General features: G+C 42.4%; 2 long non-coding RNA genes across 13 annotated transcripts; one reads left to right on the top strand and one right to left on the bottom strand.

Annotated features, from left to right (window-relative positions):
* Nucleotides 1-50,856: 50,856 nt before the first annotated feature.
* Nucleotides 50,857-55,175, bottom strand: LOC135308148 (uncharacterized). The gene is made up of 3 exons (XR_010368692.1): nucleotides 54,914-55,175; nucleotides 52,389-52,548; nucleotides 50,857-52,106 (listed from the first exon to the last, which is right to left on the bottom strand). It is a non-coding gene; the product is annotated as an uncharacterized LOC135308148 (long non-coding RNA).
* An 8-nt stretch (nucleotides 55,176-55,183) lies between these two features.
* LOC135308147 (uncharacterized) lies at nucleotides 55,184-63,826 on the top strand. 12 transcript variants are annotated; one of them, XR_010368691.1, is made up of 7 exons: nucleotides 55,184-55,409; nucleotides 56,259-56,449; nucleotides 58,312-58,360; nucleotides 59,711-59,817; nucleotides 59,909-59,989; nucleotides 61,672-61,851; nucleotides 62,895-63,826. It is a non-coding gene; the product is annotated as an uncharacterized LOC135308147 (long non-coding RNA). The 12 variants fall into 12 exon arrangements; XR_010368685.1 differs by having other exon boundaries at nucleotides 59,708-59,817; nucleotides 59,888-59,989; XR_010368682.1 differs by having other exon boundaries at nucleotides 55,186-55,409; nucleotides 59,708-59,817.
* The last annotated feature ends 8,263 nt before the right edge of the window (nucleotides 63,827-72,089 follow it).

Below are 72,089 nucleotides of genomic sequence, written 5' to 3'. Positions count from 1 at the left end.
TTTCCATTCAATGCACAGCACAGCTCTTCTTTCCCATGCTTTGATTGAAACTTCCTCCCATTTCAGCTGTGCTTTACCAAGAGTACTTTGTCCTGGGCAGTAAAGGAAAGATGCAGCTCCTCGATGCTGCTCTGTGGAGCCCATGCTGGGAATTCTTGTTCCCATACAATCCCAGCCTTCCCAAGGCAGGCAGTGGGAATGGCAGGCACATGTCATCTGCACCCTGGCAGGCAGTGGCATCACTGGGGCTGGGATGATTGTTCCTGCACCCTCTGGACCTATTTGCATTCATACAGACACTGGGAAATTGTGAGGATTTCATGAGAGCTATAACTAATAATGCTCCTCAGGAGGAGGTTCCGGGGGGGCCAATGTTCTTTCCGATTTGGGAGGTTTGCATTTTGTCTTTTTGCTTGCAAATACTTTACATCAGTCTTGCATTTTTGTGTTTTTTTGTTCTGTTGAGAAGGCATATTTTGAATTCTCAGCAGGATTTTTCTTTATGGCACTCTAGAGTCACAGTCACAGATAAAATAAACATTGAATCTTCAGTTTTTAAGTTATCAGCAGTCTTTGGTATCTTATTTTCCTTTTCTCCCTAATGATGTACAAATCTATAAAAGGGACTTTTCCTGATTTTTCACTTATAATCTTTCACCAGTGGTTGCTGCTACTTTTGACTGCTTTCTTCATCCTTGCATGTGAGATTTTTCTGTGAAGGTATTGGTTTGAGTGCCCTGAATGTTGACATCCCTCTAGTTCTGACAGAGCTGGGTGTACAACAACAATCTGTCTCAGTAATGACAATATCAGTTTCAGGAGAGTCCTTAAATTAGGCAATTTCTGCATTGTCCTGTCACCTCACATTTGTGGCTTGCAGCTGTGCCAAGGGGAGTTAAGTTCAGCAAACCACATGCTTTTCTTCATCCTTGTGTATTTGTAGAAGTGGTTTCTGTGAGTTCTTGTGTCTTACTCTGCTTCTCTGATTAAGTTTTCCTCTTGAAAATCTATTTATGATGCAAGCGATACCCTCTTGCATGCATTCTTTAATTTTTCCATCATTAATTTTCAGTTTTATCCAATACCAAGCTTATTTCTGAAAATTCAATGCCTAGAGATGTAAAATAAGTGAATATGAAGATTTTAGTAGTAACTTTTAGCATAAGTCCATGAATTGACCCTTTTATTTTCCCTGGTAAGAAAAGACAACATTAGGTAGGAGTAGAATTAAGGAGTTATGGTTCTGGCTTACTTGATGCATGGAAGATAAGAATTTCAGAACTTCCCAGATTTCATTATTCTCTGGTCTATCATTTGTCATTTCAAATGGATCAGCATCCTGTCCATGATGCAGTTTTGCTTCGTTATTGTGGGAACAGCATGAGTCAATATGAGTTCAGGCAGATAAGCAACACTTCAGTGATGTCAGCAGGCTGAAACAGCAAGTTCTGTTTGTGCCAACCCAAGGCTTGGCTGAGGACCTGCCCAGTGCTGCTGGTTCCAGCCTCTGAACCAGCCAGACTGACCCTTTTCACTGCTGCTTGACATGCTGCCAATGTCCAAAAATGACCAAAGTACTGACTTCTCAAGATTTTGGCATCACCAGAAAAGAACTGTTTTGTTAGCAATGGAAAGATTACAAGTTAAAGAATGGACTACCCTTAGTTGTGGTCTTGTCTTTGCTATGTGACGTAATTTTCTAATTTCTTGTAGTTTTATTTCCTTTATTTCCAACTGCAGTGGAATTAAAAGTGGGTTAAAAAAAAGGCATTTTTGTTTTGTGATTATTTCAGTGTAACCATTACATAACACTCAAAAAATTCCCCTGGAGTAAATGGTGCTGTTGCTGTGAGGCAAATGTGTCTCATACTCTGGAGTGAACCTTTGAGTATGCAGTACAGGAGAGCCCCAATAACCTCATGGAGCAGGGAGGAAGAAAGCTGGGAAGAGAAATCCTTGGGTTGCCCATGCTAATGGCCTCTACCTTCTTTATGCCTTACAAAATGATAAATTCTGTGCATCCTTTTTTCTAAATGACAAAAGAATTTGACCCTTTAATCCTCTTTCCCTAATTGCCTTACAGAAATCAAGCAAGGTACAGATGTCTTAATGTAGCAAAGCTTTTTAAGCATATTAGGTAGTTTTCCTTAATCAAATCCTTGGGTTCTAATACAAATACTCCCAGAGGCCTTCATTTTCTGGTTTGGACTGTGTTTCCACATCTCCAGACAGAAGAAGCAAAATATGGTAACATTTTTGCCTCCTTGGCATGACTCACAGAAACCTCTTATCAGTGTTTGAAAGCATTTGGGCTCTTTTTCTGTGACTAGTGGCAATGAAATTTGATATGTAGGTTCAGTTGGGACAGAGCTTTCCATAGGGCTCAGGAGCTGCTGCTCCCACTGCTGAGTGTGCTCCAGGGTGAGCAGCTGTGCCCCCCTGCCCACCCTCACTGCTGGGGGCTCCCCAGGGCTCCCCACATCCTACTGCCTGTGACCTGACAGCACCTTGCCTTTGCAGCCACCTCCCTTTCTTCCTCTTCCAAGGCAAAGGACTTGAAATCTAACTATGTGCTTTTGGTTTTGTTGTTTTTTGGGTTTTTTTCACTGCATTTCAAATCTACTGCAGGAAGTTGATTTGCTGTTTTACCACCCAAAGTTTCTTCCCCCCATCCTCCTGTGACTATGCCAGCAAGTGGCTGCCCCTCTCCTGTTCTGCAGCGCCTCCACTCATATTTGGTGCCAGCCTGGGTTCTGATAGATTTTGTGTGGTACAGTTAGTTCTCACTGCAGGCAAGTGTCAAGCACATTTAGCCTGTTCTGCCCAGGTATGACCCTCCCACACCCCTGCCCTTCCTCACTAATTCTTTCCCTGGTCTTCTCCAGCTAATTTGCTCCTAAGATTTGCAACCATCCACACACAAAAATCCCAGACAGGATGCACAGGACTCCTGGCACTTGCAAACTGTTCTTGTATTGTCTCTTCACTAAGCAACATTTCTCCCATTTCATCTCTGTCTTCTCTGCTGAGGCTGCAGGGCAGAGATCCCTTCTGTCTTTTCAAAGATGATTGTGGTTTTGGCTGAGCCCTGCAGGCTTCTGCACAATACAGAGTAATATTTGGTTTAATTTAGTTAACTGTTAGTGTTCTCTTGATGTGATGCAGTCTATGCTGAAATTTTTATGTAGCTATTGCCAAAAAACCCAGTACTGAGGAGCAGCCCCATACCTGTTAAGAGGGGCAGTTCAGGCAATGTTGAAGAGTGTGTCATGATGTGCAGCATATTCCTTCTACAGTAAAGCTGGATAATTTATATGCCTATAGAACTCCTTCTATGAGAGTCTGTGTGCTTTTAAAGGGAGATTTATCATTCTGCTCAGGTTTTATAGAATTGTATGGGTGTTGTCCAGGTTTAAAATTTTATTGGTCATCTTCATTGTGACAGAAAATTGAGTTTTGCTTTTATTGGTTTATTATGGTGGCTGGTATATGTCATACCACTCATAGTAAAAAAAAACAAAAACCCAAAACCAAAAAAAGACCAACCAAAAAACAAAGTGTACTTTAAAGCTGGAGACTCTGCTGTATTTCATATTTCTATTGCCCCAAGGAAACAGCTTAACATTGCTCTACTGCTTTTGAAAGAAAGACATTCTGGCTGGATTTGGAACTGAGGTGGACTGTTGTATCCCTATTTCACACTAAAGAAGGGAAACCGTAGGGAAGAGCTGCTTCTATGCTTGTCACAAATATGTGGCAGAGAGCCACAGGTTATGAAGTGCAGATGAATACTGAGAAAGTTTCTCTCTAATAAAAAGTGTGGAACCAATTTCACCACCTCTGTCCATGGAATGGCCAGTGGGCATACAAGACAAAAGGCATCCTGAGATAATTGATACAGGTGGAAAGAGCACCAGGAGTGTGACAATGGCATGGAAGACGTGCCCTACATCTGGGAGACATGGTGCATACCCAGATTTGCAGGCTGTAGCTCCACAGAGTAATTCTTATTTTCCCCCTCATCTTCAGATTTCCTTGTTCACCTTGGGTCCTGTTTCAGCTTGTGCTGGTTGAGAGCAAAGTCCTGGCTAAAGGCCACAGGGCAGGTTTCATCCTTCACAGCCTCAGCCATTGGATTCTGGGGTTGAAAGGAAGGGGTGGTTTTTCCCACTAGTACCTCTTTTCTAGAATGCAGCAGGCACTCTGGAAGCCAGGCAGGCTTGGGTTATCTGTATCTTTATGGTATTTAACACGTCAGCTGTGCATCTCAGCTGGAAATTTGAAGTGTAACTGTGATATTATCATAATCTTCACAGGTAAATGGGCAAAGGATTCTTGGCTCAGTAGAGGTTTCCTCTTCAGTTTGGCCACTGCGATCCCCTGGTGTGTTCTGCTGCCATAATCTTGCCTGAGCACAAGTGCCCAGAGTTTCTTTTTGAGATTAATCAAACACATCATTAAATTACTTTGGCAGGTTAATTGAAGGAGCTACATGAGTTCAGGCAATGAACATGAGTTGGGATGAGCTGAGTGATAATCCCCTCGGTGTGTTCTGAAAGCTCCTCTCAAGATCAATAAGTATGCAGTTACTTTCCCTTTTTAAATAAATATTGCCACAAAGAGCCCTGTCCTTGCAGGTGTAGGCAGTGCTTCTTGGGCAGTTGTGTGAAAATATCTTTTGGAGGAGGACACAAAAGGGCAAACAATAAACCTAAAGAAAAACACTTTTATAAAGCAAATCAGATTAAAATCAGGCAGGTTGTGGAGGAAATGATGCCTGGTTTAGTGTACTTTAATTAATCTTCTTTAGGTTTGCATCACTAATTAATCTCTTTTTATGGTCCACATTACTGTATGCAATTGCATATTTCCAGTGTGATATCTTATCCTAACTGCTAGCATATCCTTGTAAACTAAATAAGCCATCCTTTCTGCCTGCAGTTGTTCTCTGTGGATTTCCAACCTGCCAGTGCTTCTCCTGAAATGCAGAGTAGTTGTGGTAGGAGACACAGCCTCTGCATAATCAGAAATAATTAAAAGCAATAAGTGGAGCTTCTGGCTGTTTGAAAGATGTGATGCAATAACATCCTTGAACAAAATATTTGCTTTTGAGAATTTTAAGTATTTTTAAAACCACCCCTCTCTGATGACTAGTATTTGTGACAGAGGCAGTGTAAGATGACCAGGGCAGAGGATGTGTGATGGCTGTCACCATGGATGGACACACCACGATGCAAGTGAGAGTGAACATGGAAATGCCAGGACTGACTCTTCTCCTGGATGTTGCTATGAGAAAATCCATCTCCGTGCAGTCAAGTGTTTGCACAGCCCTAGAACAATCCAGAGCTGGACAAAGTGCTTTAAAATTAATTCATTTGCTTTGAAAACAAAACCCTTTGGAGGTCTCACTTCAGCTGCAAATCTATTGGGTGTCTTCTCTTCCACTCCCAGCTGTGGTATCTGGTGTGAGATGCAGGACCAGGCTCAGTCTGTAAGCACTGCAATCATCTAATGTCCCAAAGTAAAGGCACTGATGATCACACATCACTTTAAGCCTACTCTGTATCCATGCCAGCAGATGAATGGCCAGTTGTTGGATTAAAAGACTTTGACACCCAATATTTTATCAAGAGGGGAAGGAATGAGATTGATTGGTCTGAGTAATCTGAATGCAGAGGCTGTGTTTAACTGAGCAGTAGGAAAAAGAAGGCTTCCATGTTTCTGACAGGGTCTTAAAGAGGCTTTGCAGATCCTGAGGAATCATTGATATCTGATTTGAGAGAAGCTGAGAAAAATTAATTGCTGCTGTGTGAAGGGAGGCCCTTTGACTGCCAGCGGTGTGCAGCATGCTGCCTCTGAGAGAGTGGAGAGGGAAACAAAGCATGAGAGTGAGATGCATGACAAATTAAACCTCTGGATAACCCCATGTCAGTAAATCACTTGCCTCAAACACCAGTACTTCATTCCTCAATGTGCCATGAAATCGTGTAAAAGCAGGGCTTCACATCCTGTGTGTTTGAAGCTGAGGCTTTACTTAAATGCAGAAAATAGTGGATCTTGGGAAAACTCTGCATGGCCATTCCATACCACAAGGTGTACCTGGAAATGGTGTTGGAGTCAAAACATCCCATGGTTAAGGTGGGAGTGGGGAAATGCTTATGCTATGATATTTGGGTACATGTAAATTTGGGAATGTTATCTTGAATCTCCACAGAAAATCAAACCAAGCTTCATCCACGTGGGACCAGCCTCAGTTCTGTACATTTGTAGCAGGTTGGGACCTTTCTGTGCAATATAAAGTTCCTTTCCAGACACTCATACATTAAAGAAATTGTTTAATTGAAAAAAACTCTCCTTAGTTACTAAATAACCAAGATAACTGTTGCTATACAGTGACTAAGGGTAATGCAGCATTCCCAATTAAATTATATATGTGCTGGAATGGGGCCAGAAAGAGCACTTTGGGCAATCTTTCCTCTGCCTCTCTGTGCTGTCCCCACTGCACAGTCCCCCAGAGACCTCAGGCCAGATGCAGCCCATGTGTTTGGATGGATTTGCTCCTTTGCACTTCCTTTGGTAGGCAGGGCAGAAGTGGAGAGGATCTCTCTGTGCACACTTGTATTTTCAGGCACATGAAGGAATTCAATGTCTTTGTTAATGCTGTTTTATTATAGGACTTAAAACACCATGATGAGCTCTCAAATGGGCTCAAAAATGCAAATTTTTCTGCCTCTTGCATCTCTTTGTGACAGTGGTTACTCAGAAGTCCTGTGACTAAGGCAGTAAAACGTGGCTCCCAGCTGAAGCTGAATTGTGGTGTAATACTGCTGCAGACTCCTGGGTGTTGCTGCATGGCAACACAGTTCTAGGTGCCTGTGCTTCTCAAATGGTGTTAAATTTCAAATCCAGATGCAAATTCTGGCAATGCCCGCTGTTCTTCAGGCTCCAACAGAACCACCAATTGCGGTCACACACAAAATTGTGCAAATAGCTGTGTTATGATCTCCTCCTGAATGAAATGTTGACATTTGGGTGTGGTTGTGATTTAGGGATGCTGCCAGGGAGGAGAAGGAGAGAAGTGCACGGGCAGAGTGCTGGCAGCTGCCCCTGCACGAGTGACTGCACTCAAGTGTGACCCACTGTAGGCAAGGGGAGTTCACAGAGGGATATCCCCACCGTGAGCTCAAGGAAACTCTGATTTGGGTTTGCTTCATTTCAGAAGGAAAGTTTGGTTGTAAACTGGATAAAGTCCACTTTGTGTTTTAGCAGCAGCATCCCTGAATCTGCAGGGACAAGGCAAATGGGGGGAAAATGAGAATACAGAGGACTCTTTCTTAACAGTGGATTTAGACCTGCAACAAATAAGTGCAGACTGTTTTGGAGGGTTTGGTTTTGTGCACCAGAGGCAAGCTCTCATCCCTGGCTGTCCCTGCCAGGCTGAGAGCTCAGAGCTGCTTCTCCAGAGGGTCCTTGAGTACCCTTCCACTAGGACTAGCTGGTTGGGGCTGTGCCTGGAGAGCTCTGAGACTCCTGACCTTCAGCTCAGCTCGGGGGTTTGATCTCCTACTGTGGAAGAAGCTTTGTCTGGTTTGTTTTACTCAGTCAGTACAGAAACATGCACATCTCTTTTTTCCAGCCTGAGACTGTTCTGGTCTTTAAGCCTTGCTGAACAAATGAGATATTGTTCACTAGTTCTGAGAGCTGTTTGTTAGTTAAGAACAAAAAAATCTGCCTTTTCTCTTGTAGGAGAGAAAGTTAGTTGTAGTAACAACTGGGTTTACACTATCTTGTTTAAAAAAAATCTAATAAATGTTTAACACATTAACAAAGTCAATACACGCTCCAGCAGCAGTGCATCTGTGTTTCCTGTACTCCTTTTTTTAAGCTTGGCATACAAAGTGCCATTTAAATACCATGGTGAAAAGGGCAAGCATTCAATTTAATGCCTTTGAAATAATTCTGGAATTAAATCCTGGGCAATATATCTCAGTCGAGCAGTGTTGCATGTAGCCACATGCAGCTAATGAGCCATCAAAGGCAATGCTTTAAATCCCCATGCATACAGTACACAGATCCTTTATTTCTGCTGTCATAACACAAATCATGAACCTTGATTCTAAATCAAACACAGGTAAAAGAAAAAAAAGGGGGGGAAATAGAACAAGAGGGAAAAGGAGGGAGTAGCTTTGTGGCTAATTGGAAAGAAATTTGAAACAATGGGGGTTTCTTTCAACACCATTAATCACCTCTGCTGGAACATCCTTCCCAGCCCAAGCTTTTCTTGTCCCCGTTGCTATTTTCCCTCTTTAACATGGTACAGAATGTACATAATCACTGTTCTTGAAAGCCATTTCTCTCATGCTGTGGTGGAAGGGCTCAGAGTACAGGCCTGCCACAGATCCCTTTGGGCTGCAGGTTTGCTGCCTTGAACTCACCAGTGAGGACACAGCTGCTCCTCCTGCCCCGTGGGCTGTGGGGCAAAGATGCTGATGTTTGCTGCACAGCACAGCTGAGACACCAAGGATGTAATGCAATGAATGCAAGAATCTGGAATGGGAAGCAGGGGGAGGAGGATATTTGTGTACAGAGTCGAGACATGGGTTCTGCCAGCACTTCCCCTACTTTGTTTTCCCCCAGGCAACGTAAACATGTGCAGCAGCTTAAGATCCATGCTGGTTGCCTCCAGGCTGCTTAATGGCCAGTGTCAAATGAGTGATGGCTGTTAGCCAGCTCCATAACCATGAGCACTCACCTTCCTAAATCCTTGAGACACCTGGAAGGAGGAGGAGGCTGTGCTGAGGGCTGCCCAGGGCTCCTGCTGCCCTCGAGCAGATGATCAGCACTAGCAATGTATGGGAAGACACATCAATGACCTTGGCCACCTTGATTTCCACAGGGACTTTGGGGACATCAGAATAGGTTATTCCCACCCTGTTTTCCATTTGGTTAAGCTACTTACCAGCAAAACAGCTAAATGAGCACTCAATGTGTATAATTGCTACTACTGCTATTATTATATGTTATTATTTGAAAGGTGAGAAGTCACTGCACCTAAGAAGGCTGGTGGCTGTGAAATGAGGGGCTGTGAACTCCACCTGCATCATCCCCAGTGTCTTTTCTTGGCTGGTTAATGTTTTGAACAGTTTCATGGGGAGGGGTTTTAATGACTCATGGCAGAGATCCTTTAATTGCATGATGCTGATGGAAGCTGGAAAATGAGCAGCTGTAAGAGGCACCATTGTGTTGGGTGAAAGGGGTTTGAAGGCTCACAGGTAGTGCTTGCCTTAAAATGCCCAGGATGAAAAAGGGGGAGGAGGGAAAGGTTATTACTGCTGGTACAGCTGCATCAGTGTGGCAGAGAGGAATTAACCTGTGCTGAGATGTCAGGGAGGGGATCAGCCTGGGGTGGTGTTGGAATTCTGTGGCTCAGTGTCCCTGTGCTGCTCCCACCTGCACAAAGCCACATGCACATGTGGATCACATTCATGTGTGGAAAGGTGCTCCTTTGCAGTATTCTCAAGTGGTGAGTGAAGAAGCCTGAGTGGGAATTTGCAACTACAATAATCCTTTCAAAAATAATTAATAATCTAGTAAGCAATAACGAAAAATAACTTAGGAGAGTGCAGGAGAGATCTGTAAAAGTCCTTCAGCCTGTTGTATTAACCAAGGTATTCCCAAGCTCTTACTGTTTATCTTTGTAATTTTTGAGCAAAATAATGTTTTTACTGTCTTATTTAAATGTTATCACCAGCTCTCAGTAATGGAGTGGTTAAGAGGTTATAACACAAGCAAGCCTTGAGTTTTCTCTGGTTTGATCCTCAGGCAATATGACTGAGATTTTTGTGAGATACTTAACTTTCTGGCAAAAGAGGTATAGAAAATAAATCAAGCTTTACCATTATAATTAAAATAGCATTTTCTACTTTAAACTGTTTTTGTGTGTGTTTATATAGCACATACAAATTCTGTAGGTTTCTTTACTATAGTGGAAATTTTATTCACGTCTTAAAGACCGGTCCTCTATCCAGCATACATTAATGTGATCAATACAGATATTTTCCACATTCCACTGAAAATATTTATAAACTACACAACAATGCAATTTACTCTAAAATGTATTTTCTCTTACAAGGGTTTCCTGTTCATCACATATTTATCCAACTTGCAAACACTGAAAAATGGGAATGTGTTAACAGAAAAAGCTAGAAGGACACAAATCATTCTCTTTCTTCCCCTCTGTGGGGAATAACGTGAATATTTATAGATCTGGAAACTTACAGGAGTCTTTGTGCTGATGCCATTTCTTGCTTTGACCTGAACATCTATCAGTTAGGAGCTGTAGCACCAAGGAGACTGAATCAAATCAGTCATCTGTACTTAAACCAAATTTTTGGGAGTGTTTTCCATTAAAATTGCAATAGGGCAGGAACAAAGTTGCAGAGCCCCACAAGGATAATGCTGTTTTGCAGCACATGGCAAAAAAACCACTTGAATGCCATGGTCCTGGGGAGGGGGAAGAAAGTGGCTGCTTGTTTTTAGACATTGCTGTGGAGTTGCCTAGGTCAAACACAAGCCCTATTTGACAGGATTGTCTGGAGCAGCCAGGGGTGCTCCCATGTGGAATTTAGCAGTGTTCCCAGGGCTTGGAAGCTGTCATTTTTTGCCAAATTGTTTTATGTGGAAGGTGGGTAGGGTTTTATGAGAAGTGAAAGCATGCTGATAACACAAAAGAGGAGGTTCCAGTGAGCTCCTCTCACTTATTGAAGCCAACTGATGGAGCGGGGAAAGGAGGAGGGTTAACACAATCCAGTGGGAAAGCAGAGAGCAGAAAAAGCACTTCAAAGCAAAGGCTGAGCAGGGGTCAGGAGCAGTGTCAGGTCCAAAGAGAAATGGAGAGGGGAAAACCTGCACTCCCTGCGACTTCCCTGACAAAGAGAGCAGTCTCGGGTACTAGAGGGAAGAGGGGAGGCTGGTTAAAATGGACACACCACAGGGAAAAGATTAGAGAAATCTGGAAGAAAGAAAACTCATTGTGATTTTAAAAGTAGAGAAAGGGGAAAAAAGGCAAGCAGGGTATCTCATGAAAAAAACAGTGAAAGCTGTCATGTTTTCTTGTCTGCTCTGGGTTTCCAGGAAGCAGGTAGGAGCAGAGCTCCAAAACCAAGTGGGAATGTGCACATGTCTTGTAAGAAGAGATGTAAGGCTGAGATTTAGCCTAGCTCATTCTTCACGCATGTCTGTCATGCAAAGGTTACATTGGAGTTTGTTGTTGTTGGCTTTAGGACTGAAGGCCTAATTCTGACTGGGACAAAAGTCACTCTGTAATATGCAAACAGCCTAAGTTAGAGCTGCAGGATAGATCCTCAATTTCTTGTTCATTTACAGCCAAAACTAATCAATAAAATATATTTAAAGACTCACTTGGGATCATAGATCTTATAAAACCCTTCTGGAATGTTCAGCTTTTACCAAAGTGTTTTGTCTGAGGCTGTTGCGTGGGCAAAATCAACTGCATCCCACAGCAGTAAATGGTCATAGAGGAACTGGGAAGCTATCAGTCATAAAATGTCCTTAGTAAAATTGTGTTGTCTCAGGATGGATGCAAAGCAGCCTCAAGCAAGGAACAGAGGGCAGGAAGAATGGATTGTGTTAATTTTGGCTCTGGAAGGGGAGAGGAAATAAGTGTCAAGTGTGCCACGAGATGCGCTGCTGTGTCCTCATGCAAGGGCTGGTAGGAAGTGGGGTGCAGGGCCACACATGCAGCTTCCCAGCAGGAATGACAAGCATTCCCTTCAGGACAACTCTGACTAGCTGATAGCAAAGCAGAGAGAAGGTTCCTACTGATTGTGCTGGAGCACTGGCCCTTTGCCTGGCTGCTGGCAAGCTGCTTGGCAAGCTCTCAGAGAGTCTGGGTTTCCAGGGCCTGCTGACTCAGCTATTCAGGCTGTTCCTGGCTCCAGGATCCACAGGTTTAGGATAGATGTGTCCCAGCAGCTGCCTGGGTTGATGGTACCCAGCTCCATGGTTTCCATTTGGAGGAGCCAGCAGTTTGGCAACCTCTGCTGTGCCCTTCTGACAGCCTGGGAACAGGCTTGGGGACACCTGGCTCCCTCTCGGGTTACTGGAAAGAAAAGATGAGTGCCTGGCAGCTCAAGGGACCAGAAAATGGGAATCTCAGCTATTGTCTAATTTGGAAAAACTTAATATTGTTTTGATGGGTTTTCTTTCTTATTTCCTGCCTGTAAAGAATGCTCCAATTTCTGGTCTTCTCTCCAAAACAGAATGATGATAATTTTATTCCAAACTTCCCATGGACTAAATTTCAGTCATTTTACCCTCCAGATAAATCAGATTTTCTCTTCTATGTCTGTTGTCCAGACCACAGTCTCTGTTTTTCTGTGCTTGTCCAACTGATCCCTCTGGCCTAGAACATTCCCCTTTTCACTTTTATGTTGTACCTGTAAAAAAGGTTTGTGAATCATTTTGAGTTTGTTCATGTTAGAAGAAATCTGGGGATTGATGGGTTGTCTGAGGGATGGATACATACACAAGGAAACAAGGGTTGTGGGAAGATGGAAGAGAAGTAAAATCATGTGAAAGAGCTGGGCTGGTCTTCTATCCACAGGAGAAAGAACAGTTCTCTAGTCCCTACAATTACTGCACCTAAAATCATGGCTGAATAGTCTCAGAGTAATAGTAGTCCCAAAGTAGGAGAAGGAGTCGGAGAATGTAAATTGCCATAGCTTCAAATATCTACAGTTCTAGAAAGAACAGCATATCCTACAGAGAATGGCAGCACTGAGAACAACTCTCTTCCTTTTGTGAAGCACAACTACACAGGAATGATTTTTGTGCTGCAGGTTTTTGAGTCACATGCTGAAGACTGAGATGTTCAAAGTTGAGTGGGGTTTATGCTTCTGATTTCAGGAACAGGATTTTGCACTCCCTAAGATCAAACATTCCTTTCAGAAAGGGAAGGTACTATTGCACACCTTGTACTTGCAGAAGCTTTAGTTGCATGTCTTCATCAATTAAAATCTGCAGATTGCAAACACGGCTTTGGGGTACCCCGCTATGAGCTCTGTGTGTCTCAACACACAGGGAGATGTTAATTCTATTTCTGATGGCCTCTAAGCAAATGTGTGCTTGCTTGCAGCAGCTTCCTACAATGCAGTTACAGAGGTGTTTCAGGAGTCTCCTCTGTTCTTCTGAGGCATTGGTTAACAAAACTGCCTCTTACAATGGTCTTACTCTAAAAACCCTTGAGCTCACTGCTTTGCAATTCAAAAGCAGGCAGTAATAAAACACTCCTGGAATGTAGAAGTTCTTTCTCCACCCTGCCAATAAACTCTTGAATTATTTGCACATTGCATCTAATTCTTTTATTGTACCAAAAAGAAAGTTCAGCTGATGTGCTCATTTAAACAAGATGTTAGTGTCACTCTTTTCTACTCTGTGGAGCTGCATCCATCCTTAGTCTCCATGAATGTGTTTCTCAGTGCATTTGGGTTTGGGTTTCTTGCTGGCTGGTTTTTATGACCTTCCCTCTATTCCAGCAGTTAGGTTCCTGGGGGCAGCAGAAGGTTTCTTCTGGAGATGGGTCATTGTGACAGTCTGTTCCTTTCTCCCCTCTGTCATTGCCTTCTGCTCCCTCTCCTGTTTCTTCTTCTTCTGCAATGGCTGTTTAAGAGGAAGGGGCCGTTGGTGCTTACAATACACTGGACCCTCAGCCTGGATTGTTGCTCTTCACTTTCTAGAATTGCTGTGTAGTCCTGAAAGAATGTGAGCAATATTTATGGTGGTGTGTATTACAATAGCAGCCGGAGGCCCAAAGCAAACACAAGGGCCTTTGTGCTTCCCATCCTGCAAACAGAAGTCCTACACCATGAAACAGCAAAATGCACAAGACAGGCATTGAGTTGGGGAATGTCCAGACACTGGGAGTTTCCCACTTCTTAAGCAGTTGCATTTTGAGACTGGGATTCTCTGTGTAGAGCTGGAATAATAATTTCCTCTGTCCATGTTGTGCTTAAATCTTTGTTATATGTTAAAAGCTTGTCTATTGTTGTGTTGAGCAACCATAAACAAAATTTCATTTTACTTTTTCTTTTTGTACCCCCTTTTCTCTGAGGCTGTATGTTTCCATACATTCACTTTCTTTTCACTTCCCTCTCTTCTCTTTAAGTGCAGATTCACAGCAAATCCATCAATCCCAAACCAGCCATTATACATTTTTTTCCTCTTGAGGGATGCATTTATGTGTGTAGCAAGGTCACCAAGCTCACTAAAGACTGCTTGTTTAAAAATCTGTGTGTTTGCTCACATTTACATAACCAGATGTAAAACTGGCTGAAACACCTTTCAAAACATCTTTGGAAACCTGGGCTTTACCTTCTGTTTTGTTTAGGGAAACCATACTTAAAAGAGTGTGCTCTCTTCCTTTGGAAAGGTTTTGTCTTTTATGTTGATGTAAGCTGAGGTGTACTTTTCTTGAGGGCAGGTTAATGCACTGCAGGACTTGGGACAGCCCAAAGTTCTGGGGTCTGGAAAAGTCAGCCATGGCCTCATGAATTTTACCTCTACAAAAAGCTGCTTAATGCTCAACAGATTCAAATAAAAGGTATTTTTATACTGCAGAACTTAGACTACAGGAGCAGAGAGTGAAAGATTAAGGGTTGCTTTGGTCTTGGAGAGATTGTTCTAAGCAGGTAAAGATAGGAGATCACAGAAATTAAAAGATGGCTCTAGTGGGGTGTTAGTCAGCCTCCCCTGCACATTTTGAATCTTCAGCTGCCAAAAGCTCAGGAAGCTGAGAGTGCTCCCATCCTGAGGAACTGAACTGTAATGCAAAAAAAATCACTATCCTTAACAGAGAAATTCAGAACTCTTACACTGATCATTTTCTGTATTGCATTATGAGGCCTTTACACCTCTCAGCTGTATTGGGGTGACCACAATGAAACAGTTGAAGTGAAATGACATGCAGGTATTGGGATCATGTGCTGCCCTGTGTGAGAGAAGGACCCTCTTGCCCTGAGAATTGGGTAAAGCCTACCAATAGTGTGTATTTGACCTTTATCTTTCTGGAGACCAATGATGACAAGGGGTACTCAGAGTTCCCATTCCAAGCACAGCCTTCTTCAAGACTCTGTGGGTGAACATGAGCCATAATTGTTGGTTTCACCTGTAAAACAGCTCAGCTGAAGAGCAGATTCCTGGCTTGGCTTTTTCCCAGCCTATGGGGTACAGTTCACTTGAGGTAAAGAACATCAGTCATTGCTCTCTGCCAGCAGAGTGCCTGGGAAATAGGGTACACCTGGTTACCAGAAATCTTTGCTAGGTCTTTTCCATCAGTTAATGACTTAATGAAGACCTGCATTTTTCTCAATCTGGTGTGTAGAAAGTGTATGAAAAACATTTGGAAAAGACTGCCTGGCAGTTAATGCTGGTAAATTTTATCTTAAAGCCTTTGGTAGGGGCTGCAATATTGCATTAGTTACAAATGTCATGAGGACAAAATCAAATGTCAACAGGATATTACGCTAAGGCAGTAAAGTCTTATGTACATTCTGTTACCTTAAGATGGATTTTTGGTTTTGTGGCACTCTTGCACAAACTGGAAAGTCAGATTTTGAGTAGGATGTGATGCTCATATTAAAAAAAAAACAAAAGAACACAACCCAACCACCATCTACAGCAGATATAACAAGTGAAATGTTTTTCCCTTTCTGCATTTTTGTTGCCAAAACTGCGAGGTTTTTTGTTGTTTGTGTGGGGTTTTTTTGGCAATAGTAAGAGAATGTTTGGCAAAAAACTAAGTAGTCTTGTACCTAAACATATATGAGCTCCAATAAGTTTTGGATGTATTTGACTGGGAGTAAAGTTGTAGGGTGTGCCCCATGTTAAGCAAGCAATATACTTTGCAAATTAAGAAAAGCAATATTTAGAACTGGAACTTTCAAGGTCCTTCTGAGATTTCAGATCTTTTTGTCTCTGGCAGGTGTGTTGACACAGAACATGCTTATTGAGATCTTGCAAGGTGTAACAATATTAATATTTGTTAGGGTTTTGTATAAAAATATTCTATTGCTGCCTTACAATTGGTTTGGAAATATTTATTCCTTATATAGTAACATGACTAAAAATGGCACTTGAGGAAATTACGAAAGCTCCACCTTACCGCGTTTTTCCATGGCTGCTGTTTCGTTTCAGATTGGACATGGGAAGAACCCAAAAGCACAGTTACCTGATGGTGCCAGAAGAGCACAATCCTCTTTCACCTTTTCTTGTGCTGTTAATGGTAAGGTATGAATCACAGCTACTGCTGGCTACGCCTTCACGATGATGTATGGTGGCTGGGACGTGCGTATCTGTAATTAATGAGAGGGAGTTGCATGGCTAATTCCCTGTGCACTGCTGACATCCTGTCTGCAGCTTTGTCCCTGAGCTTTTACTTACGTGCCTCCAACAGCCGGTTATTGCATTACATCCTTGTATTATATAAATAAAGCCTTGACCTTTGTCCTTTGCAATATTCAGTTCAGTGCAGGTTCTTAATTCAATTTAGAAAAGAAGCCTGAGCATTAAAACCATTTGAATCTCCTTAAACACCTCAAACATTGATGGGACTATTTCTGCTTAAGAGAAAGCACTAAGGCTAAGAAATTGCCTTCTAGCTTTTTGTCATTGACAAATGAGTGCATGTTCCTTCACACTGAAACTATGCAGGAAGCCCTCTCTGGGCAGGGAGTACACATCCTCCTCTGCATTGCAAGGCAGCATGGGTCTACAGAAACTATTAGCCGTGCAGGATTTTGTTTATTATTTCATCAAACAGTTCTGAAACAATAACCCTTTGGAGGCAAATAACCCTCTCCCTGCTGCAGGAAAATCTCCAGTACTTTTCTTATTTTTTCCCCACTACCACATTCTGTTGCTTATTTAAGGCCTGTGTTTCTGCATCCCCCCTGACAAAGCCAGGCTGACACTAGAAATATTGCAGTGCATTAAGACACACACCAGCTCATGGGTGTTGGAAGCTCAGGTCCTCTCCAGGAAAGGTCTGATCTCCTTTCCCTGTCACCATCCATGTGGTTGTGTTGGGGTTTTTTGCAATATGTGTGCATTAAAAATGAAGGTAAGCAGAGTACTTATGTCTCTGAGTGTCTAAACCCTGTTACTGCTGAGCTTCAGTTCCACACTGATTGAAAAGGGGCATAAAGGTGCTCAGTTTTCTTCTGTGGGTATTGTGGGATAAATTCATTAAAGATTTGGAGTATTAGAGCTAGACACAATCTGGCTTTTATTAAAATCATCATGACTGTAATGCTGTTAGTACCGCTGTGCAAATCCTAGCAAAAGTAATTTTTTTATAATGATGGAGATACAGATCCTCTAATTATCCAGGACAACTCAAATTGGCACCACAAATATCTGCTATAAGTTGAGACTGCATGATGTGAAGTATAATTGATTTTTAATATGGTAGGGCACAACTGCTGTTAAGTTATATACAATGTCATTTTTTCCTGTTGGACGTTTAGCAGTTTTGAAGAAACCTGCATGTGATTTATACTATTGCTAGAGATTTGGGCTTTAAATCAATTTTATATTATTTGGAGATTCTAAACTGGATGCAGTTAAAAAATCAGAACTAAGAATTTTTATTTTGCATTTTATTCTTCATTTCAGATTTTTTTTTTTTTTAGTAGAGCAAAAAAGGACTCCTAGCAAACCTGTGCTTCTCCTCTTTTGGGAGAAGTAAAATAAACCTTGAGCACTGATAAGCTGATTTACTCCCCCTCCTCCTCATTTTTAGGACAATTATGTGTAATTGTGATTGCATGAAGCTGCCTGGATTCCATGTAAATGATCTGTCTTTGGCATACGGGAGTTTTTGTAAATCATTTAAAGGAAGGCATTCTTCTATGCTTGGCAGAGGAGGGATACAGAGAGCTTTTGTACCTCAGTTGCACCAAATTGACTATTTTTTTAATCACCCTGGAGAGGAATGCACTTGATTGCATTCTGTGAGTTGTGAATTATTGGTTTTGGGTAGACCTGGTGGGTAATGAATGACCTGACTCCTCACTGCCACCACCCAGCCACCCCCTCAAAGCCACCAGCTCTTCTCCCTTGGGCAGGACCTGCTCCACACTGGTAGCAATAGTGCAATATCCAGAGAGAAGAATGTGAGGGGATAGCCATTAATAACAAAGTTGGCAGCCCCCTGTGAGGAGAGCAATTTTCACATGAAAATCTTCTCCAAAGTAATGAAGCCTTTCTTCATTTGAAGTCTTAACAGGTAATGGCACAGAAGGTGATTTCCAGGTAAAGATTTTTTTTCCCCTGAATGAAGGGTGAATAATCTATTTAAACACAGACAAAAAGCCTAAACTGTCAAAGAATTATCACCTAGTGCAGAAGTTTAATGTTTGAGGTTTTTTCCCTAATAAGTTGGTAAAAAGACAGTAGCTCTTGTATAACAGATTATTAATACTCTGGAAGAGGGAAACTGATGAAAGCTTGTGACTGTTTCTGCATATGGCTATATGGTAACATATTTAATTTTGAAGTCTATAAAGTCTGAAGCTTTTCCTCCCCTTTTTCATTTACAGAAAACAGTGAAGGTAAGGCGAAAACTAAAAAAGAGATATTATGCTGTCATCAGTTTAGACATTTTCCTAGGAAATACTATGAAAAATATTTAAGGGGAAAAACATATTTCTCCCCTTTTTTATGCTCAGTTTTCACTCATAAATTCCAAGATTAATTAAAGTGACTACTTTAATCTTGTCTCAATCCTCAGACACAAACAGTGGAGAGAAGCCCCTTCTGTTGGGGTATTAAATTGACATAGAGTGGGTACCAGAAAGCTCAGAGGAATCACAGTCCTTGGCCTCAGTTTATGAGCTACTTACCAATTTCACAAATATAATGCCAATTTGACAAATGTAACTTTTTCAGTGATGGGCTAATTCAGATGCAAATGTGTTTTTTGACAGTGGGGAGAGAGGAGTTAAACTGCAGCTGCTGCTTTCCCTCTGAAGAAAGAGCAGCGGTGCATCTGCAGCCAGCCTTTCCCTGGTGCTCAGCACAGAAGGGATAAGCCACTCCCAGGAGGCAGACAGGGTAATGCCATTAGTGAGGAGCAAGAAATGCTCATCCCATGCTTGGAGCAGCCACTAGAAAGTGATGCGTGACACCCTAAACCAGCATGAGCACATCTCATTCCTACTGAGCTCGCCGAGCGTGTGGGGGCAGAGCTTTGCCCATCCTCTTTTCATTGAACCCATGTGTTGGAGGCTTTATTTTCACACTGGTCAGCAAAAGCTCTGGATGTACATGTCTGCACAACGCAGGTGCAAGCCTTTGGTTTATGATTCCCATCTGGAAGCGAGGCAGGCTGGGCTGGGAGCTGTGCTTCGTGTGCTGAGGAGTGGAGCTGGGGCTGGGTGACGCAAACCAAAAGGGACTTCCTAGCTGCAAACCCTTCACATCTGACGGGACCATGGCTGCCTCTGCCCATATGTGCAGATATATCAAATGTAAACATGAATCCAGTTAATTTTCACACACTTGTTACCGCTTCCCCTGTCTCAGCAGAGGCCTCTGAGAGCCCTCCTCCTTCTTGATCTTGCTGGGAAAGCCTGGATTTATGGCAGCTTAGGCTGTTCCTTGGATGCACACTGGGCTGCCAGACGTGGGACAGTGGCTTCATTGCAGCATAAAGGAGAGAGATGGGCCAGGCTGGGGGCAGATTCAGCCTCATCAATCCATATTGTCATCTTAATTTATCAGCCACTGCCACAGAGAACAGGGAGCCAAACTGATAGAAGGGAAAGGCTTCTTTAAAGAAAGACCCAGGAGATCATAAAATGTCTTAAATGGGGAGGAAGGGCTTAGTTGTCAATCAGTGCTTTCCTGCTCACAGTGTTCCTGGCATGGCTTCCCAGATAAGCACATCCCTAAATACAGTATCTGGGATGGGAAGTGATTTGTCTCCCCGGTTTGATGCTTGCTCTTTTAACCAGAACCACGGAAGGGGAAAACGTCAATGATTTCTCATATGTGCACTAAACACGTGGGTTGTGATTATTTATGTTTTTGGGTTTTTTTTCCTGTGAGTGTCTGGGGTCCATGGGAAGCAGCAGCTCAGTGCTCTGCTAGTGCAGCAGGAGAGGAAAGCAAAGAAGGGGAAAGCTGCTTGGCTGTGCACAGGGATCTGTGAATCCCACTGAGGTTTGGGGTGCCAGGGTGTGGGGCTGTGCCAGGGTGGTGGCCCCAGGTGCTGGGACCAGGCTCTCCTTCCTGTGCATGGGTGTATGGGACAATGGCCCCAACCTGGCCAGTGAATCAGAGCCTGGACTCGCCCTGCAATCAGCATCACAGAGCTCGGGAAATGAGCCACCTGCCCCGCTTCCTCTCATTTAATGGGTTTATTTTTAAGTGGAAAAGGCTATGAGATTTGTTCCTTTTTCTCAGGGACTTCACGTCCTCTGGAGATCCCTGAAGGATGGGGTGAGGTATGAGCAGCCTCAGGGACCTTGCTTTGGGAGCCACGTCCTGGTATCTTCACTCAGCACCAGGCATCAAAGCTGAGGCTGTTCATGGGATACACATGAACCAATCTACGGAGAGCATGGCAGAATCTTCTGATGCTATCTGAGCTTCCTTCCACCATGTTCCCAAAGTGGAAACTGTTGCTGAATGAAAAAAACCCAAGTCCTGGCTCTGCTGAGCCTGTGTTTTGCACATCTGCTTCTGGTGACTGTCACTGTGGTCCTGCTGAGCAGGAGTGAGGCTCTCAGGCTGAGAGGCAGCACCACTGCAGTTAGTTTGGTCTGGGTTTTTGCTGAGATCTACAGAATTGTAGATGGTAAGCCTGCCTCACTGCCCATTTGTGACCATGACACCGCTTCTACTGGACATTTTGTGTGAGGAGACTGAAACTGAGGTCCATCTGTGGAACAGTGGATCTTCCTCCATGGGGCTATTCCTCTCATGAGCAGTATTTGAGATGCTCACAGACTGTCAGCTAGCACAAAACAATCAGACACTGTCAATCTGATTTTCAAGAGTATTCTTTTGTAAACAAGGGCCAGAGACACCAAGGCGATCTAATGTGGTAGATGTTTATTTTCCATATTTTGAATAAATGTGTTGTGTTTGTCCTCTTCTATTCAGTGACTTCTCTATCTCCATCCCACACTCTGTTTCTCTGTGGGAAGTCATGATCCAAGTGCTGCCTGGGTGCTGCAGGTCTGGATCTGGTGCTGTACCCAAGGGAGGTGATGCCTTTTTTGGGACCTGAAGTGGGCTGTCTGTGGCCCAGCACTGCTCTGTGCAGACGTGCTGGTTTCCTCATCCAGCTGCCTTGGGGATCCCCAGCACAGCTCTGCATTACCTGGTGCAGGCATGCCTATGTTTGCAAAGCACCAGCAATAATTAATGATTAAGTAGGAAACAAAGGAATGCATCTAAGATCCTTTCTTTGAGCAGTTCAAGATCTATCCATGCTTACAGCCCTCTCCTTTTATTCTACTCTTCTCTCTGCATATACTAATTTACTTTAGCACCAATTAATCCATGTGTTTCAACCTGCCTGCCCATCCTCCTTTCTTTTCTCCAGGTTAGAATAGCTTTGGGAGGTGGTTCTTTAACTCTCACTGAGCTTTTGCCAAACCTGAAGTGTTCTCGGAAAGGAATGTCAAGTGCTTAACTACAATTTATTTTAGTCAGAAAGAGAATAAATAGCACACCAGCACATGTGTCAGAACAAAACCTGTCTGTGTGGTGGTTGGGTAGGTTTTAACCATAGCTCCACTTAAAGGATTATACTGTTTTCTGTGGGGAAGAGGAGGAAAAGGGGACTCTCCCAAAGCTGGAAATGACGCACACAATTTCATTTTATCTTTACACAGGTGTGAGTGTAGGGGACTGGGGAAATTTGTCTTACCTGCATGTCCTTCACTTTTACCTGGTTGTCACTGTTTGCAAAGCAAAGCTCTGCAGATATAGAAGTAAAGACAGACTGGACTGAACCTAAAAACCCAAATGTTGTCACTTCTGTGATCTCAGAACCATAGAAGGGTTTGGGTTGGAAGGGACCCAAAGATCATCTCTGCCATGGGCAGGGACATCTTCCACTAGACCAGGTTGCTCAAAGTCCCACCCAACCTGGCCTTGAATACTTCCAGCAATGGGGCATCCACAGGTTTTTGTGTTATCTGGGCCAATGTCTCACCACCATCCCAGTAATGAATTCCCTATCTGCTGTGAATAAGATCTTGGTGGGCTTTTTCCCATTTAAATCCTTTTACAGGGCCTGAAGTTTTCGCCAATGGAGAAGGCAGAGATCTGCAAACATCCATCTAAACTTAAGTTTTTCTGGATTTCTGGTATTTTCTCTCTCCACCTTTCCATCCTATTTTTAAATATCCTTACAAATCCTTATTTCAACCATTGCTCAGGAAGTAACTAACAATTTTAACATAAACCATGTAAACAAGGCAGCATTACACAACAGCAATGTCTGACACTATTCATTGATATTTCTAGCTATGATAGTTTCCTTCTCCTTTCTTGAATTTTATTTTGTTTGGACCGTACCCATTCTTTCCTTTCTAATGTTCAGATTTTTTTTTTCCAGTTGATGAATATAGGGTTTAATTCTCTTTCCTATAAAACATGAACCAGCTTGGCTTTTCTCATTAACTTCCTTATTAGCATAAGCATCACCACCTGTAACATTCATCATGTGAGCAGCAGCATGATGCTGGCAGCTGGATATATTAGATAACCCATATTCCCTCTTAGAGTTAAATGCCAGGATGCAAAGATATTGCAAGTACAGCTTTCAGAACAAGTTTAAGGGGTTTTTTTTTCTTCAATTATTTTGCAGGAGTGCAATAAAAAATCTGGAGGAGATCAAACTCTGGCTCATTTGGCACAGAAAGCCAAGCAACCATGCAGGACTGGAAACTTCTAGCTGGTAAGACTAGAGTTAAATCAAAGAGGAAAGTCTTTTACTCAAAGTCATGCAATTTATTACTCCACTATAGATTCTTCACAAGACTAAAATACCTTGCTGTAATGGTAACTAGGAAAATACTTTGAGGTTTTAAAGCAGGATGTGCAATTCATGCTGGTTACTGAGTGATAAATGATACAGGCTGCACAGAAAAGTGATACAAACACATTATTTCAGCTAGCACAGCAAAGCACTTCAGATATAAATTAAAAATAACTACAGTCTTGTGGTCCTTGTCAGTTATTTACAAGCCTCTTGAAATATTTCCTTATCTGCCTTTCTCATAAGAAATTAGGCAATTATAGTATAAGTCTGAAGCCAGAGAACATGAAATAATGAATAATTATGGCATTATTACATGGGAAGTAGGAACAAGGGGAAGGCCAAAAGAAAACCCAAAGGTTTTTCATCTTCAGGAAATCTATTTTAAATTAAATTGAAATAAAAGCCTTAAATAAGTTTAACGTAATTCTGAGGAAAAGGCAGTTGCACAATGAAGAGGTATTTGGAGTCTGAAATTCAACTTCAGGATATTTCTAAACAGGAAAAAAAAAATTTTCCTGTCATTGAGCTAGTCACAAATCTTTGCATAGGGGAGTCTTTCATGAAAGAGAAAGATAAATGTGGTGTGGAAGTCCGGTGACTCAGGAGTTTCTTAAAGATGGGGGGAAAGGAATTACATTAGTGTATATGCATTTCTTATTAACTTTTAATGGCATTGTAAATGTATGCTCTATATTTATGTATCTATGAAAATATATTGTTGTGTAACAACTATCATAAGACTTTCAGGACCAATATAGTTGAGATTTTGAGTGTTGTAGGTTTTCTTCTTTTGGTTTGTTTTTTTCAATATTTGAATATTGACTTAATTTCTTCTCTTCTGATTCCGCATTCAGAGCACATTTCAAAATAATTTGTGTTTTGTTTTTCTTTTCTGGGTCAAAATTTCAGCTTGGTTAAAAAGACATTACATTCCCTACAAACCAAATCAGACATTCAAAATATGTCCAGCTCCCCTGAGCATCAAAAGGAGGAGGGATCAGAAGTCTCAGACTTCATGTTAATTTAACAATTTAGGGGTAACATCTTTTGCCATTGTCCATAGCAGATGCAGATAAAATGAGCCAGTGCTCTTCAGTAAAGGAGTTGATATCCTATTCTTCTTGCTCTATGAAAGATGAAATCAGGAAACTGATCCCCACACTCACCAGAAATTGCAGTCTGATTATGACAGGCAGGACTGATGGCTTTGATTGCTGAACCCTTCTCACAGTCCTCTGCTCAGCTGCACTGCTGTTCACTGGAGCAATGGGCCATCATAATTGGGCAATATTCTGTTGTGTAAAAAAATATATTTCCATTTAACTTTTTAATTCAATTATTTCTTCTTTTAAATGAATTGTGTCAAGGCAGGGCAAATTGTCTGGAAAAGGCACTATTTGAACAAACTCAGATTTGCTAAAACCCAGTGACTCTTTAAACAACATCTCAGTATCCTGAATTTAGTGTTGGTCAGTCCTAGGAATGTGATTGTACTTGAGTTTGCACCCAAGTACCCACCTGAAGAATGAGAACCTAATATTTTTTCCTGACCTGAAATGTGCTGTAAGGCAACAAATGGCTAAAATTTCATTTTGTGAAGAACGAGAATGCTCTGAGGTAGTTAATGTAGTTCAAGATATGTCATTCCTGATTTGGGAAATGGCAGCGCTGAGAACTGAATATTTTGGGTAAATGGGGTACAGGGTCACCAGGTCTACATGAAATACAGCTAAGAAATATATAGGTAATAATGACAGCTGGCAATGATATGCCACTGTTCACAAAGGACAGGCTATAGCAAATTGAGTCAAGAAAAGGAAGTCCTTGATGTTACTCTGAAAGAAATTATTAAAAGCAGTTTTAGAATATTTAGCTTGGATTCAGAGCAAAAAAAAATCTTTTTTGAAGGATGTGATAACATATCCTTCTAATAAGAATGTGAACATTTTAGCATCAGTATTTAGCCCACTCTTTGCGTGGATTCACATCACTTAGAAACATGGTGAGGAACCTCTCACCATCCTATTGAGAGGTGAAGGATAGAGATCCTGAGGAAGAGGAGTTGCTGAGTAAGCTCCATTTCCAGTTTAGAACCCCAAACAGCTTCTCAGAATAAGTGTTAGTTATGTCTTTCTTGTGTTGTGCCTGTCTTTGAATCTTTTCCTCTCAATAAACACACAGGCTTCACTGTTTGTTGTCAGGAAAAAAGTCACAAAATGTGAATAATACTGAATTACACATTTCTAAGGGCCTGAGAGAGGACAAGGATCCATCATGCAAGGTGCTGTCTAAACATGTAGCCAGTACTTAGAGTCAGAGTAAATAAAACAGGAATAGAAAAGTTCGGTGACTTGCAACAACCCATGAGAAGAAACAACAGCCTGGAGTCAGTCCAGCTGCTCTGACATCTCGTCCATTGCCTTTTCCACTGCATATTGCTGAACTGACATCTTGGATGGTGCAAAAAGTATTGCATGATATATACCAAATGGGAGGCTTATCACAGTTATCTCTGCAATGTCTGGCACCAGAAGGATTTAAAGAACAGACATCAAATTACAGAGGCATAGATCTACCCCGAGCGTGTCTGTTCAGTGCAGTAATGCATAACTGCTTGATTACCATCAATGAAATCCTCATGCTGCTACTCATCTCTACCTGTCTCCAAGTATGTTGAGATCAGGGCCTAAATTTATTTCTTGCTCTTGGTCTCAGGTGTAGCAATTAAAGAAATGTTCTGTATTGCTGAGAGCACCAGATGTGTGCAGTGGAGCATCCCATCCTGACAAGCATTTTGCTTTTAATAGTTCCTTTGGGTACACATTGGCGTCTGGTTTTATTTCTCTGTTTATACTTTGTTTTTCTGTTTTATGGCACTGTTTTCTTGATGGGTTTTTCCTGTTCCTTGCCTTAGAGAATGGTTTGGAGTAGCATGGATTATGGCACAGCAGCAGCATTAAGAGTTGTCTCCTGTTCCTGTTCGCAGTTTAAGGTCATTCTAAGTTCTTCATTTGACTGGTCCTGTATGGAATAAACAAAGAAAACTATCCACTGATTCTGAAAACTGAATTTTGAGTCATGCTGATGTCTTTCTGGACTTTCTTGATGTCTCTCTTGTCTTCCTGGACCTGGGACCAGACTTAACATATCTATGACAAGCTTTCTTTGGAAGCAAGGTTGGGGAACAAGGCTTTTTAGTCACAGAAGTTACAAACTTTCTTTCACCTGCACCCTAGAAATGGTGGGCCCATAGAAGGTGGCAGGTGATTTTCCCTTGAAGTCTGTTTGCAGATTTTGTCCTCCAGTCTAGCTTTCAGATGGTTCTTCACTGCACAGTGGAACAAGATGCTGAATTGCAATCTTAGTGTTAGGGTGCAGCAGCAGGCACATTCTGATTTAGAGAAATCTGATCTATTTTTCTCTGAAATGCTTTGTACCAAATTGAGAGTGCCATGATGGGTATGACTAGCTGACAAGAGCTACAAACCACGTTCATTCCTACAAATAGAGAAGAAAGTCTTTCCTGACTTCTGCAAGTGGTTTTCTTTATTTCCTAGAGAGTGGAATTTGACTACTTTGACTATAGTATGAGCAGTGTGGTTAATGCTATTTCTTCAAACTAGTACAGGCAATCAAAAAAACCAGATTTTCACACACTTATTATTTATAAGGAATGTCTGGTGTATCATGACACCGTGACCAATGGTATCAGGGTCTAATATTGGAACTTCTTATCTCACCAAAACCTCATTTATTTAGTTTTTAGAACAACAGTTCAGGTGAAACCATGATAATCAAAAGATTAAAGCTCTGTCAGATAAAAAGCAACCCTGTACCATTTCAACTATCCTAGTTTTCAAAAGAGGATTAAATATTCAGTAATTCATGCAACCATAAATATTGAATGGCCATTGCAATGGATTGGATTAATAGATACATAAGATGAATAAAAACATATTTGATTTAGTCCTCTGCTGATGGTGCCAGCAGATTACAAGGACTAACCTGTCTACTGCAATGTTACCCATCAAATAGCTATAATTCAAATCTTTCCTCTTTTTTTCCTCCTCTCAGAAAAATAGCATAGCCAGGATAAATAACAGCCTTTACATCATCATTTTGTTTCTCTGGAGATTAATCCTGATCTTACCCATCCAATTTCATGCACATGAATATTCCTGTTGATTAGAGTAGGAAAGTTTTTCACATCCACAAATCTTTGTGGAATTTGGAGCCATAATGTGTCAAATTAATTCCTGACCTCACTGAGCTACCTGTGCATCCACTTGGCCTGACAGCACATGACAGAATTTGGGCATAAATTTGGTGTGAGAACTCTTGAAGCACAAACAGGAGCCAGGCTCCCACTGATGGTCCCTTGAGACTGGGTCCCATTCCACCCTCTCTCCTCCTGTCTTGTAGGGATGAGCATTCCAAGGGTGGAGGTTAACAGGCATTCCTAACTATGCATGGCATCCTACTCCTTAATGCTGACACAAATGGACAGTTTCCTAGGAGATAGCTCAAAATCAAATAAATTATTTGAGAGATATTCATGTTAAAAGATTCCGCGGAGTTCATCTTTATATAAAAGTCCTGTTACCAATTAGCTGGCTCTAGATCAGGGCTTCAAGATGGGGCAGATATGACGTACTTTCCTCTTCACTGTGTGACAAAAGCTGTGTGTGGTCAGACCCCCAGACCCCTTTTCCTGTGTCGTGTGCCAGCTGAGTGCTCAGAGCCCCTGCATTCCTGCTCCTGCTCTCTTTCCTCCTTGTGCCCTCCCAGTGACATCTCCCACATTCTGAGGGTAAGTGTGAGTGATGTTTGCTGGAGGATTCCTCTTTCTGTCCTCATGGATCCAGGGTGTTGCAGTGCATCAGGGCCCAAAGCCTTGAGGCTGCAGTTTATCCCCCCACCTTGAATTTCAGAAGTGATAAATCAAACATTCTGCTTTGTTTTTCTCTGCCTCTAGTGGCTTTTCAGATTGCACCTAGTTAAAGAATTGCCCATGAGCTGGCATTAAAGGTTTACCTCTAGGAAATATATTACCTGAATAAAAATGTTCTAATTCAGAAATTTCTTTCCCACCTTTTTGTTGCCCTTGTTAGGGAAAAATGCTCCACTTTAACCTCCAGCTAACTGATTACCTGCCAGTTCTGATGCTGTGCTTGGAATTAATGTGCTTCAAATGCCAACAGAGATGACTTGTGTTTGGGCACCTCATGGGAAAACAGGGAGATGAAAAGCCTTAGGAAAACTTTGACAAATAACTTGGAGTGTTTGACCAGCTATGCACAGCTGCTGCTGAATGGAGAATGCAAGTAACATGCCAAACAGAGACAAAAGGGGATCAGCAGGGAAGGCAGCTTTGGTATCAGCACTGGACATTTTACTCGCAGGAAAGCAGAGGAAATATGCTGAATTACCTGTAGGAGGTGTGCCTGCTTTTGCTAATAGATGTGCATGATTAAAAAATTCCTAACCGCCAGATCCTGTACCAATGTATGCTGGAATTCTGTCTGAGGTCAGTGGAGATACATTCATGCACAGCACCTAAATTTGATTGATTGCATCCCACCCATCTAAACATGCCTTAAAGACTTGTTTGCAGAGCCACAATCCCTCTGCCCCCTCCAATTCCCTGTTTGAGGTGATAATGTCTCCTCATAAATCCTGGATGCGATAGCACCAGCATGACCCATCACTTCATTACACCAGAGCTGAGTAGTGCACTGAGGAGGAGTTTATCTGGACAGAATGGATCTGGTCCAGGAGCAAATAAAGGAGTGAGGAATCTGATTATTTCTGGGCCAGTTCTCTGTGAGTTACAGCTTTCTCCATTTTCCTGATGTCAGCTAGTTTTACTTGTTTTGTTTTCCTTCCTCACACAGGAGGTGAAATATCTAGCTAGCACAGACATCTTGATGAGCTGCTGGTGTCAGGAAGGCCAACCTGAAATTTGGATCTGGTTAGGATGCAATGTACCATGAGCAGTGGCATTTGGCTGTTTGGGTGCATGCCAGGCTTGTTCCAAAATTGGGGATCACCTCACTACAGGAGCAGGAGTGTGGTGGCTCCTCAGACACCCCAGTCTGTCTTACCCAGTGCTGTCTGGGCAGGGCAGCCTGATTTCCTCAGCTTTGTGGAAATGAGGAATCCTTGTACAGAGGATTTCTTGGTAACCAGGTACAGTGGACACAGTATTGCTTCTTTCACTGTCAGCATGAAGGGATTAGAGGAGAATGATATATCATCTCTAGGGCACTCTGCATGGCTTCAGACATGAGTGCTAGGGGAAAAGAACTATTTCTTCTATTTTATTTATTATTTCAAGTGTTTCTTTATGATTACTTCCTAGTGATTTCAGAGATAGCTGTCTATCTTGGCCTTGCACTAGCTTGTTTAGTCTGATGCCATAAATCACTTCTTTGTTTCTTCCAAGGCGCTACTTTTTCCATGTATTTACCTAATGGTTTATATTTGCTTAATGCACATCTTTCAACAAGACACTCAGACTTCATTCAATGGTTGCTGAAATCTTCTATGAGTTCCAAAGCATAAAAATTACATCTGTGTGTTGAGCCTTCCTTTGCAAAATTCCTTTGTGATTCTCTGCAAGTTTTGCAGACTTGATGGGCTCAGTGGATGTAACTCTTGCAGGTACTCACTGAGGTTTTAAAGGATTTAATTGGTCTTGAATTCACAGTGAAGCTCTCCAAATACAGGACTGAGGTATTTAGTGATCTCTTTTTTCCGTTCTGCATATTTGAGTTGTCAATTCTAGGTAAGCTTGCACTTGCAGAGAGGAATTGTGAACTGTGGTGGTTTTCAGCAGAAAAGTAAGTGTTGCTAAGGGGAACTTGTGGGTGTATGTCCTTAACTGCAGCACAGTGACAGCTCCTCAGTCACTGCTTTTGGCACCTCTTTTTACTCTGTGCCTGCTCTGAGGTTTAGAGTAAGCAAAAAATCTTATTTGACAGAAATGTTTTTACTCTTTTGTAAAATTTTGTTTACTTATAAAATTTTTATTTTATTTTATTTTTTCACTCAGGTTTTCATTTGATTGGAAAGTACTTCTGCAAGGCTTTATGGAAAAGTTAGCTGGATGTTTTGTCCTGCTCCTTCCCAGGTGGGTACCTGCCTATTCCCAGTGCTCCCAGACCTTCTGGTGAGCATATTCCTGTGCTGCACACTCAGAACTGGTGAAAAGATAACTCACTTGCTTGTTTAATTTAGTTTCAAATTACCATACTGGGGAATTCATTCCTTTCTAGGACCTAAGCACCAACACAGAATTCTTCCTGGTTATTGGTTAACACCAGCAACTAGGTGCCAGGTGGCATCTTCACCACCTCATGCAGAAATTAAAACAAATGTCTCTTATTTTAGAAAACTGATTGAAAATTAATATAAGGCTGCATGTTCTGGGGGCTGACTAAGGTATGAAGGACTAAATGTAAACCCCCATTGCAGGCTGCAGTCTGCATATCTTTATGTGATCTCTGTTACACCACAGATGTTTGGCCCAGAGAAGACAATTTCCTAGTGCCAAATAGCAAGAATAGCTCAGAGGAAAATTATTACCCAGCTCCCAAGGGCATTGTGAGTGCTATGGTGCTGCTGCCCAGAGGTGGAACCCAGCCCTGCCCTCCTGCCTGAGCAGCCAGTGTTGGTGCCCTGCCCTGCTGCTGGGGAAGGGATTCATAGAATCATTAAGGTTGGAAAAGACTTCCAAAATAAGTGTCCAATCTTTAGATTGAGTCCGCTGAAACAAGTCATTGCCCTAAGAAACTGTGCTGCAAACTTGCATCAAGTACTTGAGTGGGAAAGCTCTCTTATCCAGCAGCCATACCGTTAACTAACATAATTAACTAACTTAGTTAACTAATTTCTAATCAGGTAGAGGTTTAGATAGAATCAAGAATGAGCACTTGGATTGAGAAACAACACTTTGATATTAAAGCTGTGCCTTTTCTGTCATGTTGTGTGAGAATTACACAACACGTGGTATTTGGAGAGTTCATTGCTCAGAGTTTTCCTTGTGGGGAAGAATCCCTATCCAGGTGCAAGTGGTGAAAATCATATTTTGTCAGTTGAGGGCAGGAAAAAAATCCTCTAGAAAATAAAAATCCACAGTGGTTTTTGTTGTGTTTCCTTTAGAAATAGATGACAATTTTCTGCGGCTCCTTAGTGCCATGAAGGAAAAGAAATCCATGTATGTTTTTACAACACACATTCATTCATCTTTGAATTTTTAAATTAATATTTTTATCTTCTGAAAATAAAACTTGAAGTCATGCATTCTGAAACAATGACAGCCTAAATTTGTTATGAATGCCCAAAATAAAATTTTATTTTCTTATTAATAACCTCCTTCATAAATATAACAACTGAGTATATATATTCATTGCCACAATTCTGAAGAATGTCATATCACTAAAGGGGAGAAATTACTACTAGACACCTGGAATTGGAATTTGTTAAGTAATAAACTAGCTTTTGACAGCTGCAGCTCTTTTTTTGCAGGTGCAAAAAGAACATTTTCTTCTTTTTGTTTTATCTGCTTTACATCACTTATTGACTAGAGTATTCCAAGTTGGGAAAACAACTGGTAGTTGAAAGAACAGGAAAATTTGCTTATCCTTTCCCATTTTATGAGTAAAAGGTGAGTGGGGGGGAGGGAAGATCTGAGATCAACCAGTTCTAATCTTGAAGAACAGGGAAGCAAGGAAAAAATAGCTCAGCTGATTTATTGCTGTTGATATTTGCACTGTTCAGTACCTCAGCTGCCTTGAAATGCAAGGAATATTTTGATAATATTTCCTAAAATATGCAGGACACAATGCAGTTCCACTTAAACAATTATGTTCTTCTGGATATTTTTGTTCAGAAGCAGCATGACACAAAGCACACATTAAAAAGTGAATCAGGTGACTAAAAACTCCATGTCCTGTTTTCTCATAAATCAAACATAAAAATCAAACCCCAAAATAAATGCTTAGGTATATAATGACGTGTGACATTAGTATGCTATTTGTTTTTGTTAACTAAGAGTTAACAAAACAAATACTAAATAACAGCATAGAGTTACCTTTCTTTGCAATCAAGCATTTTTATTAGGTGTCAGTCTCTGAGAATAGCCCTTTGTCATTAATATCTGCTAGAAGGCACAACTGCAATGCAAATTAAATTATTTAAATTGTGATTTAAATCACAATTAACAAAACTGATTTAAATCAAAGTGATATAAATTGGTCCCTCCTGCTTTAAAATTAATTAAGGATGTGCTTTGAAAGCATGCTCCTATCAGTGCTCTGACTCAGTGGGTTCTCCATATCACTCAAGTTTTAATAAATCAGAGCAAGGGATGGAATTTTTATTTAGTTCAACAGTCTCGGTCTCTGAATTTAAGGCCACTGAAGAATAGATTAACATTTATAATTGCTAGGTTGATCAGTAATGCAAATTTAAAATGGGGATTTCAAAACAAATTAACCTTTGCAGTACATCTTGTGGAGACAGAAAGACAACGGCATTGTTGAAAATGTTCCCCCCATCCTTGAAGTCACAAATCACTGTGTACTTCATGGTGCCTTGCTGCTCCACAGCCTCTGGAGTCTCAATGTCCAAAAAATAAACTGTGATAGCTGAAAGAGCAACATGGTTTCTTTGAGGCTGGCAGGTCCCTGCATGGGCTATCACTGCTTTGAGTCGCTCCAGGCAGACTTGTGTATTTTGGGCTAAGATTAGGATGTTTAGGCTAGGGGTAAGTGGGTTTAAAATTAGATATGTCCCAGCCCCATATCTATTAATTAAAGCTCATACTTCCCTCCATTTACCCTCCACCTGTAACGAGACTGTGGTTTAAAGCAGTTGAGGGAAAATGGGCTTTCTGTACCCACATTTTTCTGCTCCAGTGTGCCCATCCTGTGCTCTGCTGAAAGCCCTTCTGTCCCTCTTTGAGATATCTCATTAATGGAACAGGACACTGTGTCAATATGGTCTGTGCTGCCTTTATGTATTTATTAAATCAAGAGCTTAGATCCCATCTGGAGAAAACCACCCTATGTGATTAGCACCTCTGCATTTGCAGTGTTTCTCCTCAGGCAGAAAAGCAGTCATGACTGAGCAGATGGAGTGGATTTTGATGGTACCACACAGAATCTGAGGAGGTCCAGGACTGTTCCTTCCATGCTGACACATCCATGGAGCTGGGAGATGCAGACCCCTGTGGGGTGTTGTGTGGAGAAAGAGTGGGGCAGGCTAAGGACAATCATGGATGGAATGGAAAGAGTGATCACCTATGAGAGCAAACAGGTTTGGTCTCTCCTGCTGCAGGTGCATCAGCTCCTGGGAAATTCTTGCCAATCCATGCAGCTGATGCAGGAACTCCAAGCTTTCTGTGTGGTGGTGTCCCAAGGAGCAGAAGACAAGCTAATTTGGGTGAGGCATGTATGCTGTGTTTCTGACATGGCTCATAGACTAGAAAATTGTTGTTTTCACATCTGCAGTTTGCCCAAAATTTAGGTTTCTGTGGGCAACCTTTCATACCTTCAATGCATACCACAGAATATGCTGATTTGGAAGGAATGCACAAGGATCATTGAGTCCAGCTCTTAGCCCTGCACAGGACACCCCAAGAGACACAACAAAGTGCTCTCAGGGTGCCTGACCGATTGTCCAAACATTTATTGAACTCTGCCAGGCTTGAGGCTGTGCCCACTTCCCTGGGGTGCCATCACTAATAACTGAAGTTAAACATGAAGAAATGTTCCCTTTTTCTCATATCTGTGCTTCCACAGTCCTTACCAAAACTGAGCCATTAGAAACAATTGCAGAGTATATGACCCATTGCTCTGACCCTGTGGAAAATATTAGCTTATGCAGATGTTGATGCACATCCTTTGTGTAATGGTAGAGCTATTGTGTAACTTGGCTTTTTTTCTATGAGCAAACTTACACCAGGGGAAGCTGGTAGTACTATCTTCTGATCACAGAGCTCCAGAAGGATATAAATAGGGAATGAAGAATGAACAGTGGTATTAAAAGCTTGCTCTGAATGGATTTTTTTTCCCTAAGCTTATAAATAGAAATAAAACCTAAACAACCTAAACTAAATAGACCGGAATAAACACAGAACTGTGGCAGGTATTGTCATCACTGCTCACACGAGTGAATGGTTTTTTGGTTTATAAGAAAGCAAAGCCAGGAAGGAACCTTAAAGGTGTCCAAGTCTGAGCAGTGGAAATGCAGAAGGTTTTTCCAGGAGGCAGAGCACAGATGAGGAGCCCAGCCCCGGGTCTGCTGGAACAGGTTGTGGCTCTGGGCAGGGCTTGGTGGTGCCCACATCAGGCGTGGGAGGTGGGGACAGCCCTCTCCTTCCTGCCAGGGCCACACCAGCCTCTTCCAGCTGAGATGCTCCTGGCTTCTGTCATCCAGAGGATGGCAAAATGTGGGTGGTAGGTGAAGAAATGCTGATGAAGGGAATATTGTTGAGGCTACTGAATAGTCTGCCAAATACTTTGAATATTTTTCAAAACTTTTGGCAGGATTGCAGTCTGGAAGAAAAAGACCTGTGTGTCTTGTTCAGTAGATGTTTCCAGCTGCTGGTAATGGTATTGGCAATAGGAGTTAATTAATAACTGGAAAGTTATTGCTTTTTAATGCATGCAAATGTTGTGCAACTGCCTTTGACGTTCAGCTAAACATGCCCTACTTCACATATCACATTTTTGTCATCTAAATAAATTGCAGGGTGTTGAACAATCTCTTCCTTTCCCAACACTATATTATTTGCTAAACAATTTTGGGGGGTTTTGGTTTTTGGGGTTTTTTAAATTTTGTTTTGGTTTTTTTCCCCCTCTAAGAAGAATAAAATATTGCACTTGGCCCTTTTCCAAAATCAAAGCTCTTTGGTATGGTTAGCCTTTCTGGTCTGTCTTATTACTGATATTTGTACAGATTACTGGCAAACAAATTTATAGCAGTATTTATTGGGCTCAATTTGAGGTTACTTATAATGTGGTTAGATGGCTATTTATTAGAGGTGTCACAGTAGCTATTTAACACTTCTATGGCTGTCTAGCTGGAATTAGGACGTAAAACAGAATTTATTGTATTTTATCCAGAAAATGTTACAGGAAGAGTAAATTCTAGAAAAGACAAAACTGTCAGAATAATGAAGGGTCTAGGAAAGAAGAAAGTAGTTTTAAACAGCAATTCTCAGCCAAACTGAAGGAGGGAAATATTTAGGATGTGAGGAAGTCCAGGTGCAGATTTTAGGTTCTCTAAAGTGCACAGCACTCTGCCTAAGAGCTGACCTTTCCCTCATGAAGTAGACATTTTTCATTTAGAAAAGGAAATGAGAGTCATCTTCTTTGATTAGTTTTGTGCTGATTAAGTAGAGTTAAAAAGTTCTATGGGACCATTTTCTCAAGGAACAATTTCATAAGAATCAAGCCTTTCACAGGCAGGTGGTACTTTGGTGTTTTTAATGTGTTGTGTTAAGGTGGTATTGACTAGTGTGTTTCACTGTGATGGATTCAAGTGACTTTTTTTCCCACATTAGTGTGTTTTAACTCTGCATTTCACTGTTGTGAAAGCTTTTTGCAGCATCAGGACAAAAATCTTTATTTTCTATTAGCATTTATGGGGTTTGGATATTTTTCTTATTTGAAACAGAAAATGAATGCACATGTTGAATGTCTCATGAAGAAATGTGGATGAGACTTCCCTGCAAGGAAGATGCTGTAAGTGTAAAAAAAATTCAAAAATACTTATGAATTTTCTTTAAAAATAGTTTTCTGCAACATTTAGAAAATGTCAATTATTTAGGAAATAAGTCCCCGTTTTCAGACACAGACCATCTTAAAATACTTCACCAAAAGAATTCAGTATTTCTGTTTAACAAATAAACCCATTTCTGTGGGAGGATGTGGAGGAGGGAGGAAATGAGGCCATGGAAAGGTTTGCAGGTGTGAGGGTGAAGCTGGGCAGCCACTGCTGGTGAAGGTGCAGGGGAGGCAGGACAGAGTGAAGGGAGCTGTTCTCCTTTTCCTTGTGCCTCGTTCTGGCATTTTCTCTTGGCAAAGGAGTGTTTGTGCCCAGTGCCACTGCTGTGCAGAAGCAGCAGACCCCATCCCAGCTTTCCCCTTTCCAGCCCAATTCAAACTGTTCACCCCAGGTCCCATGGGAATTCCCTCCCCGCATATTCCTGATTATCTCATCAGGATGGCAGCTGCTGTGGACCCATAAATACATATTTATCCAGTGATTCTTGCAGGTGGAGGAACTCAAATACTCCAGCCTTCAGATACTGCAGCCTTGAATGGCACAGGATGAGATGTTGAGGCAGGAGATCATGGGGGGAAACCTCTTTTGTCCAGATTACACCTGCATTGAGATGAGTTTTAATGTAGACTAAGCTCAAGCTAATGCTGGTGAGAAACTACAGTAGGTAATTCAAGGAGACTACATATTTTCTTAAATTTATTAGCTACCCATTGGGGGTTGAAGAGAACATAGCTGAAAATAATTACATATGAATTATGAAGTTCAGATGGAGTGTGTTACTTTGCTCACACAAAACTTCAAGGGAGACAAATCAGAGAGGTTTATTAGCATATTCTACTTTTCCAACAAACCTTATAATGAAGGGAAAATATAATAATGTAAAGGAGTTGAAGATTCATGTTTCCATAATAGCTGTATCTGCACTATCCTTCCTGTGAAATTTATTCTCTGTGGGTGGTGATGCTGTTGAATAGTTTTTATTTCTCAGCCATCTTTGTTTTTTCCCCTGTAAGCAGCTCTTTTGTGTATGGCCATTAATATGCAATCCTCTCCTGCCCAGGACTTTCTTCAGCTGCATTACACCTGAGCCAGGGGTTTTACAGAGAGCAAAGGGCAGCACACAAAACTGATCATAAACACACTCCCAAAAAATCATTTTTATTTGAGCTCATTCATTCTAATTGTTCTCTTGAGGCTGGATTTGGAGCACAGAGAAATCCAAAGGGGGCTCACTGGGCTGTGGGTCAGGTTTTCAGGTCACCTGTACATGGCAAGTGGTGAATAATGAGCAGCACAGTGCCAGCCCCTTAGGCCTGACCCTGAGGATGGAGCAGGAATTTGGCCACTGATCTCATCAAGGGCAGTCCCAGGGATGGAGCAGAGCACAGCAGCACTCCTGCAGCAAAAGGTAGTCACAGACCTCAGTGACCAGCAGGTTGGTGTGCCCCAGCAATGCACTGACCATGCCCTGATTAACTGCTGCAAACTGAGCCCTGAACATTTTCTCTGTGGAATTAGTTCTTTTGTTGATGGCAATGGTCCAAGAAGTTGTTAGAGTCACTGCTGGGACTTGATATGATTACAAATACATTTCCATGCTCAGTTATGAGTACTGTGGTAACTGGTTATACCCTTCCACTGGTATAAACAGGTTAAGATTAATACACATATTTTGCAAACCAAACTACAGACATTAACAACTGGATTGGATTTAGGGTGCATTTTTTTCTTCTTTTTTTAAAAATTTGGTTTCTTTGGGTTTGTTTGTTTGTTTGATTTTTTTATTGTTGATGTGGAGTTTTTGTTTTGGTTTTTTTTGGGGGGAGGGGAGGGTTTGGGGTTTTTTTGTGTGTTTGGTTTTTTTGAGGGGTGTTCAGGCTATTTTTCTAAACATAATCCTTTAAGCCAGTTTAAAAAGTTTGTTCTTGCAGACAGAAATGTTCTTTCTTTTAGTCTAGATTAGGCATTTGGATGGGAAATGGAATGTGGAGGTCCTGGCCCAACTTTATGTGCAACCACATGTGAATCACTTCATGCTGTGGCCCCTTGTTGCTGCACCAAACTTTACCCTACTTTGCTTGATTTAAAGCCTGTAGGAGGTGGTTGTCATCCTTTGCCTTTTTTAGGGACATCAGCATGTATGCTGCAAGACTGGGGATTCTGGACATCACCACAGTAATCACCATAAAGGTCTGAGTGCCTCTTGGTCAATTCCAGAACTCCCACCTATTTCCACAGTGTTAGAAACAGGTCCTTGTTGAGCTGCTTTTAGCTTTTATCATCTTTGATGAAGCTTTTAGCACTTATCATCTCTGTATCCATGGGTGCCTCTTCCTGGTGTCCTGTGCTTTCCATACATTGAGTTCTACTGATGTCAGAAAGGATCAGGAAACAGATATATAATTACAAAGGGTAAGATAACTGCATGGCAGAAAAAGGAGTGTTCAAGGCTGGAAAAAAAAGGGTTAAAATAAAATTAATTTCTCTTACCCACTTTCCAAAGATGCCAGCCTTTCTATATAAACTCCTCTGTCATTAATCTAATAGAGCTCTGCTTTGTTCATAATTTACTATACTCTTGAATAAGCCATTCTAATATTTGTGCAGGGCAAGTACATAAATCATTGTTGCCCTGCTCTACTTTTTTTACTTATCTGGTTCTTCCAAGGTCAATAACCTACCTTACAACTTTCATCTGGTTTAAATATTCAGCTCTTGCCTTTTACACCTCTCTTCCTTGTTCACGTCCATTTGGATATCTGCAGCTGTATCTTCTCAAGTAGCTATTGATCATGTCTCCTTGCTAACTTCATCAGCAGTAATGATACAAATTACATCTGTTAGAGTTCACTCACACCTCTCTTTTAGAAGGACAGACTGCCTTCTGACTGTTGTTATTGGCCATCTTTTCTGCCTAGGGTATCTAAAACTCAGTGAGAAAAAATATATGCTGGGAAATATCCTCATTCTGACACATGTGGGCTTTCAGTGCCCAGGTCATGCAGAGAAGCTAATCAATCCCTACTGACCTCCAGGAGCCTGGAATATAGCTGGGTAAGGCCCCAGTCCAGCAATGCACTTAAGGATATGCTTATGTAAACACAGGATCCATCCCATTTTCAGTGCAGTTTGGTGAGAAGTGCATTTCAGAGCAGAGCATCTCCAGGGGTGCTCCTTTTTGCAGGGGCTGTGCAGGATGAGGCTGCACCATCTGCCAACATGAGCACACTCCAAGGTCTCTGGTAATCTTGCACAGGACAAAATAACTCTTTGTCTTACTTGTGGGGGGGCTGCTGAGGTGCCACTGCTTTGGAATCAGTGTGTGTTTGTGAGTGTGAACCCCTGTCCTCTGCAGGGCTCTAAGAGTTTCTCTTGCTGACTGTTTAAGAGAAAATTAAATTATTTAGGATTATGCAGAATAATTGGGTGCTGCAGGACCTTACATTTATGCCTGTTGTGTACTGAGGGATCATCCTGTCTTCTGACTTCATCAGATCCTTAACCCAATTGTGTTGCTGCCACAAGGCTGCCAACTTGTACCAAAAAACACAGGGATGGAATTTTGTTGTGATTGTTGGCCAAGGAGTGAGGCTGGGATAGTTACCACCATGGTACAGAAGAAAACAGGGCTAGAAAGGACCTGAGCAGGTCACCTCATCCACCCCCACACAAACCACTCCTGACCCATTTGTCTGAAGTGCTTTTCTAACCCCGTCAGCCGTGGAGATCCCCCAGCCTGCCCAGACAATCCCCCCCAGTGCCCAGTGACCCTTGCAGGAGTGAAGTTATTCTAGTTCTGAACTCAGGTCTCCCTTGCTGCATTTAAACCCATTACTTTTTTTGTGCTTTCCCTGCGGATGTGGGTAACAATTTATTGCCTTCCTCTTTGCATAAGCTATTTCTATAATTGAAGACTGTTATCATGTCTCCTCTCTGTCTTCCCTGCTCTAGACTAAATAGCCCAGATAGGATGAAAGCTGGAATGGGGTGTCAGGGAGAAGGAGTTAGAGGAGGAAATCAGGGAGGGATTAATCCTGCTTTCAGTCGCTGAAGAAACAGACTTTGCCTTCTGAAGGATGGGGATGTGGGAGGGGGAAACAGGATTCTCAGCGGCTGATGCACTAATGCAGCTCTGTGAAATGTGTATCTGATTGATGGGCCACTGCCTCACAGATTAAAGAGGGGCTTGGGCTGACTGTCTGCTGAGCTGTGACCCTGCTATCCAACCTCTGTGCTTGGAAATGAACGCTTTAATTTCTTACACTGGTGGAAAGCAGCTCACACATCATCTCCTGTGAGACGTATCTGGTTGAGCTTCTGCGCATCCCAAAAGCTGCTTCCAGGTGCTGTGTGTGTTATACAACCAGAAAACATGATGATGTAGAACCACCACCATCCAGACTGCCCAGCAAGAGCCCTGCCAGGGAGCAGGTGTCCTCTCCTCTGATGGCAAATCCTTGTTCCTGCTGCCCTGACTTGGGCTCTGTGCTTCCCACCCATGGCCAGCATGGGAAGCCACTCACCACACACACTGCCTACATGTGTTTCAACTGCCTACGTGTTTACAGCTTGATTGCTGTTCATAAAACCAGCCCGTGGAACAGGCAAACCCTGTGTGATGCAGAAAGCCCTGGGGTGAATTATGTCAATGTCACATGCATTAGGGAAGTACAGGGAGCGCTCAGAGCAGCTACTTGTGCTCAGAACCCTTTTCCATTATTCACATCTGCTGTCAGAGCTGCAGCCTTTGCTGTCACAACCTGAAACAAAAATACCTCCCAGCCTGGAGACTTCCAAAAACACAAGGTGGGGCAAAAAAAAATGTTTCCTTGCTACTTAATGCTCCCAAACAGCTTTTGGTGACAGTTTTGCCTTGCTCCAAGTGCTCCAAGAACAGCACGTAAGGTGGAGCTGTTTTCCCTAGGCTCCTGGTGACATGGGATCACAGGGTTATTTACATCAGAAAAGGGCTGGCCTTGAAGAAAGCAAAATATTAGATGCTGTTTGGAACAGCAAGAAAGTTCATTGCATTTCAAGTGCACTGCAGACTAACTCCAGCACTCCCAGTCTCTCTTTCTCCCCCACTGGGTCACCAGTTGGCCGTTAAGACTTTCCAGTTCAATTTCACAGTTAAAGAAATCTTGACAAATTGCAATCCAATTGTTTGGTTGGGGTATTTTTTTGGTTGTGGTGGGTTTTTTTTCTCTCTCCCTTTCCCCCACCCTTCCTTCTCAGAGTGACTTTGAAGATGACATTTGTATTTCTGAATTAAAACCACATTTGCCCAATACTGCAGAGGGGGGAGGCAGGGGCAGAAGAGAGAAGAAAAGCTTTTGTTCTCCTCCTCACAGTGACCCCTCACCTGCCAGGGCCAAGCTCCACAATAATTTCTAACAGCTGAGGTTAGTCAGGGACACCTAATCCCGGAAAGCTGGCTCTGAATTCCAGCACCAGCACACAGTGTTTGAGTTTCATCAACAGCCATTTGCATCTAATTCTCCCAAACCTCTGAAGTGTGAGTATATGTACAGGTGTGTGCTTATTTAATAAAAAATATTTTTTTTTCATAAATCTGAGCCCAAGTGGCATCTGCAGCAGTGACAACATGATGGTTTTTAAAGCTAAGCAAGCTCAGGAGCTGTTTTGAGGATGCACTGGGGTCTCTTGAGTGTACCCTAAACAGCCATGTCTACAGGATGCCCAAGAATTGTGATTCTCAGCCAAAGGGAGGGTTGAGTCCCCATTCCCTGCTTTCCTGTAATGGAAAAGGAGTGCTCTGTGCAAATGGAACTGAAAATATCTTGCTGGGTGTGCTGAGGCCTGTGCTGTCTCCAGAAGGGGCTGAGGAGCATCCTGGCAGCACAACAGAGGGAAACCTCCCAGGGATCAGCTGATGGGAGGATGTGACAGCAACGGGCTCACTCTGGAAGAAATGAACCTTCCCAGGCATGAACAGGGATCAGATGAGCTGTGGTGGGTAAAATTACAGGTTTTTCTTCTTTGGAGTCAGTCAGAAGGAATAATGTATTATTTTTCTCAGGAGAGTTTTAATTTTTTCAAAGATAGTCCCCTGGTTGACCCTCAGTATTTGTGACCCAAGGATAAAACTCGAGTTCTGTTGCATCCCTTCCCACAAAGGAAATTTCCAGCAACTTTTATCTTTGCTTTAAGACCATTTTCTTTTTTATTAAGAAAAAAACTTTGGTTTTGCTGTTTAGCCAGTTGAAATGAGTAATGAAAATGTTATTTACACGGGACAAATGAAATGCTTTCTTTGAAATTATTTCATCTTACTAATTGATTACAATGGGACTGCTTGGATGTGTGTAGCATACAGCATCCAGTCCCTCTGTTAGAGCAGGTCTTCAACCAACCTGATATAGACCAGCCCATGGGAGAAAACAGGAGTAAAATGTGTCAGGTATTTAAGGCTGACCATCCCATGGATCCAGTTCAGTCTCCACAAGGAAACAATTAGGGTGTCTGAAAAGATGTCCTAAAAATATTGGACATTTCTGTGGAAGATTAAACCCTAGAGAATACTGATAATTAAAAACACAGACTAGAAATAAGAAATTATCTAGAGAAAACTCCTCCAAGGAATAGGTATTTTCTGTTGTTCAGTGCCGACACCACTGAGATCCTGCTAGCATGGAAAGTACTTGTTATTGATGAAAAGTAATAATATAAATCCACAGTATGTCTGAATTTAAATCAGAAAGGGGAAAAATTAATATAAAGGATTTAAGTGTTACAGCACAATTCCCTCAAGAAGAAAAAGAATCTCATATTTGGAACTGATTTGAATATAATAATCTTCAAATATTCATGGCTGAAAATATTTCCTAAATGCAGATTCCAAGAGGTTGCGAGACAACAACAGTGTCCTGAGCTGATTTCAAAACCATGGAAAATAATATTGTTTCACATAAACACAGAAGAAAATGTGATATCAACAGAAATTAAGGGGGAAAATATTGTCCAGGTCTGTGTGTCAAGAATGGTGAAAAACAGAGAGAAAAGGCTTCAACAGGAAAGCTGGAAAAGCGAGCATGGAGAGGCAATGTCATTCCCAGCTCACCAACACATCCGTGTGATTTGTGTGGTTATGATCCATTCCCCCTTGGCTCCAGCAGACACTCACAATGCTGCCTGCTACCAAGAAGTAGGTCGGAAACCTATTTTTGTCATTATTCTTCTGTGGCCACACCGTGGTCCCTGCACCAGTGAGAAAAGGGAAGGTGTGGCTGAGGGTCTGTCCTGGGCTGGGCTGGGCAGGGTGCCCTGGGCCCCGGCTCCCCCTGTGCTCCCTGACAAGAGAAAATGATCTCTCCAACAGCAGGGATTGCCCCTGGGAGAGCCCACCTCCCTCTGCTTGCTGGAGAAGGATTGTAAGGAAATTAGAGATTTAGTCTGTGGTTAAATGCCTAAATTAAATAGGATGTGTCTGAGTCCAAACATGTGTGGAGTGCCAGCCCCATCCAGTGATGTGGCACTGGAGGTTTTTGTGTTAACTCAGGTCTTGGTGGGCTGGGTCAGGGGGTCTTGCAAACCCTGGTGCTGATGTGGCTGAGGTGGGGATGGAGGGGACTCAGGCAGAAGCAGGAACCTGGGGATGAAGTAGAAGGAATTGTGTTGTGACAGAACATTTAGTGCTCTGGGGCTAAAAGCTGCCTGCTTTTCTTGCTGTCCCCCAGGGCTAGTGATTTTATGACTTCTGTTCCTAACATCTTTCTTTTCTTTCCTTAAATCAGCTGCCCTTTGCCCCCTGCCCCCCTCCTCTAAATTTATCCACTTGATCAACATAATTCAGTAAAATTTAGTAATTGTTTTCAACTTTTACTTCCCTTTGAACCTAGCTAGAAGACGTGTCAAGAAGCTGCTCTGATTTTCCCACAATATAATGTAGAAATTATAAAAACTACTGAAGATACTGTTTCTCCTTATGGAGTTGCCTTATTTGTATATCTGTGTCATAAGTGCCAAAGTCTTCTTGTTCCTCACTCCTCTCTTGTCAATGGCAGGCAAAGACTCCTGGGGACAATGGTTTTGCCACCCTGGTGTCCTGTGACCTTTGGAGGATGAGTGATCCATCTCCCTGTGGGAGATTTGGTGTTTTGCCACTGGTCAACAAAATGCTGTCCTCAAATGAATAGTTTGACAAGAGGCAGACACAGGGAAATGTGTCCCTGAATGCTGCTGCCTCAGGGCCTGGCACAGCCCCAAAACCCAAGGGTTTGTCACCACTGAGGTGATTACAGGAGAGGCCAAGCAGGAGCATTAATTCTGATTTGTCCCTCTCGTGACATTTCCTTACAACATCTGCAGCGTGCAGTCCAGTGCTGCACTACTTTATCTCAGCCAATCGTGCTCCCTCTGACATGAAACAAACTGCAAAGCAGTTGTCACATCATTCTGCCTCTAGCAGGTCTTGAGTCCAGCTTTTCAAGCGGATTTTTCCCTTTTCACAGTGCACCTGTCAAGATCCCACTCTGGAACAGAAGATCAGAGCAAACGGGCGCTGAGGAGAACAAAAGCTGCCCCAAACCTTTGACCTAAATTTAACATAAAGCCAAATGAAACCTCTGAGGTTTGTAAATGTTCATGGAACATTTCCACCTCCTGCTCCCCTCTCCTTTATCTTTGGTTTCTTTATACTTCTACATTTAACAGTTTCTAATTGAAAGTCTAATGTAAAGCTCTCCTAAATTAATGGAAAGTCTCTCACTAATTTTAATGCCTTCTGATTCAGCCTCCCAAAGAAAGGAAATAATTTCTTTAATGAAAGTGTCTTTAAACTTAAGAGAAAAGAAAACCTGAAAAGAGATAAGGAAAAGTAGAGATCGAATGCAATTTTCCAGCTAGCAGTACATGTCCTTGATGTGAAACCCCGCCCATAAAATTGCTACGGACACTGTTATCCCAGGAAAAAATATCACTGAGCAGAAACAGAGAATTGCTGAGACAATGGTGAATTCATTCAATAAACTTTAATGTCTTCTTATAAGAATGGTAACATTTCTAGTTTTTGCAACCAGGTTGTGCTTTAGAAGCCCACCGCTGGTAGTCAGCTGCATTTGTCACCTGAAACTTCTGTTTGTATGTGTGAGAGTTTCCTTTGTACCAATATTGCAAAAATTAAACACATGAGAACTTTATCAGGAATACAACTCTGCTACTCATGCAATTTTTAGCTTGCTAGGTGACTCCTTCAGAAGAAGGTAATGATAGTTTATGGGGCATAGTTACCCCTGAATTTCCCTAAACAATGCATGAAATGGTCAGAATAAGCATGTACTTGTCCAAGTTATAGTCTGGATTCACAGACAAGGGTCTTGAGGAGGGCTGGTGAAAGCAGCCCCAACAAAAATTAAGATGTGGCTCATGTTGAAAGGTTGTTACACTGTCTTTTGGCAGCGACAGGTCCTGATGGATTGCTGTTGCCAGTTCAGAGCTTGGTCCCTGTAGTGCTGACCTGCCTTGAGCTCCTGTTTTGCTCTTACAAATTGAGTGTTTTCTGTGTGCACACTGGCGTGGCTGCATATTTTACTTGTGAATACATGCACAGCTTATCTAGGGAATCATTCCCCAATATCTGTGTAACAGACAGTTTTGGTGTTCACAGTCACAGGGTAGATGCACACAGAACAACATGTGCTCCAGAGGCTGCTGCTTGGTGTTAATGGGAAACACAGATGTGCAAAGTAGCCCTAGGATGATGCTGTTAATAACCAGCACTGCTTGTTCATAATGTGCCTATAAATAAGCATTATTTTTGTATTATTTGTGAGCAAATTTTACACAGCATAGGGTTTTTTTCATTCTCTCATTTTCTTTTTGTCTCCTACTTGTGTTTTTTCCCCCTTACTGCTCCTAGATTTTCTGCTTCTGAACTCCTCTGAAGTCCTCCCTAGTGTCAAGGTTGGACTGTGTGGTGTGTGCCAGCAGTGTCCCTGTCCCAGTGTCTGACAGCAGTGATGGCACCTTGTTCAGACACCCCTGTCCAAAATGCCTTCAGAGTATCTGCTGGGTGCTTTTGTCTTTGGAGGTTTGGCTAGTCCTGTCCATGCACTGACCACTGTTCAACTCCTGAAAGAAAATAAGGAATGTGACCAAAGGTGCTGGCTGAGCTCCACTGACTATCCAGGGATAGCAGTGGTGGAGTGAATCCACTGGACAGTGAAATCAGACAGAAGAAATAATCCTATTTGCTTGTTTCAGCCCAAGTTAGAAGGGAAAATTCTAGGTGTTGGACTAGTGACAAATCTATTTGGACTGTCAGAACTTAGAAAAATTTTCTTTTTCTCACAACTTCTCTTGGATCCAGTGGTGTGGGTTTTGTAAATACTTCTTCTATCTGTTTCTAGAAACATAAAGAGCATGAATTACTGGAAATGAAGCAAAATCTACCAGACGTAAACTCAGTCCATCCTCTATAGCTCATATTCTCTGAAGACTCATTTGTCTTTTTCCTCTTTTCAGATATTTCCTCTCTTCTCTCTGGTCTGTTCTTGTTGTTTCATCAGCCATTTGTTATACAACTCTTGGCAAAATATCAGGGAAATATTCCTGACTGTGAATGGGAAAGTGATTTCTTAAGGGAACAACAACAGTTTCTTTACTTGGGAGAGCAGAAAACAAGTCAAGCCCAAGTATTGTCTTTGCTGAGACAAAGTTCATGAGGACAGTGAAGTGCTTTGTTGGACTCAGTGGTGCAGCTGATGAAGCTTGTCCTCTTGGGATTTTCTTTGGTTTTTTAAAAGGTTTAAGGTGTTATTTCTCCATGTGAAACTTGCCTCACTGCGGTGCCAGTGGTCAAGTAGGCAGTGATGGAGGGATGGACTGAGCTTCTGTCTGGTGGGAACTGAGCTCCCTGTGTGTGGCTCCATGGGGCTGATGGAGCTTTTCAGCCAGGGGTGGGGATGCCTTTCTGGCTACAGGCATCCCAGCAGTCATTAAAAGAAGCAAACTGCATGCTTTCATGTCTCCTGGGTCCACAGCTTCCTCAGCTCAGATGAGATAGCCTTAGACCCAGTCCAAGCCTCAATAAACTTTTCGCTTTTGCAGTTTCACCCAAGGCTTGACTTTGCGCTGGGATTATCCTGAGATTCATCTCCTTCAGGTCAGTTGGGTTCCTCTCTGTCTCCTCTCCAGCTAAAATATTATAGCAGAGCTGCACAAGCATGTCCTAAACTCAGGGCAAACTGAAGGAAAGGCAGCTCCAGCTGCAGCTCACAGCCTGCCAGAGAGACTCCCCTGTCAGGTCTCCGACGAGCCTGTTACTACAAGTTCACTCCAAGCGGCAATTCCGGACAAAGCAAAATTTTGCATCAAGTTCATATTAGTTCATCTTAGCTCATTGCCAGCAATTCAGTAGCTCCTTCTCAGTGATTGAATCTCAGTTGAAAGATTTATGTGGGCTTGCCATGCAGCCTCTCTGAGGAAGTCATGAAGGTGGCAGGCATTTAGATTTCCCAAATATTATGGTGCAAGTGAGTTGTGTAATATCTTCTGGAAGGACTGAAGGTTTTAGGTCCTAATACAGAATTGTCATCTCTGCAAGATGTAATAGCATCTAAATTAACTTCCAAAGCAGCAAAAGACACAGTAAAAGTAGTTTTATATAGTAATTTTTATTTCCACTCACTGAATAAATGAGGTCTTACATCTATTGAATACCCAATATTTATAAAGCCTTTCTTTTAAAAGAGTTTCTAATGCTTTGACTGCATGCATTAAAACTCATTTAGTGTGTTTTAAATGAATTATAACCTATTCAAAAGCACTTTCTCACCCTAAAGCACTCTGTGCATTATAGTCTCTGTAATACTTTCAGCTGCTACAGAGATCTCACAGAGATGAGGATGTTCATGATAAATAGATTTGGTGTTTTTTTCATTATCATTTAATTTTGTACATTTGCCAACAGATTTAAAAAAAAAATCCTTGTTATTCAAATTTTGGAGAAGGATTGGTTGAAAAATCTCTAATTTAGTTCCTTTTGAGTCACATTTCAGTGCTGGTTTATAATGAATGGCAATATGCAAATATTAGTCACATAGCTAACATTTTCTGTCCTCTCCTGACTTACTGCAGATTAACAAGGATGAATTATTGTCTCACCCCTTGTGAACACTCTGCGATCTGGGCTAAGACTAACGAGCCAAACCCAGTCCTCAAGTGGACCTGGAGTGAGGCAGTGGCTTCTCAGCTCCCAGCAATTACAGCAGTGCAAAGGCAGCTCCGTACCCAGTGACCTGCTCTGGTACCTGCTCACACACTGCTGGGGATGTACCCCCAGCTCCTGGAGCAAAGCCCACTTCCAGCCTGCTGGAAAGAGCTTTGCAAAGAGGAAGCAAAATCCTGCCCAGTGCTGTGAAGAGCAGACAGAGGCTTTTTGGGGGTGTCTGTGGGAAGGGGAGCTTGCTATCCCCAGGAATGGGAGGCATGTCCGCAGTGGGAGGCAGCGCTCACGGGGCTCCCCACTCTCACCATTGAGCATTGTTCTGGACAAACATAGATGCTGTATATGGATGTAAAGCTTGATTTGTGGTTTTACACCCACTACATTTCTTGGAGTTGACAATTCTAAAACTTTGGGACTTTTTATCTCCAGGCTGTTGCTTTCTTCTGGATTTTTTTCTTAATTTTATAGGAAGCTAGCATGCAAACAAACCAACCCACGCTTTGGCCTAAGCAGCTGTGTAATGCTGTCCTCCCCTCAAAAGTGTACAAATCTGCAGGGCAGTGGGGACACATGTTGGGTTGGTTGGTATAACACAGTACAGCTGCACCATGACATTGCTTGGGTGGATGCTGAGAAATCTATAGGAATTCCCTGGGGAAATGTGGAGTTGGGGGTGGGAAAAAGCCTGCACTACCCACTGTTCCACTTTGCTGGAGAATCTATTACCTAACAGTGAGAATAGAGAGACTTATTTTTCAGAAATATCTTGGGCCAGATGTGACTGAATGGTTGTTTCTTGCTCCTTATAGTTTCCAAAATGTTCAGGGCATTTTCCATGTGGAAGAAAGTTACAGCTAAAGAGACACAGAAAAAAAAAAAGGGAAAGATTCAACTCAGCAGTTGTTTAGTATAAGTGGAATGTCACTCATTCTAAAATTTCAGCCCTTTCTGATGACTTCGCAGTTTAAAAGAAAAAAATATTTTTGATCTTTGCTAGGCATGCTGAAAAGCTCCTTGCTCCTCCTGCTCTGTGGCAGAAGATGCTGCATTAGGATTTGTTCAAGGCTTTAACATGAGGTATGTAATATTCACCTCTGAGAATAAAACTAGGATGGAAAATCTGTGTAATCTGGGCTAAGACTAACGAGGATGGAAAAAGGATGGACCAGTCACCCTTTCTCTGTGAATTTCCAAAGGGAGTAGTTATGTACTTTAATTCCTTGGTGAGTGGGCAGCAATGTGGATTGTTGGACCCTCTTGTTGGGCATGGAGTGGGAGATGTGGAGACTGCTGTCACCTTGTGCTCCGCCATCATCAGGCGTGTGGTTTCACCAGACATCATGAATCAAAACCCTGAGGGGTCTTTTCAAACCCTACTGCACCCTGACCTACCACAGTCCTTCTCTCAAAGCTGTTCCTCCCTCCTTTATTGGCCAGAATAGTGGATTTGAGTACACAAAGACATGAAATCAGACAGAACTGGCTGGAAAATATCCTGTAGTGCCAGGTGAGTGTTGATGGACATTCTCCATTGGCTGAAAGTTTCTTATCTAGTTTCAAGGACACTTTTATTTTTAAATCTGTTTTCCATTGGACATGTACATGTGAAGTCAGGTAGCAAACACAGAGGCTGGCTCAAGAATACCCACAAGCTGCCTGATCTCTATTTTATACCATAATTATAGTAGCATACACTTTGGACTGACAGCAATTCTCAGCAACAGAGTACTTTAGAAATATTAATCTCACAACAGCTATTTGTATTGAATATTGGCTTATTCAGCAGGCGATGTGAGCCAATATTATCATACTTTTATAGACAGCAAAACAGAGAGAGAAAGAAAGATTAAGTGACCCACCTAAGGTCAAGCAGTATGTCCAAGAGAAAACTTAGTTAGGCTTGGGGATTACTGTCTCCCAGTGATTGAGAAATGTGGACAGTATTTATGAGAAGCTAACATATATAAACACCTACAATAAATTAGAAATTATACTGGCTTAAGTTAGTCCTTCACTAGTGAGGGACATTTTCCCTGCATGGTATTGCAAAAGCCAATGGCCTTGGTGCTGTAGACAGCAACAGCCAGATCCTCCAAAATGTCACCACGTTCCTCCATGTGCAAGTCCCACAAACTGCAGTTCCTTAAAGGAGAGCTCAATCTTCAGCTGGTAATTAATATAAGCTGTAATTAGCTTATGACTTGGCAAAAATGGCCAAAGGTTTAACTCTTTTAGCTTGTCTTCTCACTTCAGCATTTCCCATTCCGCAAGCTGGGAGGGACTCGTAGAGATGGGATTGTTCCCAGCTATGGGGATGAGCTACACGATGAGGAACGGGAGTTCTGTGTCCATGCAACTCATACAACATCAAGTCTCAAGGTAACAGCATCTCTTAAATTGAATACTGATGTTGCAGGAATTTTAGGAAACTAATTATCCCAGGAACAGTTGAGTAAACTTCAGAAGAAAAAGGTTTATATTGAGAAATTGGCTAATAATAGGGATAAGATAATTATACCTAGGGGGGAAAAAAGCCAAGGCTTTTGTTCCTGGACTTTCTTCTCTTACATCACATTATGGATGCCATTCAAGGAAGCAACCTCTGCAGAATAATTCCAAGTGTTAATTAATCATGTTTCAACAAAAGTGTGCAGGGTCTCAGATTCTACTTGGCTTGGATGTCTAAAGGCAAATTATAAGTTACGTAATAAAACAACAGAATCATTCAACACTGATTTACTTGTTTATTTTGCTATAAGAAATGAAATTTTTATTGGAATGAAATTAAACAAAGGTTTATGTGTTTGTATTCCCCATAGTCTTTTATACTGTACTAATATAGTAATATTCATAAATCATATCAGAGTTTTCAAATTTCCTCAGCAGTGACCTAGACAACAAACGCTTAACAACTTGCTGAGAGACTTTGAAATTAAATTCAGATGTAATATCATCATAACTAATTTATGGCAAGTTTGGTTGCAACATAGATACACTTAGAGTAACTGAAGTACATTGTGAGGATAAGATAAAACATGGGTTTAGTACCATGTAGTTATTCCACTAGAAAGATTTATTCTATGTTTCATACTTTATTGAACATGGCAAACCAGTGTGTTCCTTGGGAGAGAAGAAATCTTAGATAATTAAACATGTAAATACTAGGCCTTCCACCAAGTAAAACATGGAATGCACCAGATAAGAAATTAAACCTTTATAGCTATTGAAGGAGTCTTGCCCTTGCATATTTGTTAATATGAACGTTCATGTAGACACATGGGCTCTCTATATTAATGTGTATCTATAAATATATACATGTTTATACATGCATACAGCCTCCACTTCACAACAGGCATCACAGTAAAATATTATTTAGGGTAACACAGACATTATCTGGTGCAATTGGAATCATGTTTCTGAATTGCCCAACATCCCTTAAACCCATTTTTGTCCCACTGAAACTTTTGAACTTCCTGCAAGGCTCATTATAGCAAATTGAGATTGATGACAAAGTGCAGCATTTTTAAATTATTAGTAACAGAAACAAGATTTTTTCTTTTATCCTTGCTGCTTGGGAAAAGCCTCAGAATTGCTTGGCTTTTGAAGGTCCTCTCCCTGTCCTTTCTAACCCATTCTAAGCAGCTAGCTGGCCAATTAAAACAATCTCTCCTTTGGAAAGCAAGCATTTGTCAGAGTTAAGAATGAAGGCTTTCTTCTACTACATCTATTGTCCCATTCATTCATTTACATAACTACTCCAGTGTTAATCAAGTGCCTGTAGGCATATCTCTAGAAAAGTGTAAGGCCACAAAAATAAAGGCAGACATATCTAGTTATAGATGAACCTTCCATGTGCTGCAGATCTTTTCTCACACACTTATCTGGGTTTATCTCCACCTCTTTAAATTGGAAAACTCACAAAAATCTATCTCCTGTGAGATTTCCAAGGTTTCTTGATTTCGTTTGGGTCAGAACTGACACAAAAAGATGCATGTCTCAGAGCATTTCTGAGCTGCTGCCAGGAACAGGGAGTGCTGGACTGTGCCACTAAAAAGAAAAAAAAAGAAAAAAAAAAGTTTTTTTGAGAAGTAACTAAATTTTTTAACCTTTAAAAAATCGGCCTAGTTCAGTCTCGGGTATGATTAAAGAGCTGCCCTGATTTATTGGTGTCAAACAAAGTATGTTAGGGTTGAACATTACGTTGTAATGGAAAAAGTGTCAGTGGAAGCCCTGCCCACCAGCACTGCTCGGGCTGGGTGAGTTCTGAGCCTTACACTGTGTCTCTAAAACTGGAGGAAAAGACTATTAAAAAAAGGAAGAATGCTTTACCTGGAAGTCCATGTCCTCTTCTCCCAGATAAAGCTGGCTGTGAAGCCAACCTCAGCATCTGGGGTTCTGCTGATTAAACTATCACAGAAATCATGAAATATACTGAGTTGGAAGGGACTCATCTGGATCATCTGATGTTTGCTTGTGCCTCACCCTGGCCCTGCAATGTAAAATGAAATAAGTTTCTTGTTCCCCATCCCATCAGGAATGCTAAGCCACGAATATGGAGTGATGGTTTGGGGAATGTTTCATGGAATAAACTTTCCGTACACATAAATTTAATAAAAAAATAATATTCTCCAGTTGCTACCATAGTTGCTTCCTGCTGTCCTTTAATTTTGCACTTTTTCTTTTCTCTTGTAAATGGCAAATTAATTTTATTTTGACTGTGTTTTTGTTCTTGCCCATTGTGTTATCCAGAGCAATGCTCTCTTAGAGCACTGTCACAAGAACATGCCAGAACTGCCCAGAGACAAATGGAAAATGAAATGTAAGAGATGCAGGGGAGCCAAGCCTGCTGTTAATAACCCAGTCTGTTTCAGACATACTTGTCCCACCATCCTCCTTCTGAAGTATTTTTAATAGAACCCCTATGCAAAGGGAGACCTTAATAAGACGCCTACTCCTGCCCTTCCTGGAACCACCATGTTCATTTTTCTTGAAAATATTCAACTGTGGTAACTTCTGGCTTTTAATCTGATTTATGACCCTTTGAGATGCCGTTGAGGTTATAGTTGAGGCCCTTAAACTGGACAAAATTACATAAACAAAACATAAATTTAATTTGGTAAACTTATGATAAAAATTATATCAAAAAATCAGCACTGACAGGAAAACTCTTACGTGAAAAATTATACTGGAATTAGCAGAGTCCTCTGCACCTATACACATTTCTTCTAGCAGATATTCTGCCTGTCCTACTTTTGGGCAAATACTTTTGATCAAAATGTTGCAGACTAAAAAAGGTGGTCCTCATTTTGTAGTGCTTGTTTTGGGTGAACAAAATTATCTTCTGTCTTTAGATGTTTATGATTATTTGAAAGCAACTTGATGAATAGAAGACCGTGTACTCCCACTTGGGGCAAATGTATTTTTTGATCGATTCATGATAATTAATCTTTGTCTAAGTGGAATGCATTAATTTCTCCTACTGGTGGTGACTGTACTTCTGTTTCTTTTCCTAAGTTAGATGGTTGTGCTCGAGAGGCATATTTGCTGATTAAATTGGACTGCAACCGGGTACTTAGGTTATGTCACTGTTACCCAAATGATCTTTTAAAGAACACAGAGTACTTGTTTTTGCTGCTCTTACGTGCTCCACATTTAATCACAGATCTTTGTAGCTTGTTATTTCTAAAATTCAGATTACTGTGACTTAAAAGCCTCTCTGTCCTTGCCAGTGCTCGGTGACATAAAATAAACCCACATATTAAGAAAAGAACCACAAAACTTGTCAAGTTGCACTGAGGGATGGAAAGAAAAAGCAAGAATGCTTTACAGTGATTTGAAAATGCCGTCTGCAGCACAGCTATAAAGGGAAATGCTATAATAAGTTGATATTATCCATGTAGCCAGGACTGCTTTTGAGAGTGCTGTTACACAGCAGCACCCCTGGGGCAGGGTCCTGTTGAGTGTGGTGTCCCAGGGCGTGGGTGAGACACAGACACTCAGCAGGAGAGGGTCCATGCCCTGGGGAACATGCGAGTGCCACTGGGCAGCAGGACTGGGAGGAGAAAGAGGGAGAGATCCCCCACCAGTGTCCTGCTGCTCCTTGGTGAGAGCAGCCCCTAAAACCCCCCTTTGCTTCTCCCCACCCTTCTGTGGGCTGGCTGAGACCCTCGGGCTCACTTGTGGCTGGCCCTGAGCCTCCAGTGCAGAGCAGAGTGCCTGTTGCCATCTTCCTCCCACTGCCTCCTCCTCCTCCTGGTCGCCAGGGACTGAGCGGGATGGAGACAGAGCTGGCACGGCCTCACACTGGAGTGTTCCAAGTTCCTTTTTTAGTAAAATTGCTTTGTCTCTGAACCCGCTCACCCCGTGCCTCCCTCCTTGCTCTCAGCCTGCTGGAGGTGCCAGGATGATGTGCCAGGAGTACTCCTCATCCTCAGAGATGGAACATCCCCGGGTCCTGCAGCCTGTGTCCCATGCCCCAGTTCCATGTCAGGTTTCCCCAGGACAAGGGGCCTGTCCTCCAGCCCCAGCACGTCCCTCTCTGGTGAGGCCTGGTGGCAGCATTGCTCCTTTGTTCTTTTAAGACATGGCATCTAAGGAATGGACAGAAACCAACAACGCTTTTTTTTTTTCTTTTGGCCTGGGATAACAAATTGCTTGCGTGCAGCTATAAAACACTGCACTCAGGCAGGGTTTCACTGGCAGCAGGATGAAGGGCTCTGCACAGCTTCATTAGCTCCTTCCACACTCGCTTTTGCCTTTCCTTGCTGCTCCTCCACAGACCACGATGGTGCTGCTGGGGCATGGCCAGAGTACCAAGGAGGAAAATTATACCAAAGGATGAAGGGGGCAACTACCTGTCTTTGTTGTGCTTCATTCCCAGTTCTGATGCCTTCCAAATTCAGACAGGGCTTTGGCCTGGAGTCTTTGCCAGCGTTTCACCACATGAACTCTTTCCTTGTCCAGACAAACACTTCTTCTAGGTCAGATGACATCTGACCTAGATGATGAATGGCATCATCTAGGGATGAATAGCATCAAACTGGCCTCAGTGAAGGTGCCCGAGGGAGGCAGCGGGCACAAGGGTTGTGAGGAGTGGGTGGGTGGACAGGGATCAGAACCAGGTGAAGGGGGCTTTGGTTAGAATGTGGGAGTCAGGGAGTTAATGAGCTGCTAACAAGGCTGATAAAGAAACTGTGGAGATAAATACAAAGAGAATTAAGCGGGAGAGATGGTTGGAGACTGGGTGTGGGCATAAACAGTGAATGTAAAACAGGAATGGAATTAAGGTGAAGAGGACAAACTTAGCTAAGAGGTGAGGCTGCAGTGAGAGCAGGACATCTGGAGCTGAAGGTAAAAAGGGGCAGACTTACATTCAAACTGCTGTTACCTATCAGGATGTTGCTTTCTCCAGTATCTGGAGCTCAGTGCTCCAGGTTCAGCTCTGAGCTCTGGCAAAGGGTCCCTGCCTCTCCCATTCCAGAGGCCACCTGCATCTCTGACAGAATACAGAGCAGGTTCCTGCACGTGCCCTGTCTGTGTGGCTGCATGAGAAGTGGACAAGAGTGGCTCTGGTTTGGGCAAACCATGTGCTGCACAGTGATGCCATCCTTGATGACATGATGGTACCTCTAGGTGTTGAGACAGGTTTTCTATTTTTATTCATATTTATTTATTTCTAAATAAATGGTCTCCTGCCATGCTGGGTGGCTCTGCTCTAGTGTCAGATCTTGGAAGCAGCATGTTATCTTTCAGGTTCATCTTCCTAGGTGATGGAGGTGAGTGTGGGACTTCAGGGCAAGGCAAAAAGGTCCTGTGATTAAGGTCTCTTGCATTTGAGTGCCCTCCCAATGAACTGGGTTCAGTTTCCTCAGTTACCCAAACTAAACTCTTTCAGGATGATTGCTTCTGTGGTTTTGGCCAGGGATTGGGGTTTTTTGCAGATGTTGCATATTCCCAATATAGATATTAATGAGAGCTGAGTCTTACATGTACAGTGTAAAGGCCCTTGTAATGTTTTTTGGACAGTTTGGACAGCCCAAAATTTCTGAAACTTTTTTATTTTTATTATTTCTCACCCCTCTCTGTTCTCACAACATGGGATTTAGCTGCAGGAATACTTTTGTTGCTTTTGGATGATCCACTAATGAGAAGTACAGAAAACCCAAGAGGATATGAATAATTTTCTCTTATGTGCTCAAGCAACAGGCAGCAAGGCTTGGTGCAGTATACAGCAAATAGAAAACCAAAAGTAAAATCATAAAATGTATCCTCCATGCTGTACAAATGAAGGACAGAAAACTCCTAGGAAAATCTCTGGGAATTCAGCTGCACTTGCATAACTCCAGTTAGTGTGAAGAGACTGTTCATGGAAGTCCTTGTACTTCTGTGAGGTAAGGTCCTGTTTGAACTTCTCATTTGACATTGGATTGTATTTATTCTGACACAACGTGTTATATTGCACTGTGAATAAAACAGTCAGTTACTGACAGAGTGCTTATATGTGCCTTGAGGGATGGTGATGTTACTGGCCCATGCACTAGAGGCTGAAGATGGCTGTTCAGTTTCTACATCTCTGAACCCCATTGGGAACCTGAACTGTTCACCTGAATGCTCATTTTTTATGTTTTCTACTAAAACAGTTTTAAACATCTCTGAATTCTTGCTTGTTTGTCATAAAGGAGGAAAAAAAACACCAAATGAGAATCAAAGAAAGGATTTTCTTTGTGACTTCAGCTCCTCATTAGGAGGTTTATGATCAGGCTTAAGGAAAGCTTTCCTTGAATTATTTTAAGGTTCTAATGATAAAAACCTTGGGGAGGTCATGCACATGAGGGATTTAATACCCATTCAGAACCATCTGGCATTATATTACATGCAGGGAAAGAACAAAATCTGGCAGTAGTACTTATCTCCATTAACCCAGAGTACAGGCTGATATGATTGTAGCAGAGAAAATACCCTCACTCTTTAACCAGGAAGAGTTCTTAATAGACCTGGGCTAAATTGGCTTGTAAAACCAAAGACTTATTGAAGTGTGGATCTGCTATCTCATTGAGTGCATTTGCTTTGGCTTTTAATGCATATTTCATATCTCTTTAACCTTGACAACTAATACGTTAAGGTATAAAATACTGCTGGGATGAAGGACTGTGTTTGCAGCTCCTCACTCACTCTGTGGGAGTTAGGAATGTAATCATCATGCTGAAGTAGAGCTATTGTTGCCCCTGCCCCTTCTCTAGAGCATCACAGAGTGCACAGTCCCAGTGACATCCTCAGCAAAACTCCTGATGATGTCAGGTGTGACAGGTAACCTTCCCTCCAAGGCTCTGAACCACCTAGGTGCTAAAGCACATGCTTGGCCTGAAGCAAACTGACCAGTGAGTGGTTTGGTCCAAACCCAGCTGAGAGAGTGAACAATGCCAGGGAGGTGATCCTTTCTCATCCAGATTAACTACCTTTCACCCCACCTGCTGGGCAGGCTCTCTTCAGGCTCCTGAGCTGCTCATTACTGCTGTACCACTTTCATCTTGTCATACTCCATCAGGATCCTCCATGGAGGGCTTCTTCCTGCCCTCCAATTTTTTCTCTCCTCTTCCCTGCTTTCCCAGCTTGGTGCAGACTGAGAGCTGCTCTCTTTCAGCCAATGTTATTATTCTCTTACTACATGGAAAGCAAAACCATATGGAAGACAAGATAAAGGCCATTTATCTTGAAGTCTACTGAGATGTGAACATCTCACATTAAGGCTGCAGTTCAGCCAGGCTGTCTCGCACATGTTGCTGTCATCTCTTTCCACCAGAACAGAGATGGACTCCTGCGTCAGCCAAAACAATCTTCTTAGCTTGTCATCTGCTTTGTACTTAACACAGCCTTGCATGCAAAACATTCAAAGGGAAAAAGAAAAAGCTATTATTGTTATGTCTTTTCCTTTGTTCTGAGAAGCCACCTGTGCCAGCTCTCCCTTTGAAAACTGCTGTCTGGTGAAGGAAATTGCTACCATCCTGATAGGGCTGAGTTTGGTAAATGCTACGTGCATCGAGCTTGGAAAAGGAAAGTTTGTTCTGTATTCATTAATTAATGCCTCTCTCTAAATAGATGAAAGATCATGGAATGACTTGTGTTGGAAAGAGCTTAAAGATCATCTTGTTCCACCTCCCCCCTGCCTTGGGTAGGGACACCTTCCACTCCATACTGTGGAGCCATGTCCCTCACCTCATAGCCCTGGTGACAGTTCATTCTCTTTTCATTCCAGCACAACTACAGCCAACAAACCTGTCTGCTGATTCTGGACTGAGCTCGGGGTAAATATCTTTCATATCCTGTCAGCCACAGCCATCCTGAAGCAGTCAGGGCACTGCACTTGCGTAAGCAACGCTGTTGCCATCTTTCAATCACTGCTCTTGGGGAACTGCTCAAACTCTCACACTTTGAATGATTCCAGCTGTTCTCCACTCCCTCGGAGACAGCATGAGAAAGCAGTCCCTTACACTGAGATTACTTTAGTGATATCAAAGGGTGTGGAAGAAGGCTGCTAATTAGTAAACCCTCAAGGTATGAAGATGTAAACAGCCCTGGAGCAGCAAGAACAGATCCAAATCTGCAGAATAACATTATCTTGGGATGAAAGTGTTACATTTAGGCTGATTCAACTAGAGAAGAGTGACTGAACATTCCTGTTGAGGGCTTGTTTTGATTGATAAAACTCCTTGTTGGGTTGTGCAGCATATTATCAATTTATTGAGCCACCTGCCAAGGCTGAGCCAGGAGGAGTGGTAGCAAGAACTTAGTCTGGGATGAGCAATCATGAGGGAAATTTCTGGTGTGTACTTTTGCTTATATAAATAAATAAATGCGTATCTCAATTCCCTTTGCCAAAAGTCAAAAATGCTTTGGGGGTCCAGCTAAAAGGCAAAAAAAAATTGTGATAAACAGTTGACATTCATCTACTAAGCAATTGCTAAAAAAGTGAGCTTATCCTGCCCAATGTGCTTGTGGCAGAGGTGAAATGTCAGGGCTGGGAGAGATGGAAATCACACAATTGACTCTTCTTGATCCCTTTGCATACTCAGGAGCCACATCCCTCATCTCATAGCCCTGGTGACAGCTCATTCTCTCTTCATTCCAGCACAACTACAACCAACAAACCTGTCAGCTGCTCTTAAAAGGCTCTCCTGCATTCTGACATAAAATACTGCACTCCTCCACACTTTCCATAGGGAATACTTATGGGGGTTTTTTAGTCTTCTACGCTGAGTCTCTTGAACATTACACAAAGCAGCCACTGGCAGTGGCTTGACAGCACTGTCCCCCTGTGCTAAATGTAGAGATCTTGGGTTTAAAGTGAAGGCTGTCTTAAGGGAAAAGGAGGAAAAACGTATAAACTAAACCAAGTTTCCCTTCAAAATACCAGCCCAGCCATAAGTGTGGACTTGCACAGCTGTTCCCAAGGGCAGGATCAGAGCACTGTGCCTCAGGAGCACTTCTGCAGGACCACACAAGTTTGCTGCTGTTCTTAAATCCCAGCCTCACAACTGGGAAATTCCTGCCAAGTTGTTTGAGATGGGGGTACCTGGGAAATATTAGATGAGTCTGCATTGCATCATGAGAACACTATTTGCACTTAATTATGCGTATCCCTCCTCTCCCAGCAGACAGATGTGCATCCACAGAGTGAGAAAGAAACAGTTTTGAAGTGGAATCTGACAGCAAGAAGTCTAAGAGCAGGCTTCAGACAATCCCAGCAATGGAGATCCTCAAGGTATTGCACAGTTCAGACCAGTGGATATTGGTTTTCTCTGCAGCAACAATTCCCATCTATCCCAGTCCAGTTAACATCTTATTTCAAACAGGTTGTCTTGCACTTCTGCCTCCTTGTACTGGAATGTTGGTGGAGAGGTCCTGACCTCCCTTCTCTCCTTTGGGCCCTCTCTGTGAGTCCATCTTTCAGCCAAAAGTCTGGATGTTATCTCCTGCCAGGTGTTCTGGATGGTGCTCATCATAACAACCTTACCCAAAGTGTGTTAAGATCCCTCTCCAGGATTACCCTGCCTCTGTGTCTGAGGCAGTAGCTTAATAGGCACCAACTGGGCTATTTCATCTTCTAAAGCAGACTGGTCTTGCAGGGATGGGAGATGGGCAGGCAGGAAAGCCTCCTGTCAGTTCTGCTGGCCCCCAGCACAAACTGCAGCATCAGGCTGCTGTGTTTGAGCAGAGCAGATGCCCTGTAAACAGACACAGCTGGCAGGTGAGCACAGATCCATCACCAGCCAACACCTGCCTGCACTAAACCCCAGCCTGTTTACTCCTTGGAACAACAAGGTGCTTCCCCTTCAGAGGGCAGTCCCAGGGTGTACTAACAAATGTGCAAACCAGGCTTTTGGAAGCAATTCCTTGGAAGTGTGAGTCTCCAGTGGGATTTCTAACTTGGGCCTGTTGTTGTGTGTACTCAGGGGCTTTACCCTTTCATCCTCCCCTCCTTTGCACAACAAATCCCCCATCCCCTGATCCAAGACAGGAAATTTCTGTTTACATCAAGCCATGGTGATGCAGACACTAATCTGGCACGAGCCTGGGCTGCTGTATGGGGTTGATGCTTTTCTCACCAACTCCCTCACACTGGCTCTACAATTCATGGGTTTGGGCTTTAATTCTGTAGGTACCTTAAAGAAGTCCCAGGAGGTATGATGGAAAAGTATGTTTATCAGACATAGCATAGCTGAGTGAATAAAGTGAAAGGTCCTCTACTCATGAAATGCAAATTTATCAAGGAAACTTTCAGTTTACCTTGTTCAACAATTTTGCAGGTGGGGATTATTGCCTTGGGAGAGGAATTCCTCCATATTTTGTCCTGACTGTTCATCTGCATGGAGCCCCTGGACACAAAGTTTGAGTTCCTGCAGCTGCCTCAGCCCTGCTTCTCTGCAGGATGGCTTTCTGTACAGAGGGGGGTCTCTGCTGCAGTTTCACTGTAAAACTTAGTCTAACTAAATCTGTCACTTATTTAGGCACATTCTGGATTTATAAGCAGGAGAAAAAATATATGTGAGCAAAGTGGCACTTTGACACTCTTCAAAATTTCAAGTGTCTTTTCAGGTGGATGTGTGAATTCATTCTGTAGAGGAATCAACACTTTTCATATATATTTATTTTAATATGTATTAGGGTTCCAATAAAACATTGTGATGCTTAAAAATTACCAACAAAACCCCACAAAAAACAAAAACACATCCCAACCAATAGTTTAGTTTTCCTGTTTACTTTGGCATGTGGTTTAAACACATTCTTCTCAATACACCAAGTATTGTGTCTTGCTTGACACATTCAGAAAACATATGTGTCTAGCTTTGCAGCTGAAATGTGAGACATCATTGCAATTAAATGTTTATATGCTGAGAAACACAGTGTCTTTATACAACACAAGGCACTGTGTTCAATGCATATTAAATACTAGATATTCAATGCATACTGAATAATGTGAGGTGGAAAATGTTTCTTTTGCTACAATCATAATTGTTTTCTTTATAGTTCTAGGAAGTTATCCCACACTCTTTAAATGTGTTTCCAAATTTAATGAAGAGTCTGGTTTAATGATGTGTCTGTTTTAATGACATAGGAATCCCAGTCTGAAAGCTTCATTATGTGAAGATGAAAAGAGGGGTGTTTTCATCCCAAATCCTGTTCCACTAGGAGGCAATAGCTCAGGTTTCCTTCTGTTCTGGAAAAAAATACCATGAAGATGATCTCATGGATATCACAGATTTTCAGCTTCCTCCAGAAAATGGTAAACTGGACAGTAAGTGGACATTTTCATTATTAAATTCCTTTCAGAACTGGGAAACTGATATTCATTCAAGGCTTCTGAATCTGATTGTGTGTCATCTGGCCATTTAATTATTCAATAAGCAGTGCTGGCCAAGGAATGTAAACTGAAATTGCTGTAAATTAGCTCTGGTATGACACAGTCCCTATAATTGATGTTGCTTTTGCACAAACTCTCTCGCAACTTTTTGGCATTGAATTAATTCTGTTTTTCACATTAGTAGCCAGGTAATATAGAGTAGTGCAAGATCTCTTACCTGTATTGGGGTATTTTTTTGTTGTGGGGGGGAGGACATGCTGTACTTCAAACTGAGTTTGATTCAGCTGCTACACAGGCAGCGACTTGCCAGAATGAAAGCTATTTTTGTGGCTGGAACAAAAGAAAAGCAATTGAGATTTCGTGGAAAACTGTTTGGATCCTGCTGCAGCTGAGAGGCTGAAGTGTCTGTCTCTGCAGGACTCCTTCTGGACGTCCTTTCTGGTTACACATGTGCCCAAGTATTCTGTGGAACCAGGCCCTCAAAGCAAGAGAAACACCCACACACTTCCACAGACTATCTAGGGACACAAACACTTTCCAGTCTTCCCCCAGAAAAACCCGCCTTGTCCTTGCCCTGCTGAGAAGCTCAACCTCAGCAGCAAAGACAGCTCTGCCCAGATCACCCAGCACTGCTGGTGTGGGAGGGACAGATCCCCCTGCATCTCTCAGGGAGCAGCCGAGGTGCTGGGTTTTCCTCTCACTGCAGAATATCCTTCCTGATGCAACTGAAGGATTTCTGGATTCTTGTTTTATTAGTGTTATTCCAGCCAGAATCTGCAGCCATCTCATCCCAAACCAGCTGCATACAGCCAGAGCAAAGCAAGGGTATACTTAGAGGGTATAATCTTTTCTTAAAGCAAGAATAAATGTTACTCTTCTCTGAGCTAGGAGAAATATTTATTAGATGTGCTTAAGCATGTGTGTTGCTCTAGGATCAGGCAAGAAAATGAACAGTGACTCTTACTTCATTGTTGCAGGATGAGGAAGGATGGAGAGCAGCTGGCCCCTGCCTGGATGCTCTAAGTGAACAACAAAATGAGTTAGGTCAGGGTTTTCCTCACTCACACTCTTGTTGGGTCACTCAGAGCTGGCCTGCTGCCCTGCTCTCTCCACTGCAGCATCAAGGATGGAAGTGGAGGTTTTGCTGCTCTGTGAGGCTCAGCAAGCTGGGGATGTTCTGCCTGGTCAGCAGGACAGGAACCCTTCAGTGGCATAGCACTGCCTGCTGAAAACCTCACCATTAAGCAAAAAGCTTAAAAGCTATTCTATATTTGCTTGCTTAATTTGCTCTCTCTGTTGTGTCAGACAGACAGACTGTGCCTGCAGGGCATGAGGAGATGCCTGGAAGGAGGGATGTGCCTCTGGCTGCCCAAAGCCCAGGTTTTCTCAGTGTGCAGCACCTTCAGTTCAGTGTGGCACTGAATGGATGCTGCACTTCCAATGCTGCTCCAGGCTGCAGGGCAGGGGCAGAAAAGGCACTGTGCTCTGCCAGCCCCAACATCAGCCCCACCGAGCCAGCAGAACCTGGCCTGGCCAAAAACCCACCTGCCTTTGAGCCTCTCCAGGATTCTGTGCACACACCGAGTTCCTGCCTGCCTGCTGGCCAGTGTAACCTGCAGGTTGATGAATCCAGCCTACATTGACTTGAATGGCTTTTTGTTCAAAGTTTGTCAATGTTTTGAGAATACCTGGGTGAAATTTCCTTTTTCCATTTGAAATAAAAGAGAAATGTGCACATTGAAAGATGCAAAAGGCATTCAAGAAGTGCACAGATCATCATTTCAGGCATTCTGAGCACTGGGATTGAGTGAAATCATTTATAGCATCTGTTTTGATATTAGAGTGGTTTTAAGCTGTAGAGTCCCACTAAACAATTTTGAGAAATAAATCTTTCCTAGGTAACTCTTAATCTGTTCCATTGTTTTCTCAGTCAGTATTGCTGTGCTCTGCCAAACATCAGTGCAGTTGTGTAACTACAGCAAGACACTTTCAGCTAGATAAACCAATGCTTTCTCATAGCACTGCAAAAAAATAAATATATAAAAATAAATAGATTCAGGGACAATTTGTCCAACAATAATCTATAGCACAGAGGGGATTCTGGAGTCATCTTCAAAGTATATGTTGATTTCCTTAAAATGACCTACAAACATCTCTCTAGTCTGCAAGGACTCCAGAGGGATTTTTGATATAATATATTTAGGTTATTAAATTACTCTTGGAAATGTGGAGCTGACCTCCAGTGGAAATATTTCTGTGAAAACATTGGCAAACACTTAATTTGGTGAATTTTTCTCTAGTGTTTCTGTCCTAAAATCAAAATAAACAATAAAAACATATTGGATAGGGGAAAAAAAACACAATAAGACAATTTTGTTGCATTTTTTGATATGTGATAGTGTCTAACTGCTAATAAATAATGGACACACCTACTTTTAGCAGATACTCCAAGTTCAAGATGCCTTTGAGGTTGCATGTAAAAGGGGATGAAATTGCCATCCCTTTAGTGCTGATTTAGCCTGGAGCTGGTGAGAAGCCTCATCTCTCCATTGCTCCATGCAGACAACAGGAACGGAGGGGATTCCTGGGGACAGATTTTTGGCTCAAAGAGGCAGGGAACGGTGGGAGGTGACACGGCAGAGGAGCACTCAGAGCCCTGACACTGCCCTGAAATGAGCCTGGTTTGGAGACCTGCAGGGGCGTTTCCATCTCGCAGCTGCCACCCAACAACCAGATTTTCCTGGCAGGAGCTCTAATCTGATGAATGCTTCACTTCTTATACAAATTAAGCAATTCCAGCAGGAGGGAGAAAAAAAAAAAACAAACCTGTAATGAGCAGAAAAAGGACTTGAACCTGAGCCTCTTACACTGAGATGAGTACTTGCATGTGTATTTTTGAAATTAAAAAGACTGGTTTGATTTTGATGATTAATAAACCCATCTTGAAGAGTTCAGGTGATGGATTTCTGGGTGCTTTCGGGTTCTTTACAGAGAATTTTGATTAAGTCCTTTAGTAATGGCCTGAAAAATTAAGGCATCCTCCTTATGACCTTTTAAATTTCCAGACTGAGCATGCTATAATAAAATCTTTGCAGAATCTCTTGCCCTACTATATGTGATATTTGTTTGACATGAATACCCCAAAAGCAGTTTCCCATCTGACAAGCTGAGTTTCTCCAGCATTACCCAGCTTGTCCAGCAGCTTTTGCTGGAGAAACCCAGTCTCGTAACTGATGCTGTTACAATCTCTGCATCTCCTGGGTAGCCTTTAAGGTAAAATCCTGTATTTGGCATTTTTCCTGGGCAGAAGGGCCCCAAGGTCCTGTTCCTTAAACCCAAACTTCATGCTAGAGTAGTTACATGCCTCCAGGCATTTTGAGAGCTCATTAACCAGAGGGAAAAAAAAAAGGAAAAGAAAAAAAGAGTGATAAAAAACCATGGGACACAAGGATAGCAGAGATATGTTTTAAGCACAGGAAATGTTATTTTAAACAGCTTGAGAGGGTTAAATCAACAAAATTCTAAACTCTTCCCAGCAGACCTCGTTCCCATCTCCTCAAAAGCACAAAGTCTGGACAGCATCCCCAGGCCAGACCTCAAATCCTGCTTTCTGAGCCCTGCCTCCTCAGCCGTGCCTGTGGAGGGGCTGTTGGCACACTGGCCCCTTTTCACACTCAATTTCTGGTGTTCTGGCTCAGTCCAAGTCATCCAGCAGTAGTCACAGAATAGAATCATAGAATCATTAAGGTAGGAACAGACCTCTAAGATTGCTGAGTTCAACCATAACTCTTAATGCTGTAGTTTGCTGTAATCTTTCCACTTGGTATCAAACTCTTCCAAAAAAAACCCTCCTTGATATTTCATGTCAGCACAGTGCAAAAAAAAAAAAAAAAAAAAGCCAGAAAGATGAATTATAATGCAAAATAAGAATGTAAATTAAGGATGGGGGGGTAACATAAAGGTCTACAAGGCAAAGCTAAGGTCACTGTTATTTGTACGATGGCTCCTACTGGTAAATGTTGAGATAATTCTAAAATCAATTTAGCAGCACATGACCCAGATCAGATCCCAGAATCCTGATGTTCCTGATATGTGAGAAACAGAGCTGCATCTCTGCCATGCACCCAAGTGCTTTTCCTTGCAGCAAGTTAATCAGCAGTTCTGTGGTCACGAATTAAAGCACTGCTGCAGAGGTAAGCACAATGTATTGACACATCTGTGTGCGGTGTTTTACAGTCACTTCACTCCTTTCTGCTCACCTCGGGAAAACATGCAATTTGCTCATTGTTTTGCCATGTGTTCCGTAGCATTAAGAGGAGTGATCGTTGATAAAATGATAATAACTAGGCAGGGAGTGCAACTCCACTTTCTCGCTTCAGCTTGCCAAGACTGGGGAGCTGACTAAGCAGTGTCCAGGCTGGGAGTGGACAGGGAGCAGATCTGGTTATTTTATAAACTGAGTGGAAACACCCCGGGGGTACCTGCAACCTGAAACCAGCTCAAGTGGTTTGGCACACAATGTGATAGAACCTTCACATCACCTATGAGATGCAAGACAAAGGCCATGCTATTGTATGGAGTCTTTCTTCCCCCCGGGCAGAAATGGATCCTGCTTCATCAGTGCTTGCCAGCTACCCAAGTTGTTCAGTAATTGTTTAACTTCACGCTGATGAATGAATGGTAAAACTGAACCAGAGCTGCAGAACGCAGTTCAAAGGGTTCAGCTCTTCAGCAAGATGAAAAGGATGGATAATTCATGGGTAGCAATGTCCAGAAATGAAATATGAAAGCACTGATAAATGATAACTGGGTTTCTAAGTTTCAAGAAAGGAACACATGGAATGGATAAAAATTGAAGCATTAAGCATTAGCATTACGTGGCCTTGCTTGTCACATGATGCTGATTTCCTGGACATTTGAGGGGAAATTTTTGGGTTTGCCAATCTGCACCACTGGTGGAAGCATTACCCTTTTTGCTCCAGAGACTCTTCAAAAGACCAAGCAAGGCCCCTTTTTTCTGCAGCACCCTTCTGGAAGTGCATGGCATACAGTGCCTGCGCCTACCTGTCTGCATTGGGTTTGACCATGGAATAACTCGTTTTCATCTCAACAAAGCAAACAATCCATGTGTCAGGAGTTCCATGCCTACCATGCTGTGAATTCTCACTTTGTACCCAGATGTTATCAGTGATACATTTTACCTCTAATCACAAGTTTCTAATCAGCTTCCTTACATTTTTTACTTTTATTTAACCAGGGGCTGCAGCAAAACAATGTGCTCTTGTGAGTGTGTGTTCTAAAAATATTTTTTTAGCAAGAGAAAAGAACTTGAAAACCTTGAGCCAAGGGAGTTCTTTGTATTCTTTCTTTTAGTTTTGCCCTTATTTTGACAGTTACATCTCTATCTGCTCCACAGGCTGCTGCACAGGGAGCAGCTCCGCCCTGATCCAGAGGTGGTTCCGAGGTTATGAAAATTTGCTCACCGATTCACTCCATGCACTGTGGCTCTTGTGAAATGAATTCATTTAGAAGTTTAATTACTGGAGATTAAATATATGACAGTAGAGGTAGAGTGGAACATAATGCTGATGCTCAGCCAACCTTGAACTTGCACGTTTGACTTGCTCAGCAAAACCCCATCAGATTTGTTGAACCATCAGATTTGCCTTCGTATGTTTTCAGGCTGGTGTTTGCAGGGGCTGGCATTTTCTTCTGTGATTTTTGTGATGCTGGAGAATTATGCTAAAAGTACTGAAGTCTGCATCTTTTTTTCTTGGCTTTGAAAAAGTACTCAGCTGTGGATTAAAGAAAGTTAGTATTATATACATAGTGGCCCTTTATATAATCTCTTTGAAAGATGCTTTTCCAGTTTTATTTTGCTAACAAAGGCATGACATACATGGGTCAAAGCCTACTTTCAGCTTTACTGTGTCGTAAAAAAAAAGTGATAGTTGATGGAGAGGGACAGAAATATGTAATGAAAATAATAAAAAAAGAGAGCTGAGCCAATAAAATCCCAGAAGGCAGAAATGGGAGCTGTAAAATGAAAAAAAAAAGTTTAAGACTATTTTAATTAAATTTTGTAATAAGCTCGAGAAATTACCCATTTTGACTGTGAGGAAACAATCTGTGACAACCCAGGCACTTCTTATTTTTAACCCAGACTGCTAGTGACTGTGGATGGTTCTCATCTATCCACTGGCTTAACCATTTGCTTGATCTGGGGGCAGATTATGTCCCAGTCCCTGGCCAGTTCCCACCTGGGAATATTTTGCACAGATCATACCTCTCCCCGGGATGTGCATGGGGTGCATGAGTGGATGTACAAACCAATATCCATCTGCTGCAGAGGCTGGGAAGTGTGAGTGCGACCAGCACTTCTCCCCTGGGGCACAGCACGGAGGGGCAGCTCCTTGCCCCTGTGCATCTCTTGTACCCAGGGGAGCTGGAAGGGCTCCAAAGGAAATTTGGAAACACTTCCTCCCTGGGATCACAGAGTGACACTGAGACAGGGCCTGGCTCATTCTCTAGGACAGACCAGCTGGGTCTAGGCTGCTCCCTGCAGATTCCCATCCAAGCTGAACCCAATTACTGAGATGTCTCACCTGCCCAAAGGGTGTAAATAACTGCAGGGGAGAAGCCCACAGCTCACCCATCTGGGGTGGAGCATTAGGAGTTTGTTCTGGCTACATGGAGCTCCTTAAAAACAGGCACAGTTCAGCCTCTGCTGTTTGTTGGCTGAGCAGAATTCTGGGAGGCAGCATGGCTGCAGAGATGCCATCCTCCCATCCTGTCTGTGGTGCTCCACAGGGAGTCCAGCACCCTCTGAGCACCAGCATGGTCACTCGTGGGGAGGGAGAGGAAGTAAGTAACCTTTGGCTGAGCTGTGCTGATTGTTTCCCTGCTCTCAGTGTGGGTTTGTCCTAGGTTTCCTTGGCATGGATGGTTTGTTACACTCTCAGACCAAAGCTGGCTCTTTTATCTGCTCCTGGACATACAATGCTGTGCTCTCCTACTGACACTGCTCAGGGCGAACATTAAGCAGGCAGAAGGGTTGCCTATTATTAATTATTGTTACACTATATTAATTATTACACTATTATTACAGTGTATTTAGCTGTTCCTCTATTTCCTAACATAGTTTTAGTTGGCTGTCTTTGCAATTCTTGCTTCATCTGAAAATATGGGTCTGGCACTTTGTGCAGACACATGTTGTTATACCCCCACCAATTTCATTAGCCTGCACTGATTTAAATCAATACAGGATTGTAGGGCTTAAAAAAGAAAAAAGGTCAGAATAGACTTAGCAGGCTGTGACACACATCAGTGCTGGTATCACGTTGGATCAGGAGTAGAAAGGACTGTCAGGCCCCTCTTCTTAAAGCTGGTTCATGTGCCACCACTGTGGGGACACACGTCCCTTGTGCTTTATTTGCCTGTTATGTATCCTCTGAACACTAATGAATGGTTTTCTGGGTGTGTAATTACAAAACGACAATTTCTTTTGATGCTTTCCATCAGTCAAGCTGGCAGTAAATTTTGAAAAATGTGGAGTCGACTTCTGCACTTGTGGATCCCAGAGCATATCTGTGGGATCCACTTCTGGGGAGAGCACCATGCCATAACTTTGTAAGGAAGCAGGACCCTGCTCGTGCATCAGGGAGAGCTCTCTCATGTGGTGAGGTTGGCACAACCCCAGTGCTCAACAGGAGATGGCACATCACTTATGAAGCACCAAATGTGTGAAAGGAAATGGGGGCTTTTTAATACCCAGCTCATCAGGGCTGGGCAGGCAAGACAGTCCCCAGCCCCCATCAAGCTGAACCCCAAGTGCAGACATGACTCTTGGGGTTATTTTTAATGCATTTCAGCTTCTCAGTGTAGGTTTTGGCACATGCAGCTCCTCCAGCTCCTGCGTGCTGCTGGGTCCAGCACAGACTGCTGGATTGTGACCTCTCTTGCTGGGGTGGCCCTGCTCACACACAGAGCCTGTGCAGAGGATGTGGGTCACACCAGCACTCGTCCTGCTTAAGGACAGCATGAACCTGAGGCACACTAAGGACAGCTGAAAATAAATAATTTTTAACTGATCTGGTGGCGACTAGCCCTTAGAAACTATTTCATTTGTGTGAATGAATTTCCCAGGAATTAAGCTCAAATGTTCATGTGATGAAAAATAACACTTCTTTCCATAGTTCTGTGGTCTTTATGTTGGCGTATTTAGAGCTAATTTTTTTTTAATTCACATTGATATGCCAAGGAAAACTTCCTCAATAAACATAGTTCTTGCATCTGTGCAGTAGTTGGTTTTCAAAGTTAAACATCCCTGCTGTTTCACTTTTTTTTTAGATGCCAGCAGTGATTAGACATTACCATGGGCTAATTGCTTGTACAATTTCAGTTCTTACCTTGCAGCCGCCTTCAAATTTCCAGCTGCAACAACAGGAAAAAACCCCATGCTCTCAGCAAATACAAATTAGTCAAAAGCAAAACAAAACTTGGTTTTTCTTGTGTTTTCATTGCAGCTGTTTATCCAAAAATTGGAGAGCTGCTTACCTCTCCTCCATCTGAACCTTATAAACAGACATTACCCTGGTCTGAGGCAACACATATTCCTTTTCAGCCAGAGCTCAGCAAAGGCACCTTCTCTGCTCAGACAGAAATACTCACATTTATGATTAATATGGTGGATCTTGAGGATTTTCTTTTAATGCAAGGGCTGCTGAACTCTCTGGTTAAAGGATTTGTGCAATTTGTCTTTTTTCGTGTCTTAGATACTGTTGTTCAAACTATATCTAGGCAAACAGGACTCTGCTCCTGCTGTAATTATGGCATGTGTGCCTGGGCATTGACAGACAGGATTGCAAACATGTCAGTGGGGAGCAGCAGAATCCTAAAACTCATTGTGCTGCAAGCACTGCCCCTCAGCCCCTAACTGGGGCGTGTAAACCACTGTTTGGAAATTATATATATTTTATTGTTTCATGTGCAGTGTTTTAAAAAAAAGCCCCCAGAACAAAAAAGGCATCCAGACACACGCCCAGAATGATGCCTCTTTGGGGCATTGGGTCAATGGATTTCGGGATTAAGGAAATGCCTCTCCTTAGGATAGGGATGCCTGGACAGCAGGATGTGAGACATCCCTTCAGCAGATCAGCTGTTGCTGACACCACAAATATTTCCAGCCTGCCCTGGCTGCAAACAGCTCTCCTGACCCAGGCCCTGACATCTGAAAGAGCAAGGAATCACCTCACTACCTTTCCCAAATTTGAAAAGCCATTATTAGATTCAGATGCTGGAACATGTGCTGGTGCTGGAGAGCCCACACCAGGCCTGCGGATGTTTGCTAATCCCAAATTTCAGCGCCTTCCTGGCCTTGCCAGAACATCAAAGAGTGGTGGAACATTGCAGCACAGATGAGGAAATTGCAGCTGGGCATTTGATGGCAGGTAATGGATTAGGGACTTCTAGAGGAGCGAATGTTTGGCCCAGGTACTTATGAACAGTATGGAACTTGAGATGGTTCCAGGATTCGTTTATATCTAGCTGCTTATTCTCTAGTCAGCATTCCCTCTGCTTGTTCCCTGTATTCCCTACAGACAAGAGGGCGAGTGGCTGCCCTGGGGGAAACCTTCCTCCCATCTCCTCTTCCTCCCATTCTGCCTCCAGGATCTGCCAGGCTCAGACCCCCACTGGCTCCAGAGGTCGTCTTCTCTGTTGTTAGCAATTCTTCTTCTTCTTTCCCGTTACAAAAACATATGGCAAATCCATCCTTCTGCCCTGTTTTATGGGGTCAGATCACCAAGCAGGAGCTCAGACATGCTCCCACGTATGCTGGTGAATGCCAAAACAAAAATAGGAATAAGCAAGGAAATCTGAAGCCACCCTAGTAAACTGCTTTTAAAGCATTTATTTGCGTAATTGTAAAAAAAATTTAAAGACCTGGGCTAGTTTCAGTTCCTAATTCTAGGAATGGCCTTGAAACAAAATACTAAGCTCCAGTTTACTGGGCACGGATGAAGTGAGAGGAGCTTGGTGAGAAAGGGATGTGGATGGTTAGACTGTCTTGGGGGGACTAGAACTTGGCCTTTCTCTCTCCAGCCATATCCAGAGATAAAAATATGCCACTTAAAAGCTGCTTGAAACCCAAGTGCTGGTGAAAGCAGGGTGGG

The sequence above is a fragment of the Passer domesticus genome, chromosome 9 (genome assembly GCF_036417665.1).
Source record: "Passer domesticus isolate bPasDom1 chromosome 9, bPasDom1.hap1, whole genome shotgun sequence".
Taxonomy (NCBI): Eukaryota; Metazoa; Chordata; class Aves; order Passeriformes; family Passeridae; genus Passer; species Passer domesticus.
This window is presented reverse-complemented; position numbering and strand designations above follow the sequence as displayed.